The sequence below is a fragment of the Equus caballus genome, chromosome 12 (assembly GCF_041296265.1).
Source record: "Equus caballus isolate H_3958 breed thoroughbred chromosome 12, TB-T2T, whole genome shotgun sequence".
Classification (NCBI taxonomy): Eukaryota; Metazoa; Chordata; class Mammalia; order Perissodactyla; family Equidae; genus Equus; species Equus caballus.
This window is the reverse complement of record NC_091695.1, coordinates 29,660,482-29,732,570: the sequence shown is the minus strand read 5'-3', so window position 1 is coordinate 29,732,570 and position 72,089 is coordinate 29,660,482. Positions and strand designations below refer to the sequence as shown.

Genomic DNA, 72,089 nt, shown 5'->3' with positions numbered 1-72,089 from the left:
CAGATGTAAGATCTAATGAAGGGGCCAGTCAGGCCAAGCGGAGCAGATTTCGATACATGTGAATAGATGATTTCTTTGAAGTTTAGAATGGACATTCTTGAATTCTGATATATTTCCATTCAAATTAATAGCTATGATTAAGTAGAATTATTTTTTCTTCCTAAAGGAAGTGATTCAATTTATGAAAAATATGGAAAAGGTTTACCTTAAAGGAAAAGTACAAATTATTTAATATCAAATCATTTTACCTTCTTCTCCTTCTTTAAAACACACACACATTCCTCATCTGCTTTATTTTCCAACTCATCTTAGTTCATATAACATAAACCCTCCACCTGGCCTCTTGAGAGAACTTTACATATAAGCAAAATACAATGTGGCCTCTACACAGTTCACTCTGAGGAATCTGAGTGTATTGGTTTACTATCACTAATGTAACTAATTACCACAAAGTAAGTGGCTTAAAACAGCATAATGTTATTATCTCACAGTTCTGTAGGTTAGACGTTTGAGAGAGGTCTCACTGGGCTGAAATCAAAGTAGTAGCAGAGCTGTGTCCCTTTCTAGAGGCTCTATGATAGAATCCATTTCCTTGCCCTTTGCAGCTTTTAGAGACCACCCACATTCCTTGGCTCATGGTTCCCTTCCACCATCTTCAAAGCCCACAATGTCACATCTACCCTCACTGGGAAAGGTTCTCTGCTTTTAAAGACTCTCGTGATTAGAGTCATGCGCCACATAACTAGGGTTCAGTCAAAAACAGGCTGCCTATATGACGGTGGTCCCATAAGATTAGTATCATATAGCATAGATGTGTTGTAGTATACACCATCTAGATTTGTGTAGATACACTCTGTGATGTTTGCACAATGACAAAATCGCCTAACGATGCATATCTCAGAATGTGACACTTGAGTGTAGGTTGGGCCTGCTCAGATAATCCAGGATAATCTCCCCATTTCAAAGTCTATAATTCAATCACATCTTAAAACTCTCTTTTTCCTGAAAGATAATCTATTCACAGGCTCATAGGATTAAGATTTTGTCATGTTTGGGGACCACTATTCTCCCTACTTAGCTCTTTTAACATTTGATGTCACTTTACTGATTTGAGTTTATGAGGCCAGCTTTCAAGAACATTCATGAGCTCCCCATTGCCCTCAGGTTAAAGTCCTTAACATGCATTATAAAGTCCTCTTTGCTTCATGCTGCAGCTCTGCTTACTTCAACTCTTCACCCCCTACTACATCTCCCCTAGTACTTTGGGGACAGCATGCTGTCCCAAGGCATCTATTTCTTTTTCTTCCCCTCAAGCTCTTTGTACTAGGAGTTTCCTCTTTCCTCCATAATCTTTTTAACTGACTGATGGTTGTTCAACCTTCAGGTCTCTACTCAGAGCACTTCCTCCATGAAGATCTTCCCACCCATTTCCCAAACCCAGGACATCATGGTTTACCCAGTTGTTGCACTAACATTACTGTTTGTAATCATTTGTTCTATTGCATGTACCTTACACTAAACTATAACTTCCTTGAGGATAGAGATAGACCCTTGTTCACTTTCATTCATCCATCTAACACAGTGTTTGGCACATAGTAGACATATGATAAATATTTCTTTAATAAATAAACAATTCATTGTTTATAGTAACTTTGGCTTTTGCTGCATATAGTGATTGTATTATTGTCTTGTGGTATGGCTAACAAGGTTTCTTATAGATGTATTTCAACAAAAGAGAGACTGAACAAAATTAGACCACTTTTCTCATCTATTATCCTTCTATAAAATTTTAGGAGGGCTTTTAATTAAACTGCTAATCATAACGATTCAAATAAATTAGCAGTACTGATTACTGTAAATATAATACACAACTAGAGACAGTTAAATAGAAAAACAGATACCAGAGAATCCTCACAAATAAAACACTCCATACAGCAGTACTTAATTTCTTTCCATCTTTGCCATCTCTAGGCATAATTTATTTAAACCCACACAGAATTACTCAATTAAAATTAAAGCCAGGTTACCATATTTCTGGCTTTAGTGGACTCCCATCTTCACCAGAAATCAAGGCACTCATTTCCCCAATCTGAGAAATCTAACCCAATTTGTGCCTGAAGACAAGTGCAAACCTCCCCTGAGACTTTTTCAACTTCTTCTGCTTCCTTCCTTTCTAACTATAAAGAGAAAAAGAGACCATTATTCTATCACCCATGAATCCACTGTGTCCAGAACAAAATACTCTGTGAAGATTAGCTTTCTCCCTCTCCTTCAGAAATCTTCCATCTCTCAAATTTAGCTCTCTCCCCTTAGAAATTAGAAGCTACCTTAACTTGGTTAAAGTACAAAATGATTTGATAAATATTTACAAACTCAATTTTACCAGAAACATGTTCTGGGATATATTTAAATAAAGTTTTTAAGCAGAGATAAAAGGTCTCCACTTATTTGCTTTTGCTCTTTGTAGTTTCAAAATATTTTAGGATGACTTGAAATATTCATGCAATGAACAAAATAAAGCAAGTTGCAAATAAGTCAACAGCTATATGCTTTTTAAAAAGTTAAAATGCTGCATGGCAATTAGAAAAACATAGATAAATATATACATGTAATCTTGGAATAGAAAAGATCTTTCTAAACTTAATGCTAAAAGCAAAACCATAAAGAAACAAAGGACAGGTTAGACTACAATAGTGTTAAAATCTATATGGCAAAAAAACAAAATAAAGAAAGTCAAAGGACAGAAGTCTAATGAGGAAAAATATGTGCACTACTTATGGTAGACAGTAGTTTATATGAGTTTATCTTACAAACAAAATTAGAACAAGATAAACCAATAGAAAAATGGGCACAATTCTGTCTTTAGGTCAGAAGTGCGTCTCTTGTATGCAGCATAGATATGGGTCTTGTTTATTCATCCAGTTAGCCACCCTATGCCTTTTGATTGGAGCATTTAGTCCATTGACATTTAAAGTAGCTATTGATAAGTATGTACTTATTGCCATTTTGTTCCTTCTTTCTTGGTGTTTTAATAGTTCTTCTCTGTTCCTTTCTTGTCTTGCTCTCTTCCTTTGTGGTTTGATGGCTTTCCTTAGTATTATGTTTGGGTTTCTTTCTCATAAGTTTTTGTGTATTTATCATAGATTTCTGACTTATAATTGCCATGAGGTTCATATATAATAACCTATGTACATAGCAATCTATATTAACTTGATGGTCTCTTTAGTCTGACCTCTTTCTAAAAGTTCTACTCTTATTCTCTCCTTCTCCCACAGTTTCTGTTTTTGATATCAAATCTAACCTCCTTTTTTTGTGTGTGTGTATTGTTACCCTCTTATTATGGAAATTTTAGTACTTTTGTTTTTTGGCCTTCATGTTATCTTCATAGGTGTTTGATCTGATACCTTTACTGTATTTTTGCCTTTACCGGTGATTTTAGCACCTTTTTTTTTTATAGAGGGGAGGGAGGAGGGAGAAAGGGGTGATGAGGCACATGTGTGTGGTGTTGGATTGTAATTAGTCTGTGGGTGGTGAAGGTGATGCAATCTTCACAGGAATCAAAATATAATCATGTACACCTGAAATTTACATAATGTTAAAAACCAATGTTACCTCAGTAAAAAAAAGGGGGGGCACAGTTATGAGCAAGCAATTCACAAAAAAGAAATACAAATGGCTAATAATTTGATGAGAAAATACTCTAGAGTACTAATATTCAAAGAAATGAAAACATAGCAGTGAGAATTTTTTTCTATTAAAAAGGCAGATGTTAAAAGTAACAATAATACCAAATGCTAACAAAGTTACAGAAAAATAGGCCCTCTCATATATAATTGGTAAAACATAAATTGCATCATCTTTCTGAAGGTCAGTTTGACTACATGTACCAAAAGTAATTAAATGTACATGCTTTTACACAATGTTAAAAACCACTACAACCTGAATAAAATAATTGATAAAACAATGTACATACTTTTGCCTCACCTATCGTCCTTCTTGGAATGTATTCTAAGGTGTGCATGTATGTCCAGGGATGCTCATCACAGTGCTACATAATGGTGAAAATTGAAGCAACCTTTTTTTTTATTAAGATTATGATAGATTACAACCTTGTGAAATTTCAGTTGTACATTATTGTTAGTCATGTTGTAGGTACACCACTTCACCCTTTACGACCTCCGCCCATGCCCCCTTTCCCCTGCTAACCAACAATCAGTTCTCTTTGCCTATATGTTAACTTCCACCTATGAGTGGAGTGATACAAAGTTCATCTTTCTCTATCTGGCTTATTTCACTTAACATAATACCCTCAAGGTCCATCCACGTTGTTGTGAATGGGACAATTTTGTCCTTTTTTATGGCTGAGTAGTATTCCATTGTATATATATACCATATCTTCTTTATCCAATCATCAGTTGCTGGGCACTTAGGTTGCTTCCACGTCTTGGCTATTGTATATAATGCTGCAATGAACATAGGGGTGCATGGGACTTTTGGAATTGCTGATTTCAGGTTCTTAGGATAGATACTCAGTAGTGGGATGGCTGGGTCATAAGGTATTTCTATTTTTAATTTTTTGAGAAACCTCCATACTGTCTTCCATAGTGGCTGCACCACTATCCTTCCCACCAACAGTGTATGAGGGTTCCTTTTTCTCCACAACCTCTCCAACATTTGTCACTTTTGGTTTTGGATATTTTTGCCATGCTAATAGGTGTAAGATGATATATTAGTGTAGTTTTGATTTGCTTTTCCCTGATGATTAGTGATGATGAGCATCTTTTCATGTGTCTATTGGCCATCCTTATATCTTCTTTGGAGAAATCTCTGTTCATGTCCCCTGGCCATTTTTTGATCGGGTTGCTTGATTTTTTGTTGTTGAGCTGTGTGAGTTCTTTATATATTATGGAGATTAACCTTTTGTCGGATAAATAACTTGTAAATATTTTTTCCCAATTAGTAGGTAGCTTTTTTTGTTTCAATCCTGTTTTCCCTTGCCTTGAAGAAGCTCTTTAGTCTGATAAAGTCGCATTTGTTTATTCTTTCTATTGTTTCCCTCGTCTGAGGAGTTATGGTGTCTGAAAAGATTCTTTTGAAACTGATGTTAAAGAGTGTACTGCCTATATTCTCTTCTAGAAGACATATTGTTTCAGGCCTAATCTTTAGGTCTTTGATCCATTTTGAGTTTATTTTTGTGAATGATGAAAAAGAATGGTCAATTTTCATTCATTTGCATGTGGCTGTCCAGTTTTCCCAGCACCATTCATTGAAGAGACATTCTTTTCTCCATTGTAGGCCCTCAGCTCTTTTGTCGAAGATTAGCTGTCCACAGATGTGTGGTTTTATTTCTGGGCTTTCAATTCTGTTCCATTGATCTGTGCACCTGTTTTTGTACCAGTACCATGCTCTTTTGATTACTGTAGCTTTGCAGTATGTTTTGAAGTCAGGGATTGTGATGCCTCCAGCTTTATTCCTTTTTCTCAGGATTGCTTTAGCAATTTGGGGTCTTTTGTTGCCCCGCATGAATTTTAGGATTCTTTGTTCAATTTCTGTAAAGAATGTCACTGGGATTCTGATTGGGATAGCATTGAATCTGTAGATTGCTTTAGGTAGTATGGACATTTTAACTATGTTTATTCTCTCAATCCATGTGCGTGGAATGTCTTTCCATCTCTTTATGTCGTCATCAATTTCTTTCAGGAAAGTCTTTTAGTTTTTGTTGTATAGATTTTTCACTTCCTTGGTTAAATTTATCCCAAGGTATTTTATTCTTTTTCTTGCGATTGTGAATGGGATTGAGATCTTGAGTTCTTTTTCTGTTAGCTCATTGTTAGCATATAAAAATGCTACTGATTTATGTATGTTGATTTTATACCCTGGAACATTGCTGTAGCTGTTGATTATTTCCAATAGTTTTCCTATGGGTTCTTTGGGGTTTTCTATATATAAGATCATGCCGTCTGCAAACAGCGAGAGTTTTACTTCTTCGTTGCCTATTTGTATTCCTTTTATTTCTTTTTCCTGCCAAATTGCTCTGGCCAACACCTCCAGTACTATGTATACACTATGTATATAAGAGTGGTGAAAGTGGGCACCCTTGTCTTGTTCCTGTTCTCAGAGGAGTGGCTTTCAGTTTTTGTCCCTTGAGTCTGATGTTGGTTGTGGGTTTGTCATATATGGCTTTTATTATGTTGAGGTACTTTCCTTCTATACCCATTTTATTGAGGGTTTTTAACATAAATGGATGTTAGATCTTGTCGAATGATTTCTCTGCATCTATTGAGATGATCATGTGGTTTTTGCTTCTCATTTTGTTAATGCAGTGTATCATGTTGATTGACTTGCGGATGTTGAACCATCCCTGTGTCCCTGGTATAAATCCCACTTGATAATGGTGTATAATCTTTTTGATGTAATGCTGTATTCGGTTTGCCAAAATTTTGTTGAGGATTTCTGCATCTGTGTTCCTCAGTGATATTGGCCTGTTGTTTCCCTTCTTTGTGTTGTCCTTGTCAGGTTTGGGGATCAGGGTGATGTTGGCTTCATAGAATGTGTTAGGGAGTGCTCCATCTTCCTCAATTTTCTGAAGTAGTTTGAGAAGGATAGGCATTAAATCTTCTTTGAATGTTTGGTAGAATTCTCCAGAGAAGCTGGACTTTTATTTTGGGGGAGGTTTTTGATTACTGTTTCTATTTCTTTACTTGTGATTGGTCTATTCAGATTCTCTATTTCTTCCTGCTTCAGTTTGGGGAGGTTGTAAGAGTCTAGGAATTTACCCATTTCTTCTAGGTTGTTCAATTTGTCGGCATATAGTTTTTCATAGTATTCTCTTACAATCCCTTGTATTTCTTTGGTATCCATTGTGATTTCTCCTCTCTCATTTCTAATTTTATTTATTTGAGTCTTCTCTCTTTTTCTCTTAGTGAGTCTGGCTAAGGGTTTGTCGATTTTGTTAATTTTTTCAAAGAACCAACTCTTTGTTTCATTGATCCTTTCTACTATCTTTTTTGTTTCAATATCATTTATTTCTGCTCTAATTTTTATTATTTCCCTCCTTCTACTGACTTTGGGCTTTGTTTCTTCTTCTATTTCTAATTGTGTTAGGTGTTGTTTGAGGTTGCTTATCTGAGATTTTTCTTGTTTTTTGAGGTGAGCCTGTCTTGCAATGAATTTCCCTCTTAGGAGTGCTTTTGCTGTGTCCCAAATGAGTTGGTATGGCGTGTTTTCATTTTCATTTGTCTCCATATAATATTTGATTTCTTCTTTAATTTCTTCAATAATCCATTGTTTGTTCAGTAGTATGCTGTTTAGTCTCCGCATTTTTGCTCCTTTCCCAGCTTTATTCTTGTAGTTGATTTCTAGGTTTATAGCATTATGATCCAAAAAGATGCTCGATATTATTTCAACCCTCTTGAATTGATTGATGCTTGCTTTGTTTCCCAAGATATGATCTATCCTTGAGAATGTTCCATGAGCACTTGAGAAGAATGTGTAACCTGCTGTTTTTGGATGAAGTGTTCTATATATTTCTATTAAGTCCATCTGGTCTAATTTTTCATTTAATTCTTTAATTTCCTTGTTGATTTTCTGTCTGGATGGTCTACCCATTGGTGTTAATGGGGTGTTGAGGTTCCCTACTATTATTGTATTGTTGTTGATGTCTCATTTTAGTTTTGTTCAGAGTTGCTTTACAAATTTTGGTGCTCCTGTGTTGGGTGCATGTATATTTATAAATGTTATGTCATCTTGGTGGCGTGTCCCTTTTTGTCATTATAAACTGCTCCTCTTTGTCTTTCTTTATCTGTTTTGCTTTGAAGTCTACTTTGTCTGATATAAGTATGGTGACACCTGCTTTCTTTTGTTCATTATTAGCCTTGAGTATTGTCTTCCATCCCTTCAGTCTGAGTCTGTGTTTGTCTTTGGGGCTGAGGTGTGTTTCCTGGAGGCAGCATATTGTTGGGTCTTGTTCTTTGATCCATCCTGCCACTCTGTGTCTTTTGATTGGAGAGTTCAATCCATTTACATTTAGAGTGATTATTGAAATGTGGGGGCCTATCGCTGCCATTTTTTCACTTGTTTTCTGGTTCTCTTTCATTTCCTTTGTTTCTTGTCCCATGATTTTTGGACTAATAATTCAGGTAGGTAAATTTCTATATTGGCTTTCTTCTTATTTGTAATTTGTGTCTTTATTCTTGTTACTTATTTAATGGTTACCAGGTGGTTTTTATAAAACATCTCATAGATGAGGTAGTTCATTTTCTGATAGCCTCTTATTTCCTTAAATTAAAACATTCCATCCCTTTTCTCTTCCCCTTCCAGGTTGTTATTGTCAGATTTTTTCCCCTTCCTTCTTGTGTTGTGGGTTTGTGGTTAAAATGACAGGATTATATTTTTTCTTGGTGTTTCCCTTCCTTTTATCTTTAATGTTTTATTTAACTTTTGCTAACGTGTCCTGATGGAGAGTTGCTACTTTCTGTTATTGTCCTTCTACTTATCTCCTTTGCTCTGGGTTTTGGAACCCCTTTCCTTTTTTTGATTTTTCAGGTATGAGGGTCTTCCTGAGCATTTCTTGAAGAGGAGGTCTTGTGACAATGGACTCCCTTAACTTTTGTTTATCTGGGAAAGTTTTTATTTCTCCATCATATTTGAAGGATATTTTCGCTGGGTAGAGTATTCTTGGCTGCAAATTTTTGTCTTTCAGAGTTTTGAATATACATTCCACTCTCTTCTAGCCTGTAAGGTATCTGCTGAGAAATCTTCTGATAGCCTCATGGGGGTTCCTTTGCAGGTTATTTTCTTCTGCCTGGCTGCCCTTAGTATTTTCTCTTTGTCATTGACTTTTGCTAGCTTCACTATTATATGCCTTAGGGTGGTCTTCTTACATTGATAAAGTTTGGAGATCTATTGGCTTCTGTCACATGGAGTTCCATCTCTCCCCCAGGTTTGGAAAGTTCTCAGCCATTATTTCTTTGAACAGGCATTCTGCCCCCTTCTCCTTCTCTTCTCCCTCTGGTATACCTATAATCCTTATGTTTTGACTCCTAATTGAGTCTAATAATTCTTGGAGAGTTTCTTCATTTCTTTTTGTCGGTGTCGCAATCCAATGTACACATCAAGATAGATGCGGAGAGGGCTGATGGCCACTCTGAGTTTATTATAACCAGCGTTTCAATATATACATAGCTTACATCTGTTAAACATACACAGGTGTTCTGGACAATGTAATTAGCAAATGCCAAGAATTCTTTGTGATTTCTCAAGGAACCCTCCCTTGGCCTCTGTTTTGATATTATCATGTTATTGCTGTGCTCGTATATTTTTATCTTGGAGCATGCTAGGCCTCCTAGGCAATGGCCCCTCCTGCTCCCTATATCATGTCTCCATCTGTGCCCCCGGGTGACCATGCCTGGCTTAGGTTGCCTCCCACTGGAGGTCTTACCTCTCATTGGCTAACTGGCCTTCTCACCTCTGGGTCACAGTTTGTTGGCAAGCATTTTCCAGTGATTATCAACACTTCCTGCATCAGGGGTGGCTACACTTTTTAGTCTTAGTTCTCTCTCCTCCTCTGTCTGCAGCATTTCTATATTCCTATCCTCCAAATTGCTAATTCTCTCCTCTGTATTATCGACCCTACTGTTCAGAGAGTCCAGATCTTTCTTAATCTCTTCCATTGTGTTCTTCATCTCCAGTATTTCTGATTGGTTCTTCTATATAGTGTCAAGCTCTTTTGTGACATAGCTCCTGAACTCATTGAGTTGTCTATCTGTATTCTCTTTTAACTTGTTGAGTTTTTTTAATAATGGCTGTTTTGAATTCATCATCATTTAGGTTATAGATTTCATTGTCTTTGGGATTGTTTTCTGGGTACTTGTCATTTTCCTTCTGTGCTGGAGATTTAATATATTTTTTTCATACTGCTTGATGGTGTGGATTTGTGCCTCTGCATAGAGATAGAGTTTAGTTACTGCCTCCACTTGTTTCTACTGGTGTAGGGGGGAGCAGCTGTTTAGGCTGCACCAACCAGGAACACTGTCAGGTGTTGCTGACTGGACCTGGGCCCCTCCTCATAGTCACAGTGGTCCTGTGGGGTCTCTCATCATCTGTGGGGGCAATCACAAGGGGGCCTCAGGCTGCTGGTGCCTACTGTTGCAGACCACCTAGACGCGCTCCCTCCTTAGGGTCTGCAGTGGTGTTATGGGCTTTCCCAGCGTCCGGGAGCAGGATCACCTATATTCGCAGCTCTGTCACTTTCTTGGCCCACAAGATCTCACTTGTCCACTAGAGGCCACGGCAGAGCTATGGGTATCTTCTGCAGTCTGTGGTTAGCTTACCTAGCTGTGCTACTTTTGCCCCAGGGCCTTCCAGCCTTGTGATTGCCAGTTGGGGCCTCTCCACTAGTGCTGTGCAGAGGCTTTCACTGTGGCTACTGTGGGACTGTGAGTTTTCCCCCTGGGCCATGGAGTCAGGCAGCTGGAGCTCCACCCATCCCCTGGACACTCCCACAGGATCAGTGGGTGTCTCTTGCCCCCTCTGGGACACAGCCAGAGTCCGTGAGTCAGAGACAGCTCGTGGGCTGCTGCTCTGCCTGGGATCCTCCTCTCCCAGAGCCTCCCAGTGTTCTGAATGCTGGGCAGGGCTTCTCCACTAACACCAGTAGAGGCTTTCCCGCCTGCTGTTGTGGGACCATAGAGTTTCCCCTTGGGCCGTGGAGCCAGGCCACTGGAGCTCCACCTAGCCCCCAGCCACTCCAATGGGATCTCTGGCTGTCCCTTGCCCCCTCTTGGACACAGCCAGAGTCTGTGAGTCAGCAGCATCTGGCGGGCTGCTGCCCTGCCTGGGATCCTCCTCTTCAGGAGCCTCCTGCTGTTCTGAATGCTTGGTGGGGTCTCTCCACTAATGGCAAGTAGAGGCTTTCCCTGCTGGTGCAGGACCATGGAGTTTCCCCCTGGGCTTAGGGGTAATCACGGGGGGCTGTAGTCACCTGTTTCCACTGTGGCTCCCCTGGTGCATGCTCACACCTGCCCTTGGTGCATGGCAATGCTATGGGGGAGTCCGCTGGAAGAAAGCTGCTTGCAGGTACTAGGCTGTCTGGGGGCCGGGGGTCGGAGAGTTTTCGTCTATCTCCATCTCCTCCCAGGGGGAAGTCTGTCCACCTTCCGATGTATAGCAGCACGGGTCTCTCAGGTGTCCTGAGATGCTATATGGATATCCTTTGTTAACTGATGAACGTCCAATTAGTTGTAGATTCGAAGGGGGAGAGACAAAGAAGACTACTCACTCCGCCATCTTGGTGACATCATCAAGATCTGAAGCAACCTTTTTGCCCTTGAAAGTCATACCCTGTTTTCTAAATCAAATGCCTTTCTTTCCTTTAATTGGCCATAACATGAGTCAAGATTCAACTTCTCTCTACCTTTTCACTGTTTTAGCTATTTAATTTTAAAAGTCCAATTCTATGTTCTGTGGTGAAGCAAATGAATTAAAATGTTTATATTTATGTTAAATTAACATTTATATTAAATTAAAATTAAATAGTTTATTAATATGATGAAAATTTATAATAAAATTTTAATTTAACATATTAAAAATAAAATCATATTTTCACTTAATTTTATGTTTATATATAAAAATTTTAATGTTATATTTAACTGGTAAGTTGCTTTTTTATGAGTCTGTCATCTTCTATTGCTGTTATTTCTTTCTGTTTTATTGAGATATATTGATATACGACACTGTACAAGTTTAAGGTGTACAGTACCATGACTTGACTTATGTGTGTTGTGGAATGATTACCACAATAAGTTTGGTTAACATCCATCATCTCCTATAGGTGAAAGAAAAAATAGTTTTTTCCTTGTGATGAGAACTTTTAAGATCTACTTTCTTAGCAACTTTCAAATATACCATATAGCAGTGTTAACTATAGTGACCATGTTGTATGTTGCATCCTCAGGACTTATTTATCTTATAACTGGAAGTCTATGCTTTTAACCATGTTCTGCCAATTTCCCCTCTATTGATTTTTTATATGCATGTGATTCCTCCATAGAAAAGATATTCTCCACTGCCACCCTAAATAGTGCTACATTTTTAATAAAACAAAACCAAAATTTTCCAGGAAAAGTCTGTGCATTTTGCCCTCCCTCACCTGAGGGAAAGGTCGCAACGTCTGAGGTGAAGAGAGTATGAGTTCATGATGCGAGGGTGTGGTGCACAGTGTCCTTCTAATTATGAGTGTCAGTGCCCATCAAATCATCTGTAAATGGATTTAATATGTTAATATATGCAAAATTCCCAGCATAACATTGGGTAGACAATAGAAACTCAATAATTATGAGATTCTCTATGATAACAAGTTATTTGGAAGTATAGAAGGCAGAATTTAAGTGTTTATCCTTGCTCTCTCTTCCTGACCTTCCTGTGTTTTTTCTTCATGGACCACAAAGGAAAATTCTGAGTTAGATCAACCCTGGGGAATCTCAGGGTCTGACCACTGGGATGGAAATTAATTATCTCTGCTTTCAGAAAATTTAAATGAGGATATGTTTTTTACACCCCAGAGAGTGATTAATTTATGCAGCCATGAATTTTGAATTCTGAAAATCCTTCCTTTGTAGAGACAGCCAAGTTGTAAATGTGGTGATTCATCTGCAAGGATAGAGAGAGCCATCTCCTCAAATGCACCCCAACCACGAACTTTGAAAACCACTTCTCTACTGTCCAAAGCTACAGATGATAATAGGCACTAGAAAAGAATGTCTTAGAGGTTGCAATCTCTCTCCAATCTCCTTTTATCTTCTTGCTTCAAGTATCTTCCCACAAACACACATTTCTCGCACCAGTTTCAAGTTCTCTCAGTCTCATTAGAGAGCAACTTGGAGATGGGAAGGAGCTGGATGCGCCTGATTAGACTGCATTGAAAGCAGAATAAATCAAAATATAAAGTAGTTATAGAATAGATTGGCAAGAGGGAGAGGCAGGAGAGAGGGGAAGGGAGAGGTGGTGACATCCAGTCTGCATTCTTTCTGTGTGTATGTACCATGGAGTCTTATTTACAAGTCTCCTGGAACTGTAAGACTTTGTGAAATGACAAGAACTTCTTTAGTATTTCTTCTCCATAAATTACTCCAATCTTTCTGTCTTCCCATAAACTCAACTCAGATTCTTCCCTTTTCTCTTCTGCTCTTCTGATGACATCCTCTGATGGGCATCCTGACCCACGTTTGAAGTTCTGCTCCTAGGAAGAGAAATTTTAAAAAAGTTCCTGTGGAGGTTGCTTGCTCCAGACCCCTACCCAAATAATTGGGAAGTGACATATATCTTAAGCACAAAGGAGGTGCCTCACTTCCAAACGTCCCCTTATTTGCATGCTGATGCCTGGAATTATACCATCTGAAACTCATTTGTTAGTTTAAGGCTTGTCCTCTTTTAAAAGTGCCAAATTTTCTCTTTTAAAAGAAGTTATTCTTTAAGTTTCATAGTCATTTGTCCAGTAAGGATCTGAGAGAGAAAGCTAAAACCTTTCTAAGCTTCCTGAGAAGTTAAAAGAAATACTGAGTGAGGAAAAGTTTCAGACCAGAAGAAGGCGCACTCACAGACAAACTTCAAACTCAGGTTGACAGTTCTGGTTACATAATGCTGATAGCAATTTATGCCATTTCACTTTCACAGCCAGGACACCTGTCAAATCAAAACTGCAGTACAGATGCTCAAGCTCAAACTTAGTCACAAATTTTAAGACAGTTGAGAATGGCAAGAGATAATTAAATGAGCTAGATGCAAAACATCTGGGTCTTGCACACTAGTAAAATCTTATCTGTTTTTTTGGTTTTAGTATTATCATCTAATTGAAGAAGGATCAGCTCCCAAGATGCCTGCCACCATTTCCCTACATATACGTAAAGAAATTAATATTTACTGAGTGTCTACTATTCATGGAGCATTGTACCAGACACTTCACAGTTTCTGTTTGATGTGATCAGGTCAGTAACCTGCAAGGTGGATATTCCTCAGATGATCAAGGTTCTAATCCTAGATCCAAACGTTGACGGCTTTGACAATTTATAGATGTTACTTATGCTCTCGTATCCTTATTCTCTAAAATCTACCAAGGAAGTAATTCTAGTTTAAAATTGATTAACATCTAATTTTCACATCTATTTTGCAAAATAGGTGTGTGAATTAAATTATATACACGTATGTAATCTGTGCAATTTATGTTAGGTTTCCATCTCTCCATGTGGTTCTGTGTGCAGAGTGAATTTTCTGTTTTATGGTGAGAGCAGGGGCTTTCCCCTCTGTCTCAAGGAAAGAATCACCTCTTCCAAGTTCAAGGTGTTTCTACATCTTTCACTATAAGAGTCCAGGGATCGAAATTATGTTAAAAACCCCTAACAATCATAAATAATTCTAATTTGTTTCTAAAGTAACATTCAGGGTAGGATATCCCTACTCCTCTTCTTCTGATGTCAACTTGTCTAATAGAAAATAAAATTTATGGTGCTGAGACATCTTACCCTTAAACTTTGAATCTTCTTCCTCAAGGCTACTCCCTAAACTGAATTTTTAAGGACAAAATAAAATAATGGTTAAAAAGAGCCGCTTGATGGAGTTTTCAATCTCAAGAAGACCAAACTCCCAACATCACCTCTAACACCATCTTCCTTTGAACTTGCATTATCTCTCAGAGTGGACTCACTTCTTCTGTATTTAGCATATGTCAACATGGAGTCTCATGATATATAATCCATCCAGGCCCAAGAGCCACTGTTCTTAAAATGCCCCTTTAGATAAGCACTCACTTTGTGCCTATCTTATATCATAAACTTTATATACACCCTCTGAACCAGGAGTCTCAGCAGCCTCATGAGATAGGCAATATCATTCCTATCAAGAAAAGAAACTGAGCCTCAAAAATAAGCTGTTGGCATAATTGTAGCCCAAAGTCACACAACTTGTTAATTACAGTTAGAATTAGAAACAAGTACTGTCTTATCTCTAAAGCCCACTCAATATTAAACCACTACACTCTCTTACCATCCCTTTCTGCCAGCACAAGGGTCAAAACTAAACTTGGCTTCCACCCAAATATTTCTTCCCTCTCTCCTTCACTTAGGATCAGGCTCACATCATAGTCTGACATCAACCCCAGTCTTTCCTGGCTCCCTTCACATTTCCTCTCACAGGAATTTCCTTTACTAAAACCCTCTATGTTCAATTCTGCTTGGTTTCTGCTTCTTGGAAGACCTGGACTAACACAATGCATTGTTCATAAAAGCTCCAAATACTAAACTATCTAAATGTCCATAAAGATGTGGTTGAATAATGGAGCTATATTATCCAATGGAATATCATATAGTGATAAGTGTAAACAAATTATAGCTACATGCAACAACATGGATTGACCTCCCAAGCATACTGTTAAGCAGAAGATGCCAGGCACAAAATAATACCTAAAATGTTACCTAATGCATATAAAGTTCAAAAACAGACAAAATTAATTTTATAGTTTATCGGTGCATAAGTGGCTAAAATAATAAAAGACAAGCAAATGGTTACCATAAAAGTCAGGATTGGCATTAGATCTAGTGGTAAGGAAATGGACGGGGTGTAACATTCTAAGGCTTCTGAAGTGTTAGCAATGTTTCATTTCCCAATCTGGGTGATGGTTATAGAACAAACACGTAGTTTGTTCTATAGCTGTGCTTTACTTTGCTGAAAGTGAGCTGTCATTTACAATAGGAAGTTTTCTTAAGCCACCTGCTGATGCAAACAGTCTGAATACACCAATTAAATGACAGAGAGTGCAAGGTAGATTTTTTTTTTGTGGAAGATTAGCCCTGAGCTAACATCTGCCACTAATCCTCCTCTTTTTGCTGAGGAAGACTGGCCCTAAGCTAACATCCGTGCCCATCTTCCTCTACTTTCTATGTGGGACGCCTACCACAGCATGGTTTGCCAAGCAGTGCCATCTCTGCACTCAGGATCCAACCCATGAACCCCAGACCGCCAAAGCAGAACGTGCAAACTTAACCATTGTGCCACAGGGCCAGCCCCACTTCTGCTACTGTATATCTGTGGGACGCCAGCCACAGCATGGCTTGACAAGCGGTGCATAGGTCCGCACCCGGGATCTGAACTGGCGAACCCCGAGCCGGCAAAGTGGAACATGCAAACTTAATTGTTACACCACTGGGCTAGCCCCCAAAGTGGATTTTTTTAAAAAAGACCCAACTATATATTTTCTACAAGAAACTCACTTTAAATATAGAGACACAGATTAAAAATAATTCAGTCGAGAAAGATATACCAGAAGAAAACTGGAGAAGATACAGTGATGTGTCAATTAATGGGAGATAGTTCTGAGAAAAGAGTCTTTAGGTGATTTCGTCGTTGTGAAAACATCATAGAGTGTACTTACACAACCCTAGGTGGTATAGCCTACTACACATGTAGGCTGTATGGTATTAATCTTGTGGGACCACCACATCCATCGTTGATCAAAATGTCATTCAGTGCATGACTGTATAGTAATTTGAGATAAGGCAGACTTTAGAACAAGGAAAATTATCAGTGATAAGGAGAGGGTTTTTTTCTTTTTGACGAAGCTTAACCCTGAGCTAACATCTGCTGCCAATCCTCCTCTTTTTGCTGAGGAAGACTGGCCCTGAGCTAACATCCATGCCCATCTTAGGAGAGGGTTTTTATAATGAAAATGATAAAGGGGTTAATTCTCCTAGTACACAACAAGCCTTGATGTGTATGCACTTAGAGTGTCAAAATAGATATGGTAAAAACTGATAGAAATACAAAGAGAAATAGACCAATCCACTATTATATTTGGAGACTTCAATACCTTCTGTCGGTAATTTATAGATCCAGTAGGCATAAATTCAGTATGCAGAATACACTTGAATTAAAAAGCAACATTAATCAATTGGATCTAATTGATATTTATAAAATATTTCATCCCAAAACAGCAGAATACACATTCTTCTCGAGCTCACATGGAACATTCACCAAGATAGACCACATTCTGGGCTATAAAACAGACCGTCACAAATCACGCAAAGTATGCTCTCATACCACAATGGAATTAAACTAGAAATCAATAACAGAAAGTTAGTTGGAAAAATCCCAATATATATATACATGTTGCCTAGTAACCTTTTAATAACTCCCATTGCATCTGCAACTGCTAGCTTCTCCATTGAAAATTATGTTTCTTACAAATATCTGACACTGTTCCCTATGCTGATTATTATATTAGACTTCCAATTCAGTGTCTAAGGGAATAATGTGGACTGTGCATGTGTTTGGGTAAAGACGAACAGAGCAGTGAAGATGGGGAACCTGACAGGCTCACCTTTTTAATGCAAAGGTAGGTGCAGGCAACCTCAGCTTAGCACACATATAATTTTTTTATTTGATAGTGTTCAGTCTTCAGTCCCTGAAAGGTAAAATATTCATGTGCAATTCTTGAAGTGTACATCATTTAGAACTGAAAGCCTTAGGCTGATTAAAATCTCCTGCCTCTCATATAAAATATTAGGCGTCTCAAGACACCTTCTGATTAGAAGGTGATTTCCTTTATATTAAAACAAATTTCATAAGCATTTATGGAGCACTTACAATATATGGGAAAATAACTGGCCCAGTTCCTTTATGAAAAAGAGATTCAAAGATAGCTGGGAACAGGGTGAGAAACACAATTATATAATACCATTAGCATTATGATGATATTAACACCCTATGTTTGTATAATGCTTTGAAGTGTACAACGTGCTCTCATGTGAATTGTCATTTCATTGAATTTACAGCAACAAAAGTGAATGAGGGACAGAAGTGGGATGAGACTGGAGATAAAGGAGAACAAGGACTTGTTAAGTAACTACTGCATGTTAGTCACTGGCCAGCCATTCGTTCATCATCTATTCAAAAAGAATTACAGAATAATTGCTATGTGCCAGTAGGAGCTGGGGAAACAATGATGACAAAACTAAGTCCCTGCCTTCAAGGAGTTTACATTTGGAGCAAGAGGCAGAAATAAATAGATACATAATGACAGGCAGTAAAAAGTGCTAGATTATCTCAAGTAAACCCCACTGCAAAGCAAGGCATATGCTCCCCATTCTATGGAAGAAGATGCTGAGATGCATAAAAGTTAAATTGCTCAGGCCCATCCAGCCAAAATTTAAAATACTTGAATCTCAGTTCAAAGACTATTGTCTTTTGAACAAGCCGCCTCTAAGTTTCATAATGCAACCCTGAGGTTACAAAATAGACAATCCACCATTCCATCCTGACCTGACATCGCACCTGATAGTCTAGAACCTTCTAAAGTAATTGACCAGAAGAGCAAGTGGAACTGTATTAATTCAAAAGAGAAGCCAGCAGTAAGTAGCTTCGATCTCAGTTTCTAGAGACCTGACTTGGCTGGTCCGAGGCTCTCTATATGATGCCTCCAGCCAATGTCTCATGGAACCGTAACACACTGAGAGAATAATTAGAATTCTTTTCCCCACACATCTCTTTCCTTAATAAGTTACCTTTCTTAGGACAATTTTATGGAAATGGAAAAGAAAAACACAAGAGGCATAACATCAGAGCTCAAATTAATGAGGAAAACCTTTTACTTCAAAGTGTATGTTAATACGCTTTTTCTAATTTTCAAAATCAGAAGCCATTTAAAATCTATTTTAAAAATTAGATTACCAAAATCCGAATACCCACAGATAATAGCTGCTACTATTGAGGTAGACATCTTTCCAGACTTCTTTTAAACATATAGATTTTGGGGCCTGCCCAGTAGCATAGAGGTTAAGTTTACATGTTCTGCTTCAGTGGCCCAGGGTTCGCCAGTTCAGATCCCGGGTGCAGACATGGCACCACCTCTCAAGCCATGCTGTGGTAGGTGTCCCACATATACAGTAGAGGAATATGGGCATGGATGTTAGCTCAGGGCCAGTCTTCCTCAGCAAAAAGAGGAGGATTGGTAACAGATGTTAGCTCAGGGTTAATCTTCCTCACAAAAAAAATAGATTTATTTGCAAAAGTAACAGTATGTGATACAGTCAGCACTTCAACCTATCACTAAAAAGGACTCTTACCACATCTAAGAGTAAAGTTCTACATTATCAATTTTGTTGGCTGAAAATACTGAATTATTCTATTGTACAGTAACTTATTGAACAAGTTTTATATATCAGATATTAATCTAAATTCTTATTTCTTATAATCTGTACTGTCACAAACTTTCTTTGCACTCATGGCATTAAGCACTTGATTTATTAACTGTTTAGCATAAATTCCTAAGATAGAATTCCTGAGTCAAAGGACTTGCACATTTTAAGTTTTGGCACATATTTCAAGAATGACCCCAGAAAGTTTGTCCCTCTGTACACTCCTACCAACCATATATCTCCTTCCCCATATCCATGCAAATAATGGGTCGTTTAAACATTGACCAATACTTCAGGTGAAAATTGATATCTCATTGCAATTTTAATTTTCATTTCTTTGCTTAATAGTGTAATTGAACATCAATTCATATATGAGCTGACCAACTATATTTCTCTGTGAATCATGACCCACTTTTGTTTTAAAGTATACATTTCTCACTGAATGATAAAAGCTCTATTTATAGCAAAAGTAGTAAACTTATTTTGTATTATTTTTTACATACATTTTCCCAAGTTTTTCATTCATTTTTAGTTTTTAACTTATTTTTAATGCTTTTGAAACATGGAAGTTTCATATTTTTATTCAACCAAATCTAATAGTCTTTGGTAATCTTTGGTGTAATGCTTACAAAGTTCTTCTCAACCCCAAAATTATAAAAAACAATTACTTAAATTTTATTCGAATATTATAATAAATTTGTTTTTTTTGGCATTTGTATCATCAAGATGACAAACTCTTCAGTCTTCCATTTCAAGTTAAAATGTGTTGTAATTTATTTTGGCTTATAACATCCATCTATAAAAAGAAATCAAACATCCAACCACAATTAGAATTAGGCTGTTTCTTTACAATACCTTAATCCTTAGTTAAAATTAGAAAACTAAAGTAATTTTTGACTAGACCTAGACCCAGTAAAGTTCATGTCTGGACTTACAGATGTACACAAAAACGCATTTCCAAAATACTGAGTGCAGCATCATTTGAAAATAGTAATGAGGGCCCAACTAGGCAAACTGAAGGTGGCAATGTATGATTTTTGTGGCCCCTCACCTCCTGTAGATTCTACAAGCCTGACTCCCAATGCTACACACCCATCCTTAGTTTCCATATTACCTTTTCAACCCCTGTCGGCCAAGACTGCTATGATTTCCTGCCTAGCGCCCATTCCAATCTTGCCTTCATAACCAATGCTTGTTCTGGACATGGCTGATTGCCTTATACCTATGAAAATCAGTCTCTACCTTAGTAACCAATGTATTTACCCATCACGTCTACAAAGGATTAGGGAGATCTTACAGCAACAACAGCAAAACACGTAACAGAACAACAAAATATAAGTAGGAAACTGTTAAGAGATTACAATTGAGAAAGTATGGAGTAGGAAATTAACCCATATATAGGTTTTTGAGTGTATGGAAGACAAAAGAGAAATGGCCCAGTACGTAGTCTTCATTGTCTAAGAGGAAGATCTTACTGGTCTCCTAGGGGAGCTGTCCCTGACACTTGGGTCTAGGACAAATGTTTCCCTTGGAGTTTCAAGTTGGGAAGCTAATATATCTTGCCCTCAATACAATCCTAAGGTGGGCTCTTCTTTGTAGACACCTTTTATAAAGGGAAATAACATAATTTGAGTAGCTTTCTGTTGTTTGCTAGGTGGCAGTAAAAAATTCCAGAATACCACCTCCAGGTACTGTGTTATGATGGGATATTAAAGTAGGATTCTTATTGCATCATATTAAAAGAACCCTTAGAGAGGAAATTCACTTTTCCACAGGAATTAAATGGTTCTAATGGTGAAATCAGAAATCTAGGAAAATCAACAGAGAAGATTTTTATTTAAGAAGCTTTCTGCATGTCTGAACTCCTCAAATTAAACCATAAAATACCCTCAACTGTAACAGAACTGAAAAAAAGAAATGCCACTAAACAGGTCATTTGCAGGGTGCTTTATTATGTTTTTATTTCAGGGATTGTGCTCTGTTCTTTTTTTATCTAGTCTACTCTCTTTTTTATCCTATTTTCTTCAGATATGCTTCCATTGCTTTGAATGCCAAAACTGTTTACTTTCTACTGTTGAACTGGCTTTGGGTCATCTCAACTATTTGAATTTTTAAAAATTATCTGCAATATGAGAGTCCTTGGACATACAAATATTCATAGTTAAGAGAGTTTTGTCCTCTGATGGCCAGATATCTAATTTGAAAAAACCTTACTTGCCAACATAGCAACAGAAGAAAATCCCTGGAATTTGAGGTTATATTTAATCCCAGGTTAAAATTCTCTATCTTTGCAAGAGTTTAACTGTTTTAGATTCTACCTATAGGTGAGATCATGCAGTGTTTGTCTTTCTGTGGCTGGCTTATTTCGCTTAGCATAATGTCTTGCACTCAGAGAAGCAGAGAGTAGGATGGTGATCACCAGAGGCTTGGGGTAGAGAGAAATGGGAAGATGCTAGTCAAGGGATATGAGCGGTACAAAGTTTCAGTTATGCAGGGTGAATAAGTCCTGGAAATGTAATGCACTATAGTTAACAATACTTTATTGTATGCTTGAAATTTGTTTAAAGGGTAGATATTAAGTATTCTCATGGCAAAAATTCAAAGAGGACTCGGAAAATTTTTATTAAAGTTATGTATCTTTCACCAATCCATAGACTGATTCTAGAAAAATAAATACCCTTCTCCATTCACCCCTAAAGTAAGGAGGATCAGATTAAGTCACCACTGAGGTCTGGAAGTTTTAATGATGAGTTTGTTTGTGATGATTTCATGTGCTCTGAATGATGATTGCAGCTCTACACTCAACCAAGAGCCTTGTGGACCAAGTGAGATCCAAGTGTCTCAGAGCGCATGGAGGACTACTTATGAGGGCCTGATTCTTCTCTCCTGTATGAAAGGAGATGAGGATTAACTAGTCAGGCTACTTAATTAACTGTAAAGTTAATCTACCCACTATAATTCTGATATAGCAAAGTAAGCCCCACACTCTCTGATCTGGCAGAATGCTACAGTGGAAAAACCTCTGGAGACTGTTAAATAAAAATTATTCACCAGACACTTGTTAAAAATGGCAAGACAGATTTTATCCAAGACTGTTGCAGTAGAGGTCAAGACTATTGCAATAGAGGGGAGAGATTAAGCTCAACTGCAAATACAATGAGGAGAAGTTGGGATTTATAGCCAATGAACAGAGGGAGAGGGTCAGTGGATAGAGAATTACTAAAGGGAGAATGCAAGGATAGGGGGATTCTTGCTAAATTGGCTTAACAGGATTCTTGCTAAAGACAAGCCAAGAACTTTGATACAAGGAGTTAGATGTCTAGGGTGGGGGTTGAGAAATTTGATCAGATATCAAGGGTAGGGGCTTCTTGCTAAACTGATTTAGCAGGATTCTTGCTAAAACTGAGTTTATCCAGGAAAAATGTGTAAGGTCGAGGTTGACACCTAGTTGAGAAGAGGGCTCAGAAGGGCCTAACTAAAATCTCGTCAAGAAGGGAGTCTCTGTCAAGTCAGAAAAATTATTTGGGTTCAAATCCTTGATTTGCCACTTATTAACTTTGTGATTTTGCAAATGTGGGAAAGTCATTAACTGCTCTAAGCTCCAGTTTCTCCTATGTAAAATGGAGATAATCATAACTACTCTACAGAGCCCACAGAGACACCACAAGAATCAAAATCAAAATGAAATGTTGCAGGTGAAAGCTTTTAGTAAATTATAAAGCTTGCATACATGTAAAGAAGTTATTCCTGCAGGATAGAAAATAAGCCATGGTCAAATGACCATAGCCTTTCCATCTCCCTCTAGTCAGAGTAAGGACATAGGAGTGTGATGGTTCTTCTTGTCAACCTAGGGTTTTACAACAAGAAAGGAAAATCACCAGGATAAAGAGTTTCCACACAATGAAAAGGGAGACTCTAGCACAGTTTTTCTGAGTAGTCGTTATGATCTGGATACTTGCAAGAGCCTTATAACAATATATGATAAATGATATTGCCGCCTCATGACTGCATACTCCTAATCCTGACATATCTTCTCCTAAGGTAGAGCTAGCAGAGGGTAGTCCCCATCATGGGCCAGAGCAACCACACCACCGTGAAGGAATTTGTCTTCCTGGAACTCACTCGCTTCCGGGAGCTAGAGTTTTGCTTGTTTGTGGTCTTCCTTGCTGTGTACGTAACAACTGTGCTGGGTAACGCACTCATTGTGCTGACCATCACCTGTGAGTCCCACCTCCACACTCCCATGTACTTTCTCCTGAGGAACAAATCAGTCCTGGACATTGTTTTTTCAGCTGTCACCGTTCCCAAGTTCCTGGTGGATCTTTTATCAGAGAGGAAAACCATCTCTTACCATGGCTGCATGGTACAGATCTTCTTCTTCCACTTTGCTGGTGGGGCAGATTTTTTTTCCTCTCTGTGATGGCCTATGACAGATACCTTGCAATTGCCAAACCTCTGCATTATGTGACCATTATGAGGAGATCGATGTGGGTGGGTTTGGTGGTCGCCTCTTGGATGGGTGGTGGTTTGCACTCAATTGTCCAGATAATTCTCTTACTTCCACTCCCCTTCTGTGGTCCCAATGTCCTAGATGCCTTCTACTGTGATGTGCCCCAAGTGGTTAAACTGGCCTGCACTGACACCTTTGCTCTGGAACTCCTTATGATCTCTAACAATGGGCTGGTGACACTCCTGTGGTTCCTCGGGCTCCTGGGGTCCTACACTATTATTCTGGTGATGCTGAGATCTCACTCTGGGGAGGGCCGGCACAAGGCCCTCACCACCTGCACCTCCCACATCCTGGTGGTGACTCTTCACTTTGTGCCTTGCATTTACATCTACTGCCGGCCCTTCACTACACTGCCCATGGACATAGCTGTGTCTATCAATAACACGGTCATCACCCCCATGGTGAACCCCATCATCTACACTCTGAGGAGCCAAGAGATGAAATCAGCCATGAAGAGACTTCAGAGAAGGATTGGGTTTTCTGAGAGCAGTAAACTGGGGTGAGCAGTCAGATTGAGATGGAAATCTAACTCTGATTAATTTCTCAAACCACTATCCTGGGAGTAAGAGACAGCTATCTCTTTTCTCCACGGTCATTTCTCTACATCCTCATAGACGCTTAACTCTATTAGAGGGAATATAGAAACAAAAAGAAGAGATGAGGTTGAACAACATGAGATATTGGGCTTGCAGACTGGGGAGAGGAATGAGGTATAAGACTAAAATCAATAACCTAATGCTATTTTGTTGTAATCTGTGACTCTCATGCCAACATACTTTACCTCACTTTTACCACCTGTAATATGGAAATAACATTGTCTCCTCACAAAGTTGCCAAGAGAGTGAAGAATTACAAATGTTGAGAGGATGATAGCTGCAAAAATTAGTATTGCTCCTGGAATTAATCAGGCATACAAACGATTTCCCTGTTATAATATTCCTAAATGTGCATATATACAGAATATGGATGTATTTCTTTCTCACATGCTTTCTCTAGTGTCTCTGAGATTTCTCTGCCTTCTCTGATTATTCCCAGTTGATTATTAAAATCACTTCTTGATTTAATATTTTGAGTACAGAATCTTCAACATATTTCAATATATTTCACTATTCTCAGATCCATTCTACTGATTTTCTCACTCAAATTAATCTCAAAAGTACTTGTACAAATTGGGGCTATATCTGCACAAAATCCACAAAGATAATTTATTTTTTGTTAACTTAAACTTCTTTATTCCCTCTATCTTCTCTCCACTTCACTCCCAGGGCTTTTATAGCTGGAGCAAAACTATAGTTTTGTCTATATATGCACAGACAATTCAAGATAAATCACTGGTAAAAAAAAAATACCTTTTCACACACTCAAGATCCATTTTTTGTAGCAGGAGAGAAAAGAAACACATTGTAGGCAGGGCCACTTAAGAATAGCCACTGGGTCTTCTTTGTAATCCACCTGTCTCCCAAGAGGATGATTCTAAAAATGTAATTATGTACAGAGACAATAAATCTCCCTTCTCTCTTTATTCCTGCTTCAAATTCTACCCTTCAGCCTCCAAAAGTCATTAAAAAATTGGCCAAGAGGAATAAGAAATCTCAGGAAATTTCAACATATAGACCATTCTTTTGAAATTGTTATGATGCATTAATACTTGCAAAATGGTCCTAGTAGATGACATACATTTGTGATTTTCTCTGAGTCCTACAAGACAGAGACATTGGGCCAAGACTCTTAACCACATGGCAGTGCTTCTCAAACTTTTTAAAATTATTGCCCCCCCCAAGGAGCTTTATTAGGTATTTTTACTAATTGCTTTCCCACAAGAAAATGTAATACCAAAGATATACTGTATATCTTTTTACACACCAAAGATCTTTGAAGGACCACACATCATTGCAATATCTAAGATTTTTTGGCTACCAATAACCAATTTTTGCCCTCTTGGTCACATTGCCCACACTGAGAATGAATGACAACATGGCATTAGATATTTCTATTAACATGTTTCCCCGAAATTCAAAGAATCACAGAATAAATAGCATATGTCTTCTGGGGCCTTGCAAGAATTTGGAAAGCATAGAAATGTGGGCATCTTTGTTTGTGTGTGTCTGTAAGTGCATGCATATGTATGTGTGTGCACATATGCGTGGATTTGTGTCCAATAATGACTTGGAAAATATTTAATAACTCCCACTGGAACTCCAACACTGTCATAAGAATGTCCATTCTATTTCCACACTCAGATATAATAAAATTCCCTTTGCTAATTCTCATATTAGGCTTGAGCCTAAGGGACTACTGTATGTGATAGGGATGCTTTGGGACCAGATGAAGAGCCATGATGATGTAACTCCCTGAGTCTGCCCTTTCCAATGTGAAGTTTTAAGAGAAGATACCGAAGTCTAATGTAACTAACCTGCAGAAGGACTTCAACTTCTAACATGATATTTCCCCAGAACCATACACACTGAGGCCCAGCTATCCAGTCTCAGATGGCATAAATTCCAGCTTGGATACTGAAGGATTTGGGTAAGAACATTGAACTGTCAGAGTGTGAGACATTGTGGATTATACATGGATAGGATGTGCATGAAAATGTACCTAGTGTATAAGATATTGCAAAAATAGCTGACAATTTTAGTAACGGAAAACAAAGAAGTAGATTTTAAATACTGGAAAAGGAGGAATGTCTCCTTAAGAAGAAGGAGCCACAGAGATGGAGTCAGCATGGTAAAAGAGAAAGCAGCTCGTATTTGATGGAACAATTGAGTTGCATATAAGGAGCAGATTTTATTCTAGCTTAGGGTTTGTCCATGGGATCATGGAGCCTCTTTCCACAACATTGGTGCTTCCTTAAAAAACATAATCTTAACCTCAAATTATCTTAAAAACTGTGGAGGTTTCAAAGGCAACCCTATTTCCATACACTGCCCATGACTCACTGGGTCTCTTTAGCCTTTGATCCAGAGCCTGTCTTATTCCTGAACCCAATGACCCAGAGCTGAAGGCTCAAGTCCACTTGGTTAATTCATGCAAGTTTATGGAAACAAAAATAGTTAAGTTGGTTCAAAGAGAAGTTGCACTTCTATTGAATCGCATTTTATTGCTATTCAATAGAATATTCTACATATGTCTTCATAAATAACCCTCATGATAGGCAGGTCAGATTCTGTTTTCAGGAAAAAGGGAAATGAATCAAGTTAATTGAATGTCCACTCTGATCTTGGTACTTTACAAACATGATCATAGTTACTCCTTATGCCACCCATTGAAGTAAGTGGTATGCTTCCCAGTTTGCAGAGGAATAAATTGAAGGAAAATAAAGAACTTGCTCCATGTAACAAATGAGGAAGAGGCAAAATTCCAACCCAAATTTGCCCTACCTGAAAACTCTTAACATTGCCCTACACCACATCACATTAGATTGCCCTCACATTTTACAACTGAGGATCCAAGGAACAGAGAGGCAATGGGACTTTCTCAAGGTCACAAAGGTGTTTTATAGCCTGGATCAGAAAACAAATCTCTATCTGGCATCCCTCAGGCCATGTCAAAGATGTTAACAAAAGAGTTTCTTAGCCTGTGTTCATCAAGATCCTTCTCCCTCACTCACATTCCAATGCCAATGCTTATAAGTAATGATGTGCACTTACCAGCTAGATTTATAAATTTAAGAAACATTTATTGAGGGCCTGGCCCTGTGGCCGAGTGGTTAAGTTCATGCAATCTGCTTGGGCAGTCCAGGGTTTTGCCGGTTCAGAGCCAGGGCATGGACATGGCACCCCTCAGGCCACGGTGAGGCAGCATCCCACACAGCACAACCAGAGGCACTCACAACTGAAATATACAACTATGTACTTGGGGGCTTTGGGGAAAAGAAGGGAAAAAAAGAAAATTGGCAACAGATGTTAGCTCAGGTGTCAATCTTTAAAAAAGAAACAAAACATTTATTGAGCACCTAACGCATGCCCCATACTAAGTGAAGATTTGATGATATTAGGATGGATGAAATACTGAGCAGACAGGATGAACTTGAGGTATAATGGGGAAATTATAGCGTGCTAAGGGAAAAGAGACATATAATTAGAAGAAACTGTTAAAAATACCAGAAGAGAAGTCAGTGCAGGGAATGAGTCACAAAGGGGTGTCAGGGAAGTTTTCACAGAAGAGGAGTCTCTGGACCCGAGCGTCGAAAGGTCAGTGTTTGTGAAGACGGATAGATGGGAGATTCTGAGAGTAGGGAGGATACGGTAGGTAGAGGGAGCAACAGGATCACAGATCCAAAGGCATAAGAATGTGTATAACATTTAAACACCTGAAACAGAATCAAAGGAAACAGGGCACTAGATAATATCGAAGATGGAGGGAAGTCTTAGATGCTATAAGAAAAGTTTAATCTTTATTCTATAAGCAATAGGGAACTACTAGAAATTTTCCAGCAAGGGAATAAATGGTCCCATTTATGACTTGTGAAGATATTTCTGCAAACAACAGAGAGGATGAATTAGAGAAAACTACACCGAAGAAAAGGAGACCAGTTACAGAACTCCTGCAACAATCTGAGGAGAAGTGATAAAGGTTTAAGTGAGGATGAGGAGAATGGGACAAATTGAGAGAAGTGAAAAAAGTAGTACCCTCAGGAGAGTTTTAACAGTGCCCAGGTCTCTTGCATGTGGGTGGCTCAATATAAGTCTTTTGGATAAAACATACTGCCTATCAGTACATGCTGTGGAGGTAAGTGTGCCCTCAGAGACTGAATAAACTGGGAAAACAAGACAAGTCATCAAATTCTCCAGAGCAAATGAGAGGCAACATGTGTTTTGGGCTTATTTATCCACATAGTTTTTCAAGACTCTTACCTTCCCAAAGTTTGTTTTTACACAGACCAATCATGATGCTTCCCAGTTGGGCACTGATCTGGACAGTGACCATCTATCAATAAGGTAATGCCAGGTGATTCAGGCAGATGCTTAGGCTGAGGATGGCTTTTACCTATAACTCTGAGTTAACTTTGTGACCACTGCCACCATCATAAATCTTCTTATAAATTATTGAAATGACATGGGCTGAATGTCAAAGTCTAACTCCATCACTAGCTTCCTGCGTGATCTTATACTTGTCACTTGGGCCTCTTAAGAACTTTATTTTTCCTTAATTGATCTTCAAACAACCAAAGGTTGCTTACTCCTGACTCATACGGGAAAAATACAAGGAAATAAAAATCCTCTAAGTTGGATCTGCCCCTTCCTCCTCAGCCACGACTCTATAGTAAGAGAACATACCAACCCTCAGGGATGGGGAACAACCATTGCTTCCATCTTGTGTTTATCTTACTCCATCAGAAAGTGAAAATCCCAAGCTCACTAGAAACTGTTTATCTTTTACAGGAAGGGCACAGGAGGAAATTCACATTTACCTGTACTGCCTACATTTCTGTGGTAACCTTGAATTTCATGCTCGTTCTCTATGTATGCATGTCTGGACCTTTGTGAACATAATCATCTCCATCACCATCTTTGTCAACTTCTTTGTGTTAAATTCATCATTTACCCTTGACCTCTTAGTATCTATGAAATGAAATAAAACATTGAAGAGAAGATGTCATTTCTGAAAGGTCTAAAATTCCATTGATGGAAAGAGGAAATTGAGGAGCTAATAAAACTCACCACTGAAAGTTCTGTAGAGTGTTCCTTACACAAATTATTCATGGATTTATATATTTTGAAACTGGCAGGCAGTGTGGTATAATGGAAAGATCCTAGAACTAAGAGACAGAAGAAAACTGTGTTACTTTTTCTCTGCCACTGGTTTTCTGAATTACTTTGGAAAATTGGCTTATACTTATTGATTTCAGTTTTGGTATTATTATAGTGGGAATAACAGCTTTCTCCCTAAACTCAGAGGGATATTAGGAAATTTTATTGTAATTAAGTGTGCAGTAGCTTTTAAAACAATAATATGCTGTTCAAATTGACCCATATCATCTTGTTACTGAAAGGCATTTGAGGGTTGATTTATTCCAATGGCTTTTAAGCCATAGAAACAAAGTGAAACTTGAATAAAATCAGAGCTGCTCTGATTCACGAAGATGTAGGGAACCCATAATTCCTTCCATAAAGCCTTCCTTAGATCTCTTCCTCAGCAACTTCTAGGGGTGAACTTTAAAAGATCACAAAGTCCCCAATCAAGTACGGTAGGAAAGCAAATGATCTAGCTCAAAACTCAACTTGTACTAATGAGGGAACTGAAGCAAGTAGAACTGAGTGATTTCCCTGGTAACACAGCTAGTTCATGAAGAATAAGATATATTTCTGTATGTTCATTTTCTGTATGAGGTAAAACTTTGATTTCATTACCTAAGTAATATTATTTCTTTCCAAGCTGTACTTGGAGGAGGAAATATCATCCAATGGCCCTGAGAAATCATACCAGGGTGTCTGAATTCATTTTTTGTGGCCTTACCCAGTCTCAAGAGTTAAGCTTGCTCTTATTTTCATTTTTAGCTGTGATGTATGTAACAACTGTGTTAGCAAATGTTGCCATCATGGTCACTGTGACCTGTGAGCCTCGCCTTCACACCCCCATGTACTTCCTGCTCCGCAATCTCTCTGTCTTGGACATCTGCTTCTCCTCCATCACTGCTCCGAAGGTCCTAGCTGACCTTCTTTCAAGGAGAAAGACCATCTCCTTCAACGGTTGCATCACACAGATGTTTTTCTTCCACCTCCTCGGTGGAGCAGACATTTTTTCTCTCTCTGTGATGGCCTTTGATCGCTACATGGCCATCTCCAAGCCCCTGCACTATGTGACCATCATGAGTAGGGGGAGATGCACTGCCCTCATTGTGGCTTCCTGGATGGGGGGCTTTGTCCACTCCATTGTGCAGATCTCCCTTTTGCCACCCCTCCCCTTCTGTGGACCTAATGTTGTTGATGGCTTCTATTGTGATGTCCCGCAGGTGCTCAAACTCGCCTGCACTGACACCTTTGTCATTGAGCTTTTAATGATTTCCAACAATGGCCTGGTCACTACCCTGTGGTTTGTCCTTCTTCTTGTGTCATACACAGTGATCTTGATGATGCTGAGAACTCAAACTGGAGAAGGCAGGAAGAAAGCCATCTGTACCTGCACAGCCCACATCACTGTGGTGACACTGCACTTTGTGCCCTGCATCTATGTCTATGCCCGGCCCTTCACTGCCCTCCCCATGGACAGAGCTGTCTCCATCACCTTCACTGTCATCATCCCTGTTCTGAACCCCATGATTTACACCCTGAGGAACCAAGAGATGAAGTCATCCATGAGAAGACTGAAGAGAAGAATCATGCTTTCTGAAAGGGGATAGCCTGATTACAGATTGTGGATCAAGCTGCAAGAATATAATTGAGATATTTTCTTAAAATATTAGCTGTCACATATTGTCATGCCTCAACCATAAATAGACGAGTATAGCAAGATGGCACAGGCACAAAGGATCAGCTACCTGGCACAACGATATTGAGAAGGAACACCAGCAAGAAATTAAGCAGATAGAACATAGTCCTTAAAGAGCAATTGACAGCAAGCAGGGCACAAACGTGAAATACTGTAGAAGTTCTTGGTGTCCAGGCAATGGGATGAAAGATAGGACTGTGGTGTCCAGACATGCAGTAGGCAACAGGGACACAACCATTCAGTATGTGTAGAGACTTAGTTTTAAGGATCTTCATTGTCTTTCACTCCCTGTGACTTCCTAACAGTTGGATGTGACCTAGAACTTATACAGTCTTATTTTTAAAGCTCCAATATATGCCTACAGCAAGGGTAAGAATCTGGAACTACCTGTCTAACTGTTCATACTATTGCCTCAGACATAAGTTAGTTTGACTAGTTGAAAAAGGAAAAGCTGTATCTAAGCCAATAAATATTTTTTTCCTATGTGCACTTCTTTGTCATTTCCCTTACCACAGTGCATTAAAGAGCTCCAGAGAACTTAGCAGATCTAATTCTCCATTATATTCGCAGTGTCTAGAAAAGTGCCTGACCTGTAAGAAGCTATTAGTGTTTGTTCATTGAATTTGTGGAATGGAAGGAAAGGAATTTATATAAGAGTATGACATCAGTTCTACTTAATCATGGTTTTTAGAATTTATTTATTTTTATTGAAGTAACATTGGATTATAACATTATAAAACTTTCATGTGTACATTAAACTATATTTCAAATTCTGTGTAGATTACATCATGTTCACCACCCAAAGACTAATTACGATCCGTCACCACACATGTGTGCCTAATCACCCCTTTTGCCCTCCTCCCTTCCCACTTCCCCTCTGGTAACCAGAAATCCAGTCTCTGTTGTTATCTTTTTGTTTGTCCTTTCTTTTAATCTTCTACTTAAGAGTGAGATCATAGAGTATTTGACTTTCTCTGTCTGACTTATTTCACTTAGCGTAATACCTTCAAGGTCCATCCATGTTGTCACAAATGGCCAGATTTCAACATTTCTTATGACTGAGTAGTATTCCATTGTGTATATATACTACATCTTCTTTATCCATTTGTCCCTTGATCAGGACCTAGGTTGCTTCCAAGTCTTGGCTGTTGTGAATCGTGCTGCAATGAACATAGGGGTGCATGTATCTTTATGAATTTGTGTTTTCAAGTTCTTTGGATAGAGACTCAGCAGTGGAATAGCTGGATCATATGGTAGATCCATTCTTAATTTTCTGATTTCATAATTTTCTGAAACTCCATACTGTTTTCCATGGCAGCTGCACCAGTTTACACTTCCACCAGGAGTGTACAAGGGTTCCCTTCTCTCCGCATCCTCCCCAACTTTTGCTGTTTCTTGTCTTGTTAATTATAGTCATTCTGACCAGAGTGAGGTCATATCTCATTGCAATTTGATTTATTTTTCTCTGATAGTTAATAATGTTGAACATCTTTGCCTGTGCCTGTTGGCCATTCATATGTTTTCTTTGGAGAAATCTCTGTTCAGATCTTTTGTCCATTTTTTAATTGGGTTGTTAGTTTTTTTATTGTTGAGATATATGAGTTCCTTCTATATTTTGGGTATTAACACCTTATCTGACATATGGTTTGCAAATATCTTCTCCCAATTTCTAGGTTGTCTTTTCATTTTATTGATGGTTTCTGTTGCTGTGTAGAAGCTTTTTAGTTTGATGTCATCCTGTAGGTTTATTGTTTTACTATTGTTTATCTTGCCTGGTCAGACATGGTATTTGAAAGACTGCTGGAAAGACCGATGTCAAAGAGGGTACTGAGTATATTTTCTTCTAGAAGTTTCATGTTTTCAGTTCTCACATTCAAGGATTTAATCCATTTTGAGTTGATTTTTGTGCATGGTGTAAGATAATAGTCTGCTTCCATTCTTTTGCATGTGAGTGTCCAGTTTTCACATGATTTATTGAAGAGACTCTCCTCTATCCATTATATGCTCTTGGCTCCCTTGTCAAAAATTAGTTGTCCATAAATCTGTGGGTTTATTTCTGGGCTCTTGATTCTGTTCCATTGATCTGTGTGTCTCTTTTTGTGCTATTACCACGCTTGTTTTTTTACTAAAGCTTTGTAGTGTATTTTGAAATCTGGGGTGTGGTACCTCCAGCTTTATTCTTTTTCCTCAGCATTGCTTTGGCTATTCGGGGTCTTTTGTTGTTCCATATAAATTGTAGGATTCTTTGCTCTATTTCTGTGAAAGAATGATGTTGGAAGTTTGATAGGAATTGCATTGAATCTATAGATTGCTTTAGGAAGGATGGATATTTTAACTATGGTAATTCTTCCAATCCAAGAGCATGGAATATCTTTCCATTTCTTTGGATCTTCTTCAATTTCTTTCAACAATGTTTTATAGTTGTTGGTATACAGATCTTTCACCTCCTTGGTTAAGGATATTCCTAGGTATTTTATTGTTTTTGTTGCACTGTAAATGGTATTGTATTCTTAATTTCTCTTTCTGCTACTTCGTTGTTAGTGTATAGAAACGGGACCGATTTTTGTATGTTGATGTTGCATCCTGCAACTTGACTGTATTCATTTATTATTTCTAAAAGATTTTTTAGTGGATTCCTTATGGTTTTCTACATATAAAATCATGTCGTCTGCAAAGAGTGACAGTTTTACTTCTTTTCCTATTTGGATCCCTTTTATTTCTTTTTCTTGCCTGATTGCTCTAGCTGAGACTTCCAATACTATGTAAAATAAGAGTGGTGACAGTGGGCATCCTTTTCTGGTTCCAGTTCTTAGACGGATAGCTTTCCGTTTTTCTCCATTGAGAATAATATTAGCTGTGGGTTTGTCATATATGGCCTTTATTATTTTGAGGTATTTTCCTTCTATACCCATTTTATTTAGAGTTCTTATCATAAATGGATACTGTATCTTGTCAAATGCTTTCTCTGCATCTATTGAGATGATCATGTGATTTTTATTCTTCATTTTGTTAATGTGGTATATCACATTGATAGATTTGCACATGTTGAACCATCCTTGCATCCCTGGAATGAAACCCACTAGATCATGATGTATGATCTTTTTAAGGTACTGTTGTATTAGATTTTCTAGTATTTTGTTGAGTTTTATTTTCATCGATGTTCATCAGTGATATTGGCCTGTAATTTTCATTTTTTGTATTGTCCTTGTCTGGTTTAGATATCAGGATAATGTTGGCTTCATAGAAAGATTTAGGAAGCCTTGCCTCCTCTATAAATTTGTGTAACAGTTTGAGAAGGATAGGTATTATGTATTCTTTGAATGTTTTGTAGAATTCACCAGGGAAGCCGTCTGGCTTTTGATTTTTGGTAGGCAATGATTACTGTTTTGATCTCCATACTGGTGATTGGTCTATTCAAATACTCTACTTCTTCTTGATCCAGTTTTGGGAGGTTGTATGATTCTAACAATTTATCTATTTCTTCAAGATTATCCAATTTGTTGGCATATAGCTTTTCATAATATTCTCTTATAATCTTTTGTAATTCTGAGATGTCCATTGTAATTTCTCCTCTTTCATTTCTGATTTTGTTTATTTGAGGCTTCTCTCTTTTTTTCTCGGTGCTTCTAGCTAAAGATTTGCTAATTTGGTTTATCTTTTCAAAGAACGAGCTCTTGCTTTTATTAATTTTTTCTATTTTTTTTTCAGTCTCTATTTCCTTTATTTCTGCTCTGATTTTTATTATTTCCTTCCTTCTACTGATTTGGGGCTTTGTCTTCTTCTTCTTTTTCCACTTCCTTTAGGTGCACTGTTTGTTTATTTGGGGTATTTCTTGTTTGTTGAGGCAGGCCAGAATTGTTATACACTTCCCTCTTAGAAGCACTTTTGCTGTACCTCATAGATTTTATCATGTTGTATTTTCATTTTCTTTTGTCTGCCAGTATTTTTTTATTTCTCCTTTGATTTCACTGACCCAATCGTTGCTCAGTAGCATTTTGTTTATTCATCACATTTTTGTGGCTTTTCTGATTTTCTTCCTGTAGCTGATTTCTAGTTTCTTACCTTTGTAGTCTGAAAAGATGCTTGGTATTATTTCAGTTTTCTTAAATTTATTGTGACTTGTTTTGTAGCCTAATATGTGATCAGTCCTGGAGAATGTCCCATGTGCATTTGAAAACGATATGCATTTTGTGGTTTGGGGATGGAATGTTCTATATATATATATATATCTCTCTACTAAGTCAATCTGGTCTAATGTGTCATTTAAGGCCAATGTTTCCTCATTGATCTTCTGTTTGGGTAACCTATCCATTGGTGTAAGTGGAATGTTAAAGTCCTCTATTATTATTGTGTTACTGCATATTTCTCCTTTTATGTCTGTTAATGATTACTTTATATATTTAGGGGCTCCTATATTGGCTTCATAGATATTTACAAGTGTTGTATCTTCTTGTTGCTTTGTTCCCTTTATCATTATGTAGTGCCCTTCTTTGTCTCTTGTTATAGTTTTTGTTTTAAAATCTATTTTGTCTGATATAAGTATTGCTACCCCTGCTTTGTTTTCTTTGCCATTTGCATGGAATATCTTTTTCCATCCTTTCACTTTCAGTTTGTGAGTGCCTTTAGGTCTGAAGTGTGTCTTTTATATGCAGCATATATATGAGTCTTGTTTTTTTTATCCAGTTGGCCACCCTATGCCTTTTGATTGGAGCCTTTAGTACACTGACATTTAAAGTAGCTATTGATAAGTATGTATTTATTGCCATTTTGCTACTTTTCGTTTTCTAGATGTTTTAGTAGTTCTCTGTTCATTCTCCTTCTCTTGCTGTCTTCCCTTGTGGTTTTATGGCTTTCTTTAGTAATGTGTTTGATTTCTTTCCTCTCACTTATTTGTTCACTTATTATAGGTTTCTGATTTGTGATTACCATGAGGTTCCCATATACTATTCTACGTATACAGCAATCTATATTGAGTTGATAGTCTCTTTAGCTTGAGCTCTTGTAAAATCTCTAATCTCTTACTCCCCTCCTCCCACATTTTATGTTTTTGAAATAATATCTAATTTCTTATTTTGTGTGTGTCTATTCATTACCCTCTTATTGTTGAAATAGGTAATTTTAGTACTTTTGTCTTTTAACCCTCATATTATCTTCAGAGGTGGTTGATCTGCTGCCTTTACTGTATTATTGCCTTTACCAGAGATTTTTATTATCTGTTTGGTTTTTTGATAATTTTCTTATCCCTATTTGTGATCTTCTCTTTCCCACTTAAATAAGTCCCTTCAGCCTTTCTTTTAGAACTTGTTTCATAGTAGTAAACTCCTTTAATTTTTGCATGTCTGGGAAGCTCTTTATCTCTCCTTCCATTCTGAATGATAATCTTGCTGAAGAGAGTATTCTTGGCTGTAGCATTTTTTCCTTTCAGCACTTTAAATATGTCATGCCACTCTCTTCTAGCCTTTAGGGTTTAGGCTGAGAAGAGCACCAATAGCCTTATGGGCTTTCCTTTGTATGTCATTTATGGCCCTTCTTTGCTGCTTTTAAGATTCTCTCTTTATCTTTAATTGCGGACATTTTAACTATAATGTGTCTTGGTATGGGTCTCTTTGGGATTATCTTGTTTGGTGTTCTCTGTGTTTCCTGTACTTGGGTGTCTGTTTCCTTCCTTAGGTTAGGAAAGTTTTCATCTATTATTTCTTCAAATAGATTATCTGCCCTTTTGTCTCTATCGTCTCCTTCTGGGACACACATAATACGAATGTTAGTGTGCTTGATATGGTCCCAAAGTTCTCTTAGACTGTCCTCATTCTTTTAAATTCTTTTTTCTTTTATGTGTTCAGCTTGGGTGATTTCCTCTAGTCTTTCATCCAGCTTGCTGATCCTTTCTGTATCATCTACTCGGCTATTAAGTCCCTCTAGTGAATTTTTCATTTCCAGTATTGTATTCTTCATTTCTGACTGGTTCTTTTTGATATTTTCTAATTTTTTGTTGATGTTCTCAGTGTGTTCATCCAGTCTTCTCCCAATATCTATGAGAATCCCTATGAGTTTTTGCTTGAAATCTTTGTCAGGTAGATTGCTTATTTCTGTTTCATTTAATTCTTTTTGGGAGGGGGGTTGTCCTGTTCCTTTGCATGGAATGTATTCCTTTGCCTACTGATTATGCCTCTTTCTCTGCACTTATTTCTATGTTTTAGGTGAGTCAGCCATGTCAACTGATCTTGGAGAAGTGGCTTTATGTAAGAAAAGCCTTTAGAGACCCAGTAGTGTGCTTCCCTCTCATCAGCAGTCCAAATGATCCATGAGTGACCGCTGTGAGTGCTATTTATGTCCTTCTGCTGTGTAAGGGTTGCTCTTACTGCAGATACTCAAGGAGTCTAGTCTTTCACTCCCTGGCCAGCTGTTTGTAAATTGGGTTTGGGGAGCCCCAGCAGCATTGGCAACAAGATCTAATAGCACACTTTGTTGCAGTTTTCCTGTTACTTGAGTAGGTACCCAATGTAGTTGGTTGCTAGGCTCAGGGGATAACAGTTGCTGTAGGCCTCAGGCTTGCAAGGCTATTGTCAGCTCTCTTAGAATCACAGTTCTGGGGGGCAGGCCCTAGGCATGGGGAGCACTCAACTGTTTCAGGCTTCAGAAGGTGGGGCAAATCTTGTTTGTGGGTTTTTGTGAAGCACAAGTCTTCTGCCACTGATAAGCCCCCCCCACCCGCCCCCAGTCCACACACACCATAAACACAGTCCTGGCTCATGAATACTTCCTGATCTCCTGAAGCGTACTCTGTAACCCCACTGTAGATGTCCCCACCCCTCCACCAATGCCCCCCACAGTTCACCTGGTCCTCACACAGGCCCTGCTCCACAGAGGTGGACACACCAGCCTGTCTGTAGAGGATTAAGGTACCCAGTCTACGCAGGCTGACAAGTAGCATGAGGGCTTGTTGTTACGTGGTTCCAGTCCCTAGAGTGGGCTGCCTGCCCGGGATGAACTGAATTAAATCCACTCTTTATTGGGTGCAGGGGTGTGGCAGACCCTTGAACTAACAAGCCAGGGGAAGAACTCCAATGGCATCTGCCAGCATCTATGTCAGCTCTCCTGTACTTGGTCACAACAATGGCTGCCACTAATGTCTCAGTCTCTGCAGAGGTCTCATCACTCACTGAGATGCACCCAGAGCCTGCCAGGTGAGTCTCTTTTCACCAAAGGACTGTGGAGCTTTCTTTTTGGTGATTTTAGGTTGCTGTCTGAGATGGGTGAATCTATGTATGGGCCTTTTAAGAGCTGGATATTTCCAGCTTTCTTCTGATAGCTTTTCTGGGGTTATTCCCCATTGCAGTTAATAGCCAGTGGAGCCAGATAGTAGGACACTTATCTCAGTTGTGCTGAGTCTGAAGGATGCTTATAGTGGTACAGTGCCCTTACTAAGGGCCCTACTTCTCCAAGGGAGGCTGCATACCTTAGGATGGCTCCCATCTGGCTGGCTGTAAAGCTCCACCACTCACAAAGGTGGCTTCTTTTTCTCTCCATAAGGAATTTCTCTCTCTTCTGCCTCAGTCAGGACAGTTTCTTGTTGTGGGTGTTCTTTTTATCCACATTTCAGTTGTCTGTCTGGGATAATTTTTCCAAGAATAGTTGTGACCTGGCTGTGTTTGTGGGAGGAGGTGAGTTCAGAGTCTGCCTATGCTGCCATCTTGACGAGATCCTCCTTGGTTTTTAGTATTTAAAATTGTCTCTATTTCTTGAACAGAGACTTCAACATGGAAGTCAAAGGAAATGGAAGTATTTGAATCACAGTATCTGCAATCTTATACTCAAGATCTGGGCATCTGTGTGTGTCTTTATGAGAACACTAAATCAAATGTTAGATTCAATAACATTTGTTGAGACCCATATACACCATAGAATAGAAACATCCCAGGAAAAATGAGTGTTTTGCAATATTCATGGAAAATGAATGTACAAATTCATTCAATCGGAGTTTCAATAAACCAGGGCTTTGAGTATGTCCAGACAGACACTTGAAATACCTGACAATCATATATGGGAGGATGGAATTTTTTTACTCTCTCTTTCTTCTAGAGCACAAATCCTAGTAAGATTGAGTAAGTAAACAGATTCATTGAAATGTAGCAGTAGGATAATTATTATGATAATAATAATGATAATGTAAGCCTGCATTCCTTCATTTTCATTTATTGGAAACAGCTAGATTTTTTAATTTATAATTTCTTATATTTTAGAAACATAATACAGTGCATGTATTATTTATTACGTAATTTCTTCCATGGGAAGCATCTGATACACAAACACTTTAATATTTCTGCAGGCAAATGGATGAATATTTCCACAAACATGCAATAAATAAAAACTGTGCATGGTGTCACATAAATTCAGATCAAATTTTGCAATAAAATTAATTCACGTCAGATCAGAGTTTACTGCCAAATGTATTCCTAAAAATTTTCCAGCATTCAGAGTTTTGAGATATCAGAATGACTTGCAAAAAATGCAGAAGCTGAGTAAGAGGGAGTTGTAGTAGGAAGAGTAATCCCCCCACAAAGATATTCACATCCTAATCTTCAGAATCTGTGAGTATGCTATTTAGGTAGTAAAGGAAATTAAGGTTGCAGGTGGAATTAAGGTTGCTAATGAGCTGACCTGGAAGAGGGAGATTACCCTGGATTATCTGGGAGAGGGCCAATAAAATCACAAGGGCCTTCAAAAGTGAAAGAGGTAGAGAGCATCCAAGATGGCGCCGTGAGTAGTCCTCTTTGTCTCTCCCCCTTCGAGTCTACAATTATTTGGACACTTATCGCTTAACAAAGGATATCCAGACAGCATCTCAGGACGTCTGAGATACCCACGCGACTATACATCGGAAGGCGGACGGACTTTCCTCCGGGAGGATGTGGAAATAGGTGAAAACTCTCCGACCCTGACTGAGCAGCCGAGTACCCGCAAGCGGCTTTCTTCCAACGGACGCCCCCAGAAGATCTACACACATCTAGGGCAGGAGCGAGCACACAACAGAGGAGCGACGGTGGAAACAGGTGACCAGAACCCTACCTAAACCCCCCGCAATTACTCCTAAACGCAGAGGGAAACTTTGGAGTTGCACACCTGGGCCCACGGGGAGAGTCTCTCCCCACCATTGGCGGGGAGACCCCGCCTGGTGTTCGCGGCGCTCGGAGGGTCCCAGAGAGAGTTGCTGAGGGTACAGAGGTCTCCTGGCTGCCACTGCCTGCATGGTGGGGCTAGGGATTGCCGGAGATCTCCGAGCGGACTGGGACTGGGTGAAGCTCCAAAGGCCGACTCCACGCCCTGGAGGGGAAGTTACAGAATTCTGCCCGGGCAGCAGAGAAAACTCTCTGTCTTCCATTAGCAGAGGGGCCATGCCCAGCATTCAACTCCAGGAAAGCCCCGGAGAGAATCCCAGAGGGCGGGGCAACCCCCAGCTGCCATTGCACGCCCTGTGGGACTAGGGATTGCCGGAGATCTCAGAGAGGACTGGGGCTAGGGGAAATTTCAAAGGCCGGCTCTGCGACCTGGAGGGGAAGCTCCGGAGTTCCGCCTGGGCAGGAGACAAAACTCTCTGTCTGCCATTAGCAGAGGGGCCATGCCCAGCACTCAACTCTGGGAAAGCCCCGGAGAGAATCCCAGAGGGCGGGGCGACCCCCAGTTGCCGTTGCCCGCCCCGTGGGACTAGGGATTGCCGGAGATCTCAGAGAGGACTGGGGCTGGGGGCAGTTCCAGAGACCCAGCTCCGTAGCCGAGGGGGAAACCCTACATGCTCACAGCAGCCTTAGGGAAAGCCTCTGCACAGCACCAGTAGAAGGCACCCAGCCGGCAGCCACAAGGCTGGAAGACCCCAGGGCAAAAGCAGCATAGCTAGGTGAACTAACCACAGACTGTAGAAGATGCCAATAGCTCTCCTGCGACCCATAGAGGACAAGTGAGATTTTGTGGGTGCCGACAGCAACGGAGCGACAAATATAAGTGATCCCAGCCCTGGCCACTGGAAAAGCCCATAACACCGTTGCAGACCCCAAGGAGGGAGCACATCTAGGTGGGCTGCAACAGTAGGCATCAGCAGCCTGAAGCCCCCCTGTGACGGCCCCCACGGCAGAGGAGGGAATCCAACGACCACTGTGACTATGAGGAGGGGCCCAGGCCCAGTTAGCAACTGCAGACAGGGTTCCTGGTTGGTGGAGTATAAACAGCTGCTCCCCCACCGCAGCAGCTGAAACAAGTGAAAGGAGCAACTAAACTCTATCTCCATGCGGAGGCACAAATCAACAACATCAAGCAATATGAAAAAATACATTAAATCTCCAGAATAGAAAGAAAGTAACAAATACACAGAAAACAATCCCAAAGAAAATGAGATATATAACCTAAATGACGATGATTTCAAAACAGCCATCATTGAAATACTCAATGAGTTAAGAGAGAATTCTGACCGACAACTCAACGAGTTCAGGAGCTATGTCACAAAAGAGTTTGATATGATAAAGAAGAACCAAACAGAAATATTGGAAATGAAGAACACAATAGAGGAGATTAAAAAAAAATCTAGATGCTCTGAACAGTAGGGCCGATAATATGGAGGAAAGAATTAGCAATTTGGAAGATGGCAATATAGAATTGCTGCAGGCAGAGGAGGAGAGAGAAGCAAGACTAAAAAGAAATGAAGAAACTCTCGGAGAATTATCAGACACAATTAGGAGATGCAACGTAAGGATTATAGGTATACCAGAGGGAGAAGAGAAGGAGAAAGGGGCAGAAAGCCTATTCAAAGAAATAATGGCTGAGAACTTCCCAAATCTGGTGAGAGAGATGGATCTTCAGGTGACAGAAGCCAATAGATCTCCAAACTTTATCAATGCAAGAAGACCAACTCCACGGCATGTAGTAGTGAAGCTAGCAAAAGTCAACGACAAGGAGAAAATACTAAGGACAGCCAGGCAAAAGAAACTAACCTACAAAGGAACCCCCATCAGGCTATCCGCAGATTTCTCAGCAGAAACTTTACAGGCTAGAAGAGAGTGATATGATATATTCAAAAATCTGAACGACAAAAATCTACAGCCGAGAATTCTCTACCCAGCGAAAATATCCTTCAAATACGATGGAGAAATAAAAACTTTCCCAGATAAACAAAAATTAAGGGAGTTCATTGCCACAAAACCTCCACTTCAGGAAATCCTCAGGAAAACCCTCATTCCTGAAAAATCCAAAAAAGGAAAGGGGCTACAAAACCAAGAGCAGAGGAGATAAGTAGAAGGACAACAACAGAGAGTAGCAGCTCTACATCAGAACAGATTAAACCATGGGACGAGAAACAAAGGAAATTGAAGAAAACCAGAAAACAAGACACAAAATGGTAGTGGTAGGCCCCCACATCTCAATAATCACTCTAAATGTAAATGGATTGAACTCCCCAATCCAAAGACACAGAGTGGCAGGATGGATCAAAGAACAAGATCCAACAATATGCTGCCTCCAGGAAACACACCTCAGCCCCAAAGACAAACACAGACTCAGAGTGAAGGGATGGAGAACAATACTCCAAGCTAATAATGAACAAAAGAAAGCAGGTGTCGCTATACCAATATCAGACAAGGTAGATTTCAAAGCAAAACAGATAAAGAAACACAAAGAGGGACAGTATATAATGATAAAAGGGACTCTCCACCAAGAAGACATAACACTTATAAGTATATACGCACCCATCACAGGAGCACCAAAATTTGTAAAGCAACTCTTAATAGAACTAAAAGAAGACATCAACAACAATACAATAATAGTAGGGGACCTGAACACACCATTAACACCAATGGACAGAACATCCAGACAGAAAATCAACAAGGAAATAATAGAAGTAAATGAAAAATTAGACCAGATGGACTTAATAGATATATATAGAACACTTCATCCAAAAACAGCAAGTTACACATTCTTCTCAAGTGCACATGGAACATTCTCAAGGATAGACCATATTTTGGGAAACAAAGCAAACATCAATAAATACAAGAGAGTTGAAATAATATCAAGCATCTTTTCTGATCATAATGCTATTAAACTAGAAATCAACTACAAGAAAAAAGCAGAGAAAGGTGTAAAAATGTGGAGACTAAACAACACGCTTCTCAACAAACAATGGATCATTGAAGAAATTAAAGAAGAAATCAAATTTTATCTGGAGACTAATGAAAATGAGAACACAACATACCAAATCATTTGGGATGCAGCAAAAGCAGTCCTAAGAGGGAAATTCATCGCAATACAGGCTCACCTCACTAAACAAGAAAAAGCTCACATAAGCAACCTCAAACGACACCTAACAGAACTAGAAAAAGAAGAACAAACAAAGCCCAGAGTCAGTAGAAGGAGGGAAATAATAAAAATAAGAGCAGAAATAAATGATATTGAAACAAAAAAGACAATAGAAAGGATCAATGAAACAAAGAGTTGGTTCTTCGAAAGAATTAACAAAATTGACAAACCCCTAGCCAGACTCACCAAGAAAAGAAGAGAGAAATCGCAAATTAATAAAATTAGGAATGAGAGAGGAGAAATCACAACAGATAACAATGAAATACAAGAGATCATAAGAGAATACTATGAAAAACTATATGCCAACAAATTGAACAACCTGGAAGAAATGGACAAATTCCTAGACTCCTACAATCTCCCCAAACTGAATCAGGAAGAAATGGAGAATCTGAATAGGCCAATCACAAGTAAGGCAATAGAAACGGTAATCAAAAACCTCCCCAAAAATAAGAGTCCAGGACCAGACGGCTTCTCTGGAGAATTCTACCAAACATTCAAAGAAGACTTAATACCTATTCTCCTCAAACTGTTCCAGAAAATTGAGAAAGATGGAGTACTCCCTAACACATTCTATGAAGCCAACATCACTCTGATCCCCAAACCTGACAAGGACAACACAAAGAAGGAGAACTACTGGCCGATATCACTGATGAACATAGATGCAAAAATCCTCAACAAAATTTTGGCAAACCGAATACAACAATACATCAAAAAGATTATACACCATGACCAAGTGGGATTTATACCAGGGACACAGGGATGGTTCAACATCCGCAAGTCAATCAACGTGATACACTACATCAACAAAATGAAAAACAAAAACCACATGATCATCTCAGTAGATGCAGAGAAAGCATTCGACAAGATCCAACACCCATTTATGATAAAAACCCTCAATAAAATGGGTATAGAAGGAAAGTACCTCAACATAATAAAGGCCATATATGATACACCCACAGCCAACATCATACTCAATGGACAAAAACTGAAAGCCATCCCTCTGAGGACAGGAACAAGACAAGGGTGCCCACTTTCACCACTCCTATTCAACATAGTACTAGAGGTGCTGGCCAGAGCAATTCGGCAGGAAAAAGAAATAAAAGGAATCCAAATAGGTAACGAAGAAGTAAAACTCTCGTTGTTTGCAGATGACATGATCTTATATATAGAAAACCCCAAAGAATCCATAGAAAAACTATTAGAAATAATCAACAACTACAGCAAAGTAGCAGGGTATAAAATTAACGTGCATAAATCAGTAGCATTTCTATACACTAACAATGAACTAACAGAAAAAGAACTCAAGAACTCAATCCCATTCACAATCGCAACGAAAAGAATAAAATACTTTGGGATAAACTTAACCAAGGAAGTGAAGGATCTATACAATGAAAACTACAAGACTTTCTTGAAAGAAATAGACGATGACATAAAGAGATGGAAAGACATTCCATGCACATGGATTGGAAGAATAAACATAGTTAAAATGTCCATGCTACCTAAAGCAATCTACAGATTCAATGCTATCCCAATCAGAATCCCAAGAACATTCTTCACAGAAATTGAACAAACAATCCTAAAATTCATATGGGGCAACAAAAGACCGCGAATTGCTAAAGCAATCCTGAGCAAAAACAAAGCCGGTGGAATCACAATCCCCGATTCCAAAACATACTACAAAGCTACAGTGATCAAAACAGCATGGTACTGGTACAAAAACAGGTCCACAGATCAATGGAACAGAATTGAAAACCCAGAGATAAAACCACACATCTATGGACAGCTAATCTTCGACAAAGGAGCAGAGGGCCCACAATGGAGAAAAGAATGTCTCTTCAACAAATGGTGCTGGGAAAAGTGGACAGCCACATGCAAAAGATTGAAAATTGACCATTCTTTTTCACCACACACCAAAATAATCTCAAAATTGATCAAAGAACTAAAGATTAGGCCTGAGACAATAAGTCTTTTGGAAGAGAATATAGGCAGTACACTCTTTGACATCAGTTTCAAAAGAATCTTTTCGGACACTATAACTCCTCAGTTGAGGGAAACAATAGAAAGAATAAACAAATGGGACTTCATCAGACTAAAGAGCTTCTTTAAGGCAAGGGAAAACAGGATTGAAACAAAAAAACAGCTCACTAATTGGGAAAGAATATTTACAAGCCACTTATCTGACAAAGGGTTAATCTCCATAATATACAAAGAACTCACACTGATTAGCAACAAAAAAACAAACAACCCGATCAAAAAATGGGCAGAGGACATGAACAGACATTTCTCAAAAGAAGATATGAATATGGCCAATAGACACATGAAAAGATGTTCATCATCGCTAATCATCAGGGAAATGCAAATCAAAACTACACTAAGATATCACCTTACACCCATTAGATTGGCAAAAACATCCAAAACCAAGAGCGACAAATGTTGGAGAGGATGTGGAGAAAAAGGAACCCTCATACACTGTTGGTGGGAATGCAAACTGGTACAGCCACTATGGAAAACAGTATGGAGATTTCTCAAAAAGTTAAAAATAGAAATACCCTATGACCCAGCCATCCCATTACTGGGTATCTCTCCTAAGAACCTGATATCAGAAATCTCAAGAGTCCATTGCACCCCTATGTTCATCGCAGCATTATTTACAATAGCCAAGAGTGGAACCAGCCTACATGCCCAGAAACTGATGATTGGATAAAGAAGATGTGGTATATATACACAATGGAATACTACTCAGCCATAAAAAAAGACAAAATTGGCCCATTCACAACAACGTGGATGGACCTCGAGGGTATTATGTTAAGCGAAATAAGCCAGTCAGAGAAAGACGAACTCTATATGACTCCACTCATACGTGGAAGTTAGTATATTGATAAGGAGATCTGATCGGTGGTTACCAGGGAAAAGGTGGGGGGGGTGGGGGGAGGGCACAGAGGGGGAAGTGGTGTACCCACAACATGACTAACAAAAACGTACAACTGAAATCTCACAAGGTTCTCATCTATCATAACATTAATAAAAAAAAAAGTGGAAGAGGTAGACAGAAGAGGAGGTCAGAGTAAGCAACGTGAGGAGTACTTGAGTTGACATGGTTGGCTTTAAAGACGGAAGTATCCACAAGCCAAGGAATGTAGCTAGACTCTAGAAGCTAGAAAAAGAGAAGAATGGGTTCTGCCTTAGAACCTCCAGAAAAGAATGCATCCTGCCAACACCTTGATTTTAGCTTTGTGAGGCCCATGTCAGATTTCTGACCTACAGAATTTTAGGATAATAAATTTGTGTTGTTTTAAACAACTAACTCTTTGTAATTTGTAACAGGAGTAGTAGGAAACTAATATAAGAGAAATGCTTCAATTGGAGACGAAGGGGCTGTATGGACTGAAAAGGGAAAGAAAGAGAAAAATGAATAAAAAGGGTCAGAGGTGGGACAGGGCTCAATCAAGGGAAGGTGCCCACATGTTTCTCCCAAAAGCCTAAGAATGAGCAACACACCGTGCACAAATCTCAAGTACAAGGGCAATGGGCTAGAGAAGCCAGTCCCAAGCTGTCATCACTTTAAAACTCTGTATAGGATGAAATAGACCTTCAAATCTGAAGTAAAGGTCTAATTTAACACTCTCATAAATTCCACATGTAATTGGCTAATAGTGAGATGACTTGATATCAATTGAAGTGCCCCTAGACTTTATGAAAAGAGACTCAGAGATGGAGTCTCAAGCATTTTGTATATTGACTATACTTACCATATTAGAATTTAAAATGTCATCCACTGTAAACTGTATTTGCCACTTTAATGACAGCTAAGTAGTAAAAATGAAGCATTTCCATATCACATGTACTCATTGATTGTAAGACAAATCTTAATTTCACGGATGTTAAAATATGAAAGAAAAGTTCATCTTAGAACTCAAGAAATTGAATATTTAAAAATACAGTCATGTGTCACATAATGGCATTTTGGTCAATTCAGACCACATTAATGACTGTAATCCTACAAGATTAATACCATATAACCTAGGTGTATAGAAGTCTGTATTATCTAGATTTGTGTGAGTACACTCTATGATGTTCACACAATGACGAAATCACCTAAAAATGAATTTCTCAGAATGCATCCTCACCATTAAGCAACACATGACTGTATGAGGTAATCAGTCCCTGTCACACACACATACACATGCAAACACACACAGTCACACACAAAGACTTTTCCAAAGAGAGACAGGTAAAAAGTAAACAAGTTTTATTTTGTCAGCCATGTATTTTAGGAACACAGAAGACTGTCGTCAACTCACTAGTACAAAACAGGTTTTTATAATCAAATTCTGATCGTCAATAACACATTACATTATTTATGTGCAGTTCATCATTTTCTTGGTATTAAAATAAAGTGTGAAACTTCTATTTTTGCTCACTTTAGGGGACCAAAGATGCTACAGCTACAGTTCCTCATTTTGGAAGACATGAAGATACTTATCTTATGGGAACCTGATAAGATATTCTCTTCTAGACACCCTCCTTTTGTTTCCCAAAGATCCAGGCACATTCAGGAGTTACACTTTTCTCATTGAACATATAAACAAATGCACTCTATGGACTTGCAGCCTTTCAAGAGAAAGAAGTAAAGACTCAGTGCGTTGAAATGTAATTTTTAAAATTTCCAGGATATACTAAAGTATATAATTTTCATGGGAATTATAGGTTACCAAAATGGACTAAAAGAAAGTAGAAAAATCTTAACAGAAAGTGCCCCTCCTCCTGCCCAGCACTCCAGCTCTGCCATCAGACAGACCACCACACAGAGAGAAAAGTAGCCAGCAGCTGAGGGGATCACACAGGTGAAGGAAAGTGCCCCTCCCCCTGCCCAGTGATCTAGCTCAGCAACTGGCCAGAGTGCCACACAAACAGAAAAGGAGTCTGTTTTGAGCTAGGGAGCTGCAGATTGTGGCAAGCTTAGAATACACAGTGCCTGACCCCACTCAGTGGTGGCAGTTGGAAACTGTGAACAGATAATATCACGAGGGGCCGGCCTAGTGGCACAGCAGTTAAGTGTGCATGTTCCACTTTGGCAGCCCGGGGTTCACCAGTTCGGATCCCGGGTGTGAACATGGCATTGCTTGGCATGCCATGCTGTGGTAAGCGTCCCACATATAACGTGGAGGAAGCTGGGCACGGATGTTAGCTGAGGGCCAGTCTTCCTCAGAATAAAGAGGAGGATTGGCAGCAGTTAGCTCAGGGTTAATCTTCCTAAAAAAAATAAAAGATAATATCACGAGATGGAGACAAAAATCCAGGCCATCAAGCTGTATGAAGATATTAAATCTCAAGAACAGAAGGAAAATGACAAGTACCCAGCAATCAGCCCCAACAGCATGGAAATTCACAACCTAAATGACAGAGAATTCAAAATAACTATCATTAAAAAAATATTCAACGAGTAACTAGAAAATGCAGAAAGGCAGTTCAATGAAATGAGGAACTTCTTCATAAAAGAGATTGAAACTATAAAAAGAACCAATCAGAACTGTGTGGAGATGAAAAACACAATGAATGAGATGAAGAAAAATCTGGATTCCCTAAACAATAGAGCTGATATTATGGAGGATTGAATTACCAACTTAGAGAACAGAAATATAGAAATGTTTCAGATGGAGGAGGAGAGAGAACTGAGATTAAAAAGAAATGAAGAAATTATCTGAGAAATATCAGACTCAATTAGGAAATGCAACATAAGGATTATAGGTATTCCAGAGGGATAAGAGAAGGAGAATGGAGCAGAAAGCTTGTTCAAAGAAATAATAGCAGAGAACTTCCCAAACATGAGGAAGGAGCTGGAAATGCAAGTGAAATAAGCCAATATATTTACTAACTGTATCAATGTAAAAAGACCTTCTCCAAGGCATATATTAGTAAAGCTGGCAAAAGTCAATGACAAAGAGAAAATATTAAGGGAAGCAAGGCAAAAGAAAACAACTAACAAAGGAACCCCTAACAGGCTTTCAGTGGATTTCTCAGCAGAAACCTTACAGGCTAGGAGAAAGTGGAATGATATATTCAAAATTTTGAAAAACAAAAACTTTAAGCCAAGAATAGTCTATCAATCAAAAATATCCTTTAGATATGACAGAGAAATAAAAAGTTTCCCAGATAAACAAAAGCTAAGGGAGTTCATCACCACATGACATTCCTACAAGAAATCCTAAGGCCCTCATAGTGGAAAAATAAAAGGAAAGGGGATACAAAGCCCTGAGCCAGGAGATAAATAGGTAGGCAATAATCAGGAAAATGCAGCTGTCTATTAGAACAGATTAGTAAACACTTAACTATAACATTAAAGATAAAGGGAAGGAAAACACCAAAATAAATATAATCTTGTCATTTTAACACAAACTCACAACGCAAGATGGAAAAAGATATGACAATGATAACCTAAAAGGGGAGGAGGAAAGAGATGGAATTGGTTTAGTCTAATGAAATAAAAGGCTATCAAAAATGCACTAGCTCATCTATAAGATATTTCTATAAACCTAATGGTAATCAGTAAACAAATAATTAAAACAGAGACATAAGGAGAAAATCAAGAAAATCATCATAGAAAACTACTTAACCCAATTGGTAATCCAAAATACATGGGACGAGAAAAAAGGGAAATGCAGAAAATAAGCAATGAGAGGGGAGCATTAAGCCCTCATATATCAATAATCACTCTAAATGTAAATGGATTGAATTCTCCAATCAAAAGACAGAGTGGTAGGATGGATTAAAAAACAAGACCCAACAATATGCTGCCTCCAGGAAACACATCTCAGCCCCAAAGACAAACACAGTCTCAGAGTGAAGCAATGGAAGAAGATATGGATTGGAAAGAATTGGAAAGAATGGAAAAAGAGGAGGATTGGCAGCAGTTAGCTCAGGGCTAATCTTCCTCAAAAAAAAATGTTTATAGAAGGAGAGTAACTCAACATATTAAAGGCCATATATGACAAACCCACAGCCAACATCATACTCAATGGAGAAAAAATGAAAGCCATCCCTCTGAAAGCAGGAACAAGACAAGTGTGGCCACTCTCACCACTCTTCTTCAACATAGTATTGGAGGTTTGGGCCAGAGCAATTAGGCAAGAAAAAGAAATAAAAGGAATCCAAATAGGCAATGAAGAAGTGGAACTCTCACTATTTGCAGATTAGATGATTTTATATGTAGAAAACCCTAAAGAATCCATTGGAAAATTATGATAAATAATCAACAACTACATCAAAGTGGCAGGGTGCAAAGTCACCTTACAAAAATCAGTAGTATTTCTATATTCTGATAATGAACTAACAGAAGAGAACTCAAAGATACAATCCCATTTAGAATTGAATCAAAAGAATAACACGCTAAGGAAGAAATTTAACCAAGGAAGTGAAAGATCTGTTCACTGAATCATAAGCCATTGATGAAAGAAATTGAAGAAGATATATATAAATACAAAGATATTCTATGCTCATGGATTGTAAGAATTAATATTGTAAAATGTACATACTACCCAAAGAGATCTACAGATTCAATGCAATCCCTATCCAAATTCCAATCACATCTTTCACAGAATTAGAAAAAGCAATTGAGAGAAAGAAAAATAAATTCGGAGGCATCATACTTATGATTTCAACCTTTATACTACAAAGCTTTAATAATCAAAACAGTATAGTCTGGCATAAAAACAGACATACAGATAAATGGAACATAATCAAGAGCTCATAAATAAATCCATGCATATACAGGCAATTAATTTACAACAAAGAAGCCAAGAATGTACAATGGGAAAGGGATGCTCTCTTCAATAAATGATACTGGAAAAACTAGATAACTAGATGCATAATAATGAAATCAGACCCCTGTCTTACACAGCTCAGAAAAATTATTTGAAATGGATTAAATATTTAAACATAAGACCTGAAACAATAAAACTCCTAGGAGAAAAAGTCATGGAAAATCTCCTCAAAATTGGCCTTGTCAATAATTTTTTGGATATGACACCAAAAGCACAATCAACAAAAGAAAAACTTAATAAATGAAACTACATCAAACTGAAAGCTTCTGCACAGCAAAAGAGACAATCAAAACATGAGAAGACAACCTACAGAATGGGAGAAATTATTTGCAAATTATGTATCTGATAAGCTGTTAGTATCCAAAACACATAAAGAACTGATAAACTCAATACCAAAAAACACGCAATCCGATTTAAAAATGGGCATAGGAACTGAATAGATATTTTTTTAAACAAGGCATTCAAATGGCCAATAGATACATGAAAATGTGCTCAACATCACTAAGCATGAGAGAAATGCAATTCAAAACCACAGTGAGATATCACTTCACACCTGTTAGAATGGCTATCATCAAAAAGACAAAAGATAAGTGTTGGTGAGGATGTGGAGGAAAGAAAATCCTTGTGCACTGCTGCTGGAAATATACATTGGTACAACCACTGTGGAAAACAGTAGAGAGGTTCCTCAAAAGATTTAAAATAAGACTACCATATGAACCAGCAATACCATCTCTGGATATATACCAAAAGGAAATGAAATTAAGGTCTTGAAGAAGTATCAGCACTTCTATGTTCATTGCAGCATTATTCACAACATTCAAGATATGAAAGCAATCTCAGTGTCCATCAATGGATGGATGGATAAAGAAGGTGTGGTCAGTCACAAAAAATAGAAAGTCCTGCCATTTGCAACAACACAGATGGACCTTGAGGGCATTATGCTAAGTGAACTAAGTCAAACAAAGACAAATATTCTATGATCTCATATATACATGGAACCTAAAAATCTGATCTCATAGAAACAGAGTAGAATGAATGTAGGTTACCAGGTGTTGGGGATGGGGAGAAGTAAGGAGATGTTGGTTAAACTGTACAAATTCCCAGCTATAAGATGAATAAGTTTTGGATCTAATGTAAAGATGGTGATTATAGTTAACAATATGGTAACAATACTTGAAAGTTTAAAAGAGAGTATGTCTTACATGATCTCACTACCAAAAAGAACGAGTAATTATATGAGGTGATGAAAGTGTTCGCTAACACTAAGATGATAAGCATTTTGCAGTTATAAATGTATCAAATCAACACATTATATGCCTTAAACACACTCAATGATATATGTCAATTAAATCTCAGTAAAGCTGGGTTGGGGGAGGAATTACCCATCTCAAACACATAACCTGCATCATGCACTTTTTAATCTGTGTAGGCTAGTTTACAGTACTAAAACAAAATGGAAAAGCAAGTAAATCCAAACCCATCAGCATTCTGCAAACAGTGGAAGTTCATTTTATATAAGATCACATCATTCAATAAATTCAGGTAATCTTAAGTAACTATTATGATTTTGTAGACAGCTTTACTAACATACTTATCTAGATGTATCCAAATTGAGAGTTTCCATTTGAGTAGAGTGTTGGAAAAAAGGAAAAACGTGCATTCCCCAAACGTCATCTAAGTCTTGTTTCTCTACATGCAGAGACTTAGAGCAACATCATGAGACTATAATCATTCTGCATATAATTAGAAACTAGACTGGTAGCAAAGGATTTGAGGTGCAGGTTTTTTTGAGATTTTTGACAATCAAAATGAAACTGATTTGTCTATACTGTCCTCTGAGCCTTACAAGCAATGAAAACTGGACCCTTTTTCTCTCTCAGGTGCAGTATTTGGCATGTTTTAACAAAGTTCTTATTGAGCTATGGATAAACAGATAGATTTCCTCTACTGCCTCTAAAGAATTTGGATATCAATCAAAATGTGTCCGTCTGTGTATGCGTGAATGTGTGTTTACACATGTGAATGTTTCAGTAACTTCTTAATAACTCCCTTTGAAACTTCATCACCAACAACAGAATCAGGCACTGAATTCCACTTCCTTGTCCAATATTATTCCCTTTGCAATTCTCACATTAAGCCTGAGGCTGAGGGATTTGCACGTAAGATAGGGACACAGAGGAAGTTCTTGAAGATGTGATTCTTTGAATCTGCCCTTTCTTTCCTGAAAGGAGAATAAAGACACTAAAATATTTAGTCTTCCAAGAGGCTCTGCCTTCAGAAACAATATTTTGAAGAATTAACATCACTAGTGTCACTAGTGTTCTATTCTGGTCTGTACCTGATGACATACAATTTGTAGTTGGAGTTTCAGGATCAAAGGTATTAGGTAAAGATGTTAAGATTTAGCTAAGGTTAAAGTTATCGATAGTGACATTGAAATGTTGTTATTGATTATACAAACTATGTATGAATAGTTTGACTTTGATATTTTCCAGGTATACTAAATGCTTCAGAGCCAAGATGATCTTCTCAGTGACAGAAACAACAAAGGTGGGTGTTAACTATTGGAAGAGAGGTGATATGTTAAGAGGGATTCAGAAATGTGGTCCACTCAGTGTGAGAGAAGGCATCATTCGTTTGCTGTGATCATTTGAGTTGCTTCTTGATGAGGTAGTCTCAGACTAAGCTCCACATAAATTGGGTTTCCAGAACCCCTTTCTGAAAAATTCTTATCTTCAGACAGACTTTACCAAATTTTCTTTTCTTTGTTTTGTTTCTCTGAGAAAGATTGTCACTGAGCTAACATCTGCTGCCAATCCTCCTCTCTTATGCTGAGGAAGATTGGCCCTGAGCTACTATCTGTGCCCGTCTTTCTCTATTTTACCTATGTGGGATGCCTGCCACAGCATAGCTTGATGAGCAGTGCATAGGTCCGTGTCCAGGATCCGAACCAGTGAACCTGGGGCCACCAAAGCAGTGCATGCAAACTTAACCACACGGCTATCAGGCGCACCCCAAAATATTCTTGTTATACAAAATGAGACCCTATATACATAAGATTGAAGAGGCAAACAAAACAATGTTTTTTCCATCCTATTTCTATCTTTTCCTTAACTTCAGTCAAACATAGATTCACACTATATTCCATCTGAAAAACAGGAATAAAGGATAGTGGTGAAAATTCAATGTCAACATTTCATAACTCTTCACACACAGTAAACACTCAAAAAATAGCAGCTTTTATTACTGATAGAAATCATTATATCTCTTAGCATAGTTCCTATCCCAACCAAATCAATCTCTACTTTTCTCTTGACATTTTACATTTTATCATGCATTATGTTCATCAATTTATACAAATCATTCACTTTCGCTAAGCTGCAAACACTTTGACAATGTGGTCCCATTTGTTCATATACATTTGAACATTGCAATAAATGTTGACTTGCTAAGTATAAGGTGGAATAAGTAATAATTATAAAATTTCCTAAGAATGACCAATAACAGCTTATAAAAAATAGGTATTATTCTAAACATATCTACATCTCTCCCTCCTGTGTGAACCCTCCACTCTCTTAGCTTTGATCCACACAGAGAAAGAGGCAGAAGAGAGTGTGGTTGATAGAGTATGGATGACCTTTCAAAAGTGGGTCACTATCTTTATTCTCTCCCCCACACTCAAGCAAGGATCACAACAGTTACGTGAGATGAATAAGTTCTAGAGAATTGCTGTGCAGCACTGTGGCTATACTGTATTGGCACCCAAAAATTTGTTGAGGGCAGCTCTCATGTTTAAGTGTTATCACAATAAAAGAAATTAAAGATATTCTTTGATATTTGTATTTATATATTGTTTCAATGTGTTTCTTAAAAATAAAATTTAAATATTTAAAAATAATTAATAAAAAATCTGATTCGTATAAGGTAATGACAAAGAAAAGCTACATATATGGAATAACAGGTGACATTTTAAGAAATTCAACATAAAACAGCCAACAGTAAGGAAACTGACTCATGCCACAGCAACATTGTAGTAAGAAACAGAATGATACTCTTTTTTTCTTTTTAGCAAGACAAGACCCTGTGGAAGTCAACAGAAAGTTCGCTAATATGAATATTAAACTTTCATACTATGAGTCTACAGTGGCTGGAACCACATTGTACTTATCTTTCTGTTTATGATTCAGATATTTTGGACATTCGATATATTTGGATGGAAGAAAACAATAGCAAAATTTGAAAACTAAAATAAATTAAATAAAATGTTATGTAAGCATCACTGCTGAACATAAAGTTTGTTCTTTTCAAAAATAGTTTTATAAGAACAGAATTATTGAATGACTTTACATGGGATAATTTGATTTGATCACCAAACTGACTGCAATCTTAAAAATTTAGACAAAACAACAAATCACAAACAGCGCAACCACGCGAGGAACATTCTGAATTGTATTCTTAGTGCTTGAGAAGAAAACAAAATAAATAGCCAAGTCTTTTCAAATGAAGAAGCTTGAAACAAGAAAGAAGTTGACTCAATGGAGCTAAAAAACTGCACGAGGGTCAAAGAATTTATTTTCCTTGGCCTAACCCAGAATCAAGAACTGAACTGGGTCTTATTTCTTTTCCTGCTTTGGGTGTATGTGACAACTCTGCTGGGAAACCTCCTCATCATGGTCACGGTGACCTGTGAATCTCGCCTTCACACCCCCATGTATTTTTTGCTCCGGAATTTGTCTATTGCCGACATCTGCTTTTCCTCCATCACAGCTCCCAAGGTTCTGGTGGACATTCTGTCACAGAGAAAGACCATCTCCTTCAATGGCTGCTTCACTCAGATGTTTTTCTTCCACCTTGTTGGAGGGTTGGACGTATGTCCTTTGTCGGTGATGGCATTTGATCGCTATGTGGCCATCTCCAAGCCCCTGCACTACATGACCATCATGAGCAGAGGGCGATGCACTGCCCTCATTGTAGCCTGCTGGCTGGGGGGCTTTGTCCACTGCATCGTGCAGATTTCCCTGTTGCTGCCCCTCCCATTCTGTGGACCCAATGTTCTTGATACTTTCTACTGTGATGTCCCCCAGGTCCTCAAACTAGCCCGTACTGACATTTTTGTGCTTGAGCTACTGATGATTTCCAATAGTGGGCTGCTCACCACACTGTGGTTGATCTTCCTGCTTGTGTCCTACACAGTCATCCTAATGATGCTGAGGTCTCAGGCAGGGGAGGGCAGGAGGAAAGCCATCTCCACCTGCACCTCACACATCACTGTGGTGACCTTGCACTTTGTGCCCTGTATCTATGTCTATGCCCGGCCCTTCAATGCTCTCCCCACAGATAAGGCCATCTCCATCACCTTCACTGTCATCTCCCCTCTGCTGAACCCCTTGATCTACACTCTGAGGAACCAGGAGATGAATTCAGCCATCAGGAAACTGAGAAGAAGATGTGTACCTTCTGAGAGGATATAGACTGGTCGCTCACTCCTTCTCACCACCTTTGAAAATGTTCATCAAATAAACCGCATTGACTAAAGGATTTCTAAATAATTTTGATATTTCTACTGAGATGCACACGACTTTCAAAGATTCTGTTTGGCATGCAATAATAATGTAAAAAGATACGTTTCATGTTGCAAAAGGAAGCAGAGAAATCAAACTGTTAGCTGAAGAGTTGCATAATGCTTACGCAATAAAGCCTTGGAAGAAATAAAGAAAAGAGAAAATGTATGCACTCAGAAACTTTATCACATTGGAATTGTTGTGGGGGTTTCATTCAGCTCTATTGCATATAATTGAGAAATACAAATGTTGTTTACTTCAGATGTACAACTTGATGTTTTGATATACATATAGATTGTGAAATGATCATTGGGGGAAAATGGATTAAGGTGGGACCTCTCTTGGTTATCACTTACAACAACACGGAAATCTCCAATTGTATAAATAAAATTAACAATAAGAAAAAGCAAATATATATATACTCAGACATTCCCACTATATTCTTGTTACCAGGAAGGGAGCTGAGAAACATAATGCAGCTTGGGCATTGGATTGCTAAGGTCTTTCATGAAGTAATCACATTTTAATGAAGTAAGCACACTCAAATTAAGTTCCTCCTCTGACTTTCTGATATGAGTAAATTAAATAACTACTACCTGAAGATTTTTCCGTCTGAAGCCCACACTCCAGTGGTTGAGTGCAAGTGCTTTGGAAGCCAGCACAGCTTGAGTTAGAATGTGGACCCCAGTAACTATGGGTTCTATGACCTCATGTAGGTCCTTACCCTGACCTTCCTCTGAACCCCACGCCTACTGACCACACTTCCATGACATTGCCTCAGCGACCGGGGCTCAGCTCAAGCACCACACTCAGGACCTTGTTTCCAATTCCCTGTCCTCCTTCCTCCTATTCCCCGAGTAGGGCTATGATTTATGTATTGTATCCCCAGCACCTAGCACAGCAAGTAGAACGTAGAAAACTGTCCAAAAAATGGTTGAGTTAAAGAACTCAGTGAATGAATATCACCTCTCACTCCTTTCTGTTTCTCAAATCATTGGAGAATAGGAGTAAGAAAACAATGGATTTGTTATTATTTTCTGTTAACATGACTCCCTAAAAATGACAGAAACCTATGAAGCTGCTTCAGACTACGCATATACATTCAAAAAGGTTGGCATGAACGGAAAAACATTATTCAATACATGAACTTGGTTTTTATTTGTTTTCTTGTTCTGCTATTTACAGCATTTGGGAGTTTTTCTTTTTTGCCCTTCATTTCTGCAGGTAGATCCTAGATCTTAAAATTTTTGAAATTAGACAAATGTTCATGTCACAGTACAAATGTCAGTTCAAAAATCAGACATGCAAAGGTCCTCAGGTGGGGATGTGCCCAGGCCTTCATAAGAAGATGAGAGGAAGCAAGGAGGAGACAGGTAATAATTGTAGTCAGAGAGATAATGAGGCCACGGGATCAGGTCCTTAGGACCTTTTAGACATTGTGAGGATTTTGACTTTCACCTAAATAAGATGCGATGCATTTTGAAGGGCTTTGAAGAGCAGAATAGTGATGAATGTTTTAGCAGAAATGCAGTGCTTACTGTTATGAATAGACTGAGGTGGGGCAAGGACAAAAACAGGGAGACCAATTAAGAAGCTATTGCAAAAGTCCCAGGAAAGAAATAATGAAGACACAACTTAGGGTAGTAACAGTGGAGGTGGTGAGAATGGTGAAGAACTCTGAAAGTTGAGCAAGTAGGAGTTGCTGATGGATCCAGCGTGGATTTCCTGGTGACATGTGTGTCCTGTGAGAACTCCATCACCCACTTTCTTCATCTGCCCATTGAGAGCTCCTTCACTCTCGTCTACATAATCCTTTCAGGTCCAATGGCTCCTTCCAATACTTGTGTGTCACACTTCAGGAATTACCCTACATGGGTGAAACTGCCTAAGGAAGTTGTGCAGAATCCCTAAGAATAGGCATTTATGTCCCAACAGAAAAACTACTAGGGGAAACATCAGAGGTAAGGTGGAATTCTGGGTAAACTAACCTAACAGGATTCTTGCTGAAGGCAGGCCAGGGTGATCAAATATCACTTGGGGCATGGTGGATGGTGAGGAACCTGATTACACACTGATGGTGATCAACATGGAGGGTGGGGGATTTTGGCTAAACTGAATTAGCAGAATTCCTGTTAAAATTTGACAATGCAGAGACAAGCATGGAGGTCCCAAAGTGGAGGCCTAGTTGAGAAGTTCAGGGGAGCCTGAGTAGAGTTTGGTCAAGGGGAGAATCTTTGTCACTGCTAAAAACTTTTAGATCCTACACAAAAAGTGTGTTCCTAAGGACATGTGCCTGAGTCACATCTTGATTACTCCCACTGAAACCACCTCGCCATCAGTAGAATTTTTCCAGAGCCACATCCAATTATATGCCCTCTGATAATTCTCACACTAGTTCTGGGATTGACAAATTGGTGCATATGATGGAACACTGTGAATCAGTGTGGAAGAGCCAAGGAAATATTATTCCCTGAGTCTGCCCTTTTCCGCATAAAGAAAGCCACTGAAATCACTGGCTTTCAGAGGGGTATTTAACAGAATTTTCTGAAGCCAAATGATTCCCAAGGTTCGTGTGAACATTGTTTAAGATGTTGGAGAAGGAGATTGGAAATTTTAGGTAAGAAACATAACTCTACATGAGTGTGAATGACTATGGTGTCTGAGCGTCAATGAATAAGCATGAGAAGAGGAGTGAGAAAAACTGAAATCTAGATGGAACCGTTAAGATTAATAAATACACTTTGACTAAAAATAATGCAATATATACCCAAGATGCTGCATTCCAGGGTGAACTGTCAGTGGCAGACAGCGCAGCTAAGAAATATGAACAAAGAAGATATTGTGAAAGGAGAGTCATAGAAATGAGTTCAGTTTGGAAGTAGGGAGGAGGAAACTCTTTTTTCCTGGGATCCCTTGAATTGCACAAACAAGAGATTTTTCTCATGCTTATTTCATGTAGATGGATCTCCTCAAACTGAAATGCTAAATTTAAAACTAGAAAGAAAATAAAATATCTCAAAAAAAGTTGAAAGAATAGGACAATGAACACCTACATGCCTGTCCTTAGATTTATCAAGAACTAAAATTTTACAACAATGATTTTCTTTCCATGCCTACATATTTGCATCCTTTTCTTTCCAGCCAAACCTCCCACTCATCAGCAACTGTTATATATTCAAGGGGTCCCCTAAAGCCAGGTCTCCCGTTCTCTCCACTCCCATGTGCCCCAAACATAAATGTCACCTCCTCCATGCAGCTTCCTCTGAGCCTCTTGGTGAGAAATCACCCTTTTCTCACACACAGCTCATCTGTCTTATGACGGTCCCCATCACACCCGTATCACTTTTATATTTCAGTTGTTTCTCCACTGGTTTGGGATTATATTCATTTCTCTCAAATAACCTAGACCTCTGCCAATTTTTTATCAATATTTGTTAAATAATGAAATGGAGTAAAAATAGCAGAAAAATGGAGCAGAAGGTGGAGGATGTTGTCTGAATTACGAAAGGTAGTTTGTGAACATGGACCTATTCCTTTCTGACAAACAGGCCTGACTTGGAGTATGAGGTACTGTACCTTCTACCCTTCTGTGTAGACCATTGTCTATGGTTTACGTGGAGGTCCCTGTGGAGTGTTTTCATAACTAGGTAGGACCTCCTCATTATCTCTAGTAACTAGATTGAGTTGGTGTTTTCTGGTGATCATTTCCCCACTTTAACTAGTCAGAATTGATAGCTCAGCTACTAATTAGTTCAACACACTCTATTTCCTGATAAGCCTCCTGGGTTAAGGTTACCCAGCATAATACACATCACAACAGATAAGCAGCCATGTGTGCTGAGACTCTGCATATGTTAATTCACCTAATCCCCATAACTTCCCTGTGAGGTGGATATTACTATAATCCCCATTCCACAGATGAAGAAGTGGAGACTCCATGAGGTCTCTCACTTACCCAAATGACACAGTGACAAAGCCAGGACTTGAGCACAGATAGCTCTCACTGCAGAGACCTGCACCAGATTTCTCTGGTCTGCTAAGATGATGTCAGATAAGAAACCAAACCAAGCAAGCACTTTCCTTGCTACCATACACTGTAACCACCCTCTGGGCCACTCTCATTGACAGTAAAAGAAAAATACCCCCTATTTTCCCCCAAAAAAGTATGTTTTGATGAAGCTGTTTTAGAAAACATATTCTAGAAAATGTACAGCTCCTCTAAAAGATTGTCAGTACATTTAAAGGAGCTGTGTGCCTGTGACAGTTACTAACCTGGAGTTTTACTTTAAGGTAACACACACATAAGCACACTTATTGCTTAGGCAATGCTCTAAGTATTGATGCTTTTGCATAGATTAATTCATTTAATCCTCACAAAAATCACACAAGGAAGATGCTATTGTTTCCAAATACTGATGCAGAAGCTGAGGCCAAAGGGGTAAAGTAACTTCTCTTATACCGTAACCAGTAAGTACCCAGCTGGGATTTGAACAGGCTATGTGATGCCAGAGGCTGCCAGGTATCTGCCTGCATGCTCTGATTACTCTTGGTGGCTTGTTTAGTCTCCCATATTAAGTAGACTTTAAACAAAATTACATACAGAAGAAAGACAACTTGAACAGAAAGTGAGCTAGGTGAAAATAAATTTCTTCATTTGTACTGGAAAACCCACCCAAAAAGTGAAAGAAGTGACTTTCACCTTTCTTTTCTTTCTGATTATGGTAATAAAAAAGAGATAAACTGTAAAGAAAGAAATTAAGTCCCTTTCAAGGATTCACAAAAAATAAGAAAGGAATTCAAAAGCAAAATGATTATATTGTAAGCACACACTTAACATTTTAGGAAACTGATAAACTGTTTTCAAAAGTGGTTGCATCATTGTGCATTCCCACCAGAGTTACAATTCCTCTACATTTTTGTCAACTCTTCATATATCCACCTTCTTTATTTTAGCCATTTTAGTAGATGTGTACTGTTATCTCACTATGGCTTTCATTTACATTTCCCCAGTGATGAATGATGTTGAGCATGTTTTCATGTGCTTATCGGCCATCCCTATATCTTCTTGTTGAAGTGCCTGTTCAAAGCATTTGCCCCCTGTTTTTTAATTAGGTGGTTTGTTTTCCTATTGAATTTTAAGAGTTACAACCATCCTATTCTTAGGTACGTACCTAAGAGAAATGGGAATATATGTCCACACAAAGACCTATACACGAACATTCATAAAAGCTTTATGTGTAATAGCCAAAAACTAGAGACAATCCAAAGATTCATCAACAAGCAAACTGAAAAACAAAATGTGGCACATGCATACTATAAAAAGGAAAAAAATATTGGCACATGCAAAAACATGGATGTATTTTGTAAGTGAAAGAAGCCAAACAAAAAGAGAGTACACATTGTAGGATTCCATTTATAGAAAGTTCTAGAAAACACAAACTAATAGATAGTGACAGAGCACAGATCAATGGTTACCTGAAGAAGGAAGGGCAGAAGGGACATATTATAAATGGCCACAAAGACATTTTTGCATTGATAAATATATTAACTATCTTCAACACAGTGATGATTTCGTGGGTATACGCTTATGTCAAAATTTATCAAGGTGTACGCTTCAAACATATGATTCTATTTTATGTCAATGACAGCGCAATAAAAAAATAGCATTTAGGAAATAAATTTGACCAGTGAACATAAGAGAAGCTCTGCGTTACCACTTTTATTTCATAGCTGAGGAGTTATTCAACTCCAGGGCTTTTGGTACCTAAAGTAGTTTAAAGTAAAGACAGAAACAAAGAAATCCAGTTAAGGAAGATAAGAACAATAGAGAAGAATTTTACAGCTTTAAAATTTTCTAATTTTTCACACCATTAAACTTGTGATTCAAAAAAAGGAGGAGTGCTTCTGTGAAATTCAGTTGAAGGACAACCATGTTGCAGATAGGAGTTCTTAAAGTATTTAAACGGAGCACCCAGTCTGGAAAAAAACCCATACTCGTGTGGATCCTCAAGGACTCCAGTCGTACCTAATAGGCATTGTCTTATCCACACACCAAACTGCATCCATTTTTGTATCCCTTGTGCCAAAATACTCCATTTCTGAATATTTAACATTCACTTGTTTATCTTGGATACTTGGAACTTATATTCTGAGATCACTATTTTTATGCATTTTCTGAAATACTTATAAATTACAGAAGAAAACAATAACTAAATGCATGCTTGTGTAATGAGATGTCATGTAGGACATGTTAGCAATAACCTTGGAAAGGCTCTTCATATACTGATAACACCTCACTAGTTTTCTGACCTAATACCTGACTCTGTAAACATGAATCTATTAATGGAAAGTAAACACTTTCTGAAATAACACTTTTAATTTTTTCCAAGCAATGCGAAGAAGAAGAAATATGATTCAGTGGAGTTGGGAAATGGCACCAGGGTAAAAGAATTTATATTTCTAGGACTTACTCAGTCCCAAGATCTCAGTTTGGTCTTATTTATTTTCCTGTGTTTTGTGTACATGACAACTCTTCTGGGAAACCTCCTCATCATGGTCACTGTGACCTGTGAGTCTCGCCTTCACATCCCCATGTACTTCCTGCTCCGCAATCTAGCCATCCTTGACATCTGCTTCTCCTCCATCACCGCTCCAAAGGTCCTGGTAGACCTTCTGTCAAAGATAAAGACCATATCCTATACTAGCTGCATGATGCAAATATTTTTCTTCCACCTGCTTGGTGGAGCGGATATTTTCTCTCTCTCTGTGATGGCATTTGATCGCTACATAGCCATCTCCAAGCCCCTGCATTATGTCACCATCATGAGTAGGGGGCGATGCACTGCCCTCATTTTGGTTTCCTGGGTGGGGGGCTTTGTCCACTCCATCGTGCAAATTTCCCTATTGCTGCCCCTCCCTTTCTGTGGACCCAATGTTCTTGACAGCTTCTACTGTGATGTCCCCCATGTCCTCAAACTCGCCTGTAGACACCTCTGCACTTGAGCTCCTGATGATTTCCAACAATGGCTTAGTCACTACCCTTTGGTTTATCTTCCTGCTTGTGTCCTACACAGTCATCCTAATGATGCTGAGGTCTCAGGCAGGGGAGGGCAGGAGGAAAGCCATCTCCACCTGCACCTCACACATCACTCTGGTGACCCTGCACTTTGTGCCCTGTATCTATGTCTACGCCCGGCCCTTCACTGCCCTCCCCACAGATAAAGCCATCTCTGTCACCTTCACTGTCATCTCCCCTCTGATGAACCCCTTGATCTACACTCTGAGGAACCAAGAAATGAAGTCAGCCATGAAGAGACTGAAGAGAAGACTCATGCCTTCTGTGGTGGAATAGAGTAAGAGTTTCCAACCTCTTCATCACCAAGGACTAAATACATTATTTTTCCCACAAGTTCTATTTACATACTCAAATATGTTGTCAATAAACTAATATACATTTACTAGGTAACAATTTATTTTCCTAGTAAAGTTAATAGGTAGCTGGTAACCCAAGCTTCTGGTAAGCATGAAGTAACTAGTGTTATAGGATTGAGCTCATTGATGTATTTCCATTCAAATATCAAAGTAACAATGTGTCAATCAGGACAACTATATGGCAAGTGAAGAGAATGATTGAATCCATCTCCTTGTCAAGAGGTAAGTAAACAGAAGCCTAGAGTTAGAGTGATTTGCTCAAGATCCCACATCCACTTAATTACAGAGATAAGTCTTCAGATACCCGATTGATTGCTCTTAAACTATGTGGATGTAATTTATTACATTACTGGACCTGTCTATGCCAAACTGTGATCCTGTTCTAGAAAGATTTCATGATCAGTGCATCTGAAGCACACATATATGGGGACATATGGCCCATCACAGATTAAGACATTTTTTCTGCTTAGTTGAACTCTACATGGGCTTGTGACCTCTTGAGAACCTCAAAGGCACACAATGGTTGTCCTCCTGGATTCCTATCAGGAATGAAGAAGGCTTGAAAGATTTCCAATAATGGCCTACAGGGATTTATGTCATGCAGAACTACATGTACCAGATTCACATTCTTGTGGTAGGTTTAGACAAAGGCAGAACCTCAGAGATCCTACACAAAGAGCAAGCCATTCTCATTATTCCAAAACTGATCTTCTAGTCCAGCCTTACCAGGACCAATCTCAGATTGGCTTCTCCATTGAGAATTTACACTCTTCCCACTTCTCACTGCCCAAGAGAGAGAGGAAGGATTAAAGAAGATAAAACTCTAAACAGTCTGTTTTTCAATCTATTGGTGTTTTTGAAGAAGAAGTATAGGCTAGTGTTTTTGTCTGGGAAATCATGGTAAAAGTAAACCATTATAGCTGAATGCTCTAACCTCAGAGTCATACAGCCTTGGGTCCAAATCCTATCTCTGCCATCCCCCAGTTGCCTAATCTTGAGCAGGTTATTTTATGTCTTCAGAAGTCATAGGTCATCTATAATAAGGTACTTATTTACATGTCATGGAGTTGTTGTCAGGGTTAAAATGAGATGGTATATGTGAAACATACAATGCCTGGCAGGTAGTAAATGCTCAGTGAAAGGCTAATGTCATTATTAATATCATCCAAATGGCTGTGCATTACACACATTCTGACCCAACCCTAACCCTAATCCCCATCGACCTGTTACACTCTTCTCCTACAGGACCCATACTCCTCATTATTGGGAAAAAACTGATGGGGTAGAAAACATGGGAATGTACGTTGAATTCAAAGCATCTTTCATCTTAAAATTTCCAGCTTTTGGTCATTAAAATGTGACAATAGCTTTGCTTCTTATTGTTACAACTTAAAGAGTCACCCAGAAACTGTTGAGATAAAGCATAGGAGAGTTTCATATTAAAAGAAGGTAATGGGTCAAATATAAACCCTTGGCTTTTAGAGTAGAGATAAGGGATCAGAACAAGATGTCAGAGCACCCAGGACAGAGAAGAGCCCAAGCAGAGTTAGCCAAAGGATACTGAGCGTTGAGGACAAACTTTACTTATGTCCCACTTTGGGTCTGGAATGGCACCATAAGCATTCATTGCCAAACTGGTTCAATTCACTGCAATTGCTTGTCACCTGGTCTATCAATACTAAATTTTTACAATATTAACCTGCTTCCCCTAAAATGAAAATTCTAAGAATAATTCACATTTGTCGAGTCACTGTTCACAAGGTCCTGCTTCCTTTGTTCAGGCAGCACTGGTCGCGAGTCTCTAAGCTTTCCTATATGAAATTGCCTATGAAAAATGCATACCACAAACTACTTTATAGTCTATTTCATGCCAACGTGTCCTTTTCTCTCCTTCCTATGTCTCGTGACTTACTCAAATCAGATTTTTATCACTATGTCAGAATTGGATGGCACCAAAGATCTATGGGGTCTGAATCACTAACTGTATCTCAGAAGCATAACCCCAAGAGACCAAGAACCAAAGAACCCTTGCCACATCACTGTCCCTGAGACTTCCTCAAGCCACGTTTAAACACACAACACAATCTGATTCAATAATCCAGGGGAAGGGGAAAGAATTACATCTGATTACAAAAACATCTATCATTGATCTGGATGGTGTAAAATCTAAAGGTGGGCTGCATTTTTTCCAACTAAATCAGCCTTTATTATTTTTAAGCTCTGCTGCTAAGACCCATGGAAAAGTCGACTGGCTGCTCTGGACACACACATAGCTTTCAAAATACCCTTTCTTACATTGCTCCCTGAATCAAATATTTCAATGATCAACATCTCTTGGTACCTGTGAACCCAATAACATAAAATAATTCTGAAGTAATTAACCTGATGAATATCAACAGCTGTCACTAGGCTACCTTCCTAGATTCTAAGGGAGCTGTGGGTCTTAGAGATGTAGATTAAGATAATTGTGTAGTATCAATGAACACATTGCATTCAACGAAATTGGACATATAAATCCACATCAATCAATCTCTGACAGCTGCCCTGACAGTAGCCACAAAGATTTGATTTTTCCATTACTACTCTTTTAATTAAGCTTTACATCTCAGCCAATTAAAGCAAAGCAATTTTGGTTAGAAGGAAGACAGCACAGCCCTTGGTGTAGTTTAAAATGCTTTCTTCTTGAACCAAGAGGGATGATGCACTGTCTAGAGAAAGATATGTGTACTGAAAGTGCACTAGTGCCTCTGCATGTACATGTGAGATGGAACATGGAGATGAGGGAGAGAGAGGAGGAGGGCTTGATGACATTTTAATGACTCCTACAGGAACTCCATTGAATTGGTCACTCAGCTTCCACATCCATATGCAACTATATTCCCTTTACTGATTACTTTAATAGGCTTGTGGCTGACAGACTAATAGACGTAGCTGAGTCACGGTAAGGCAAAGTGGAATTGTCGAATGATATGATTCCCTGAGGTTGCCATTTCCCATATGAAGGAAGAAGATAAAAAAAAATCACTAGCCTTGAGCTAGGCTTTCCATTAAACAATGAATTTCGCCAGAGCCTACATCTTATAAGATGCAGTTGGAGCATTATAAGAGGATCAATTTCCCACTTGAAGACTGATGTCAGTTAGTGTTGGGGTGTGTGAACTTCTAAAACTGATAAGCTGTTAGGGCTTATTTGTCAAAAATGCTGCCATTGTGTGGAATGTTCCTTTTGAAACCAAAACTCTTAATGAAGCAAAGAAAAAGGTTAGTTTTTCATGACTAGGAAGTGGGGAAGTGTGGCTTGAAAAATATTAGAAGGTCAGTTGACGCGGGGGGATGGGATGTATTTTACTTGGCATGATGTTGAGGTTGAAAATTATTTGAAGGCAATTGAGAAGGTGTTCACATCCCCAGCTCTCAGGAGGGTGATTGCCTTGAAAAACAGCACTCTAAAAGCCTTCCTAAATTCATTATATGCTTCCTAGCCAGCTTTGCTTCTTGTCTGGAAGTAGAAGTTTGGGGCTTTAAGCAAGGTCTTTGAATGGCTAGCTTATCTGTGTCCTCATGTGCAACTGAATATGAATAATGTTCCTAAAATTTTTAGAGATTCATTCAAGAGTAGAGGCTTTTCAATGTTAGGAAAGAGAAAAAGGAGCAGCATTTCCTCAGTGGGAAGCTGGAGTATAGGGATAACATTCAGTTTGCAGGTTCTTACGAGATGCTTGATAAGCTTCTTTCCAAAGGATGGTCCTCTTTGGTGTGATTTTTAAGAACTCCTGTGATCCTTATTTTGACCTTGCAACACATAAAATTATATTTCTCTATCCATTTGGCCCCTTCCCCCTCTTATATGCATGAGTTTCACTACAATGTGCGTAATCCTATACTTTCAAAGTATCCTTCCCACTCTTTGCAAAAGACAGCATCCATAGGAACAGACCAGATCCATTACTTTTGAGAGTTTATGTTTGAGGAGATGCTACTCAGAACTCACTTCCCCTGCCACTGAAGCACTATGAAGCTGATCCAGGCAGTTGGTTGAGGTACCCACAATGACTATAAAATTTGCTTTCTTCAAACTCTGCTTTTTTTTTTTCAGAGTCACTTCTGACATCATCTCATACTAAGGCAGTCTCAGTCACAGCTCTCACTCACCACCTGCAGGCTCCTTACACCCACAGACTAACTTGATTTGAAAAAGATTTTTCTGAGCCTTTTTCTTTGTACCATTTTCTGGGAAGGGCTGATAAACACTGGGAAGAACTATAGTTGCAGTAGTTAAGAGCATAAGTCTTTGGAATAAGACAAATCTAGGACTGAGACCTGGCTTTACCAGCTGGGAGACCTTGAGCAACTTACTTAATCTTTCTGTGTCTCAGTTTCTCATCTATAAAATCAGGACAGTAATGTCAACTTCACATGGATATTATAGGTTTTGGAGAGATAAAATGAAGCAGTCAGTACAAGAATCACTCCACAAAAGTTTTCTAAAAACAAACTTCAGCAAAGCAAACCTCCATTATTTTGCCAACATTTCCATAATGTTGAGACCTTGGAAGTAGCATGGACCCCCCTGGGGCCTGATATCAAGATGATTGGATTTGTAAATGAGGATTATAATCTATTTTCTTTCCATAAAGGATTGTAATATAAATAACTATATCTAAACTGCGTACACAAATTTATTTATGTTTCTAAGGAGGTGTATGATACAATACTCTGATTTTTTGAACACGTCTTAGCTCAAATTCATAAGTGAAAAAGAAAAAAGTCCCTAGAGGAGAGAGAGTATTTGCCACTTACCTCAAGTGTTGAGAAGAGGGCTTTGAACGACACAATCAATAGCAAGATGAACCAGTCCCAGACAACCCCACAGATGAACCTGGCATGTATAAGGAAAGAAGCACTCACCTGGAGCTGATGAGACTGGCAAAATAAGAATCCTCAGCTGCTTTCAGTTTCCTAAACAGACATACAATCTCATCTACTCCTTAGAAGCACCTTGTGTATGAGGTAGGTCTCATTATTTTCATGTGGTAGATAAATTATAACGATGCAGGCTGAGAACTGACTCTAAGCCATTCCCTGTGAAACTCCCATGTATTTCTCATGAGTTTGGTACAATTATGGAGTGATTTGCCCAAGGCCACACCAACTAGGAAGGTGGTAAAATCCAAATTGCCTGACTGTTCCAGAGGATCCACACGTGTGTATCCAAAATGCAAGTGTGGGATATGATACTGTTCAGCACACCTCCTGGATGGAGTTTAAAAACATCGTATGCCCAAATGGGGCTATTTTCATATACATCCTCATGATTTTGTACCTCCTCCCTTTTCTTTCTGCCGACTCCACCACCTGCAACACTCTTATTGTCTTAACTGTAAACCTCCTGACGAAAAGATCTATGTTTGAGTCGCCTTTCACTCAAAAAGACCATCTCAATGTCATTATGATGGTTAATTTTGTGTCAACTTGACAGGCGACATGGCGCCCAGATTAAACATTATTTCTGGGTGTGTCTGTGAGAGTGTTTCCAGATGAGATTAGCAGTTGAATAGATGGACTCAGTAAAGCAGACTAATTGCCTTCTCAATTAAGGTACACATCATCCAATTCACTGAGGGTCTGAGTAGAACAAAAGGTGGAGGAAGGAGAAATGTGCCCCATTTTCCCTGCCTCACAGCGTGAGCTGGGACATCTCATCTCATTTTCTCCTTCCCTCGGACTGCGATTTACACATTGCCTTCCCTACTTCTCAGGTCATCAAACTAGCACTGAATTATACCATCAGCCTTCCGGGGTCTCCAACTTGCAGACAGCAGATCTTGGGACTTCTCAGCTTCCATAATCACGTGAGCCAACTCTTCATTATAATTTTACCTTGTATATCTATATATGTCCTATTGATTCTGTTGCTCTGCTGAACCCTCATACGGTCACAGAAATATCTAGAAGAAGGAAGCAAAGAAGGAAAGAGAAACAGGGGAGGAAAAGAAAGGAGGAAAGAAGAGCACAAGTGACAACGTAATGTATGAGGCTTGTTGCAGTGGTTTCCTCAGCAGAAGATTTGAAAACCATTGACTTATCAGTCCAATATCCAAAAGAAAGATTCTAGAGTGGGCTGCTGTCATTCATTGAAATCTGTTTCCACACTCTAGATTAACTGAACAGTGTTTTAGGGGTGATTTCTCCACCTTCTAGCCATGGTAAGTATAGTGTAGGGAATTCTTACATCTGAGATGCTAGAGACCTGAAATTTCCCACAATCGTTATTCTGAACATGTGTTCGTATCACTCTGTGCCATTGACATAAACACCAAAGATGAGGAGACTGAGATGAATCCGAACTGATGACCATGGAATCCGAAAGGAGGCTCTTATCTTATTCTTCCAGGTCAGCAAAAATGAGAGTGCTGCTTGGGGAAACATGGTCTTTTAAGGATTTTTTTCTGAGGTTTAAAGAACAAAGTAAAGAAAACATAGAGAAACAAAAATCAGAATCTGAGAAGGCACTACATGTGGACAGAAGGGCAACCTGCCTAACACAAGAATTCGGGAGGACCTAAAGTCTGTAGGTGAGAAAAAGATAAAAAGGTAACTCAAGTTGTAGCTGGTAAAGGCTGTAAGTATATAACTATAAAAGTAACCATTATGCAGTGGGTCATCAATTAAACCTCACTTGGATGAAAGTCATTCTGTAGACATGAGATTAAAATGTTATAATCACCAGGTTCATTATTTTTAACTTTCTGCTGAAGGATAATATACAAACATACAGAAAAATGCACATTAGTGTACAGCTCAATGAATTTTCACACAAGCAATAAATTTTTGTAACAAGCACCTAGATTAAGAAACAGAACATTCTCAGTAGTTCAAAATCCTCCCTCATATTTCCTTTAGTTTGGTATACTTTTTGTTCTTTATGTGAACAAAATAAGTGGGTGCACACTTTGTTGTGCCTGGCTTAGACTCTACATTGTGCTTATGAGACATTTATGTTGTTTCATGTACCGTACATTGATCATTCCCATGGCTCTATGGTATTGTATGAATTTAACAATTTATTTATCTTTTCTACTGTTGATGGGCATTTGTGTCATTTCCAGTTTGAGGCAATTACAAACAGTGCTGCTATGAATATTCTAGGATACGTCTTGGTGGAGATGACATATGCACATATGTACATACTTCCTAGGAGTGAAATAGATTATTCTGAGGACGGAGATGTATCCTCAGAAAAATCAATACGTACAACTGAATGAACTATATATATGTATCCATTCTAAGATAGGTGATTAGATAGATATACATAGATATAGGTATAGATATGGATATGGATATAGATCATGGCGTTAGCAGATATAATCAGACAGCAAAGTGATTCTCCCGATTTGCACACCCACCAGCAGGCTATGAGAGGTTCCAGTTGTTCCACGTCTTCACCATCACGGGATATTTTTCATCTTTTTCAGTTTAGCCATTTTGGTATGTAGGTGGTAGTTCCTTGCTGTAATTTCAATTTACATTTCCCTGATAATTCATGAAGTTGAATTGCAATTTGAATATCCTCCTTGGTAAAGTTTTGGTTAGTGTCTTTGCCGTTTTCTCTTTCAACATCTATCTTTCTTTACTGATTTGTAAAATATTCTTTACATATTTTGGACCTGAAGCTTTTCTTAGTATACATATTGTAAATATCCTCCCATTTGCAGGTTGTCTGTTAATTCGCATAATGGTGTCTTTTGTGAAGAAACATTCTTCATATCAAATTCATGCTTATTTTTTAATAACTGTCATATTTTGTATTAAAAGTACA

At 38.6% G+C, this 72,089-nt stretch overlaps 2 protein-coding genes and 2 pseudogenes across 2 annotated transcripts; all 4 read left to right on the top strand.

Annotated features, from left to right (window-relative positions):
- Positions 1-23,250: 23,250 nt before the first annotated feature.
- Positions 23,251-24,194, top strand: LOC138916835 (olfactory receptor 4D6-like; annotated as a pseudogene).
- A 5,903-nt stretch (positions 24,195-30,097) lies between these two features.
- Positions 30,098-31,033, top strand: LOC138916834 (olfactory receptor 4D11-like). Its single transcript, XM_070230444.1, has one exon. The coding sequence runs from the start codon at positions 30,098-30,100 to the stop codon at positions 31,031-31,033; it is 936 nt and encodes a 311-aa protein (XP_070086545.1).
- A 24,780-nt stretch (positions 31,034-55,813) lies between these two features.
- On the top strand, positions 55,814-56,940 carry LOC138916833 (olfactory receptor 4D10-like). The gene has a single exon (XM_070230443.1). It carries the CDS (start codon positions 55,814-55,816, stop codon positions 56,747-56,749), a length of 936 nt encoding a protein of 311 aa, XP_070086544.1. The 3' UTR covers positions 56,750-56,940.
- Positions 56,941-63,391: 6,451 nt separating this feature from the next.
- LOC138916483 (olfactory receptor 4D11-like) lies at positions 63,392-64,190 on the top strand (annotated as a pseudogene).
- The last annotated feature ends 7,899 nt before the right edge of the window (positions 64,191-72,089 follow it).

Bases quoted from the DNA above. Each gene is read 5' to 3' on its own strand.
- LOC138916834 (XM_070230444.1), top strand. From the start codon at position 30,098: ATGGCCCTGAGAAATCATACCAGGGTGTCTGAATTCATTTTTTGTGGC.
- LOC138916833 (XM_070230443.1), top strand. From the start codon at position 55,814: ATGGAGCTAAAAAACTGCACGAGGGTCAAAGAATTTATTTTCCTTGGC.